The following is a 72,089-nucleotide window of genomic DNA, read 5'->3' as shown; positions in this document are numbered from 1 at the left end:
GGAGGCGGTGGCAGGGAGGGGAGGAGAGAGAAAAGAGAGAGAGAAGGGGAGAGGGACGCGCGCGCGGGGAAAGAAAAAGGAAGAAGGAAAAGGGCCGGTCCGATTCGGCCGGTCCGGTTCGATTCGAAATACAAAATTTTGAATTTTTACTCTGCTTCGGGACCGAAAACGAGGTCCAAAAATTTCGAAAAAATTCCGTAAAACTCAGAAAAATACGTAGACTCCAAATATATTTTTAGTTTTGCCACTTGGTCTTTAAATTAATTTTTAAAAATCATCAAAGTTTATATTTTCAGAAAATCGAACCCGATTTTTAAAATCCGAAAAATCTCAAAAAAATTTCTAAAATTTAAATAAAATTAAAATACCAAAATGCTCATAAAAATTAAAATTTCGGGGTGTTACACAACCAACATCTTCTTCTTCTTCCTATTCTGAGTATCACCTCTACAAAACCATTTTATCACTAATAGCTATAAATTAACATATAAAGTTGTATATATATTCCAATGTATTATGGAGAATAAAAAGGTCTCTTCTTTCAGAGCAAAGAGTTTAGGCTCTGTCTAGATAACAATTCCCAAATTAAGAACAAAAAGAAGACAAAACAAAAGAATAAGAAACTTGTTCTTTAGTTAGCAACCCACTGAAAAGGCCGGTTGCCAAGTCAGAACTTTACCATAATTGTAAAGCTAACTGTGACTGGACAGTGTCCTTATTCTTCAATTATTTCCTTTCTTGTGTTTGAATTTTGAAACAACCATCTCAGATGATCCCACTATAACCCAGTCTTCAGCTTCACTTTCTTTTCACTATCTAAATGTGTCAAACGTGAAGAGGAGAAAGGAGAGGGTCTATATCAGAATGTGATTCAATAGACAGAAAGAACATTTTGAAGGATTGCCATTGGCTTACTTGACAGGACTGCATGCACTATCTATTTTATGTTTTGGTGAGGAGTAACAGCAACACTGCTTTGCAGGGAAAGGTCCTTAGAGAACAAATGCGACTTGCATAAAGCGTAGTAAAGGAAAAAAAAAAAAGGAAACTTCAATTGATCATTGAAGCTATCAGACATCATGTGGGAGGCTCAGGGCCTTATTTAAAAAAAAAAATTTGGGAGGCTGAGGGATCATATTGATTTTGGGTTATCTTTGAAAATGGAAAAAAGGAAGGGAAACGTGAGGAACTTGGGAACTTTTAGTGCAATGGTGACATGCCTAGTTGGTGGAAAATAAAAATGAGAAGAGGATTGCTCTTGCTGCAATAACAACAACAAATTTAAACAATACTTTCAATTTAGCAGCAAAAATGGCTCCTATTGGTACAAGTCACCCATTTTGGGACTCTATTTAACTTTTACCATGTTTCATTTTGTTATTTTTTTATTATTAAATTGAAAGTCACAGGCAGGACTTGTTGTTTCATTGGTAGGCAACGTTGTTGAGAAAAATAATTTTTAAATTTTTTAATTAATGATATTAAAAATAATTTAAAATTAAATTGAATATATTTTAGTCACAAAAAGTTTAAAACTAAAGTATAGGTAAATTATTGTTAAAGTTATTATTAAATTCTTGAATATATTATTTAATTATTGTTAAAGTTATTATTACATTCTTAAATATATTATTTAAAGAGTATTAAAAATTAATTAAAAAATAAATTTTATATGTTTGAATTATAAAAAGATTAAAATAATAAAATTATTTTTTTCAAATTTTTTTAACAACATATAAATTATATTTTTTTAAAGATGCTTTTTAAATCTTAAAACTCAATGCTAAACTGTTCCTAAATAATCTTTTCAAATTGTTTTTAATCAATGGGTCTGCTTGATAATACCAATTATTCTAATAATTATTAATTATTTTAATAGTTATTAACTGTTTTATTAATCGTTAACTATTAATTATTAGTGATTAATTATTTATATAGTAATTTAAAATAAATGTGTTCAATATAACTAACTGTTAAATTAGTGATTAAATATAAAAAAAGTAGTACTATCTTTTTTATCTTAATTAAAATATTAAACAGTCCCTCAATTTTTAAATACTAATATAAATATTTATATCACAGAAGAGTATAAATAAGAAAAATAATATTTTAATTCTAATTAAAACATTAAATATTATTTTAAAATTATTGCTCAACAGGATCAACATTTAAAATCATCCTTTTTAAAGGAAAAATGATTGCTTACAAAAAAATTTTCACAAAAAATGTACAAGTGAGGTGAAATGTCTTATTTATCCTCATATCATTTAGGCTCAAAATTGATTTGTTTTCCCTCCAAATCATTTCCTTCTAAAATCCTACCAATCATTACTCTCATTTTCTTTGACCAATCAGCTACGACAAATCTCTTAACCAATCACATATCGCCAAATCTTCAACTAATCAGTTTTCATCAATATCTTAATCAATCACATTTCACTAATCTGTAACCAATTAATATATTCCACTAATCTCTCAACCAATCATAGTCCACCGAAAATTCAAGCAATTTTATCTAACCACACTAAAAATTTAACCAATCACAATTAATTTCATACAGTGTTATTAGAATCAAATCAGACTAGATCGGTCAAACCGATTTCATTGGTAAACAAAACAATGATCGGTTCTATTTAACAAGTTCGGTTCAAGTTTTGAGCCTTTTATTCAACAAACCATAGTTGGCTCATCTAAACCAGCCAAGTAACCAGTGAACTAATTAGATCATAAATTAAATATTTATGATCAATTAAATTAAATAATCAAGTAACTATTAACAATTAGATTAATTAATTTAGTAACTATGATCAATTACATCATAATCAATTAGATCAATTAATCAAGTAACATTGATCAATTAGATCATAATCAAGTACTATAGGGCATTTTATCAATTAAAGATCATGTTCAATTAAATAATAAATCAAGTAAATATGATTAATTATATTATAATCAAGTATTATCGAGTATTTTATTAATTAATAAAGTAGATCATAATCAATTAAATAAAAAATAACGTAACTATAATCAATTACATTATAATCAAGTACTACCGAGTATTTTATCAATTAATTAAATAGAGCATAATTAATTATATCATAAATTAAGTAGCCGTGATCATTTGCATCATAATAAAGTATAATCGGATTATTTTATCAATTAATCAAGTATAACATAATCAATTAGATTATGAATCAAGTAACTATAATTAATTACGTCATAATCAAGTACTATCAGTTATTTTATCAATTATTAAAGTAGATAATAATCAATTAGATTATAAATCAAGTAATTATGATTAATTATATCATAATCAATTACTATCGGGTGTTTTATCAATTAATTAAGTAGAGCATAATCAATTAAATCATAAATCAAGTAATTATGATCAATTATATCATAATCAAGTATTATAGTGTATTTCAACAATTAAAAGTAGATCATAATAAATTAAATCATAAATCAAGTAACTATAATCAATTATATAATAAACAAATGCTATTGGATATTTTATCAATTTATCAAGTAGATCATTATTAATTATATCATAAATCAAGTAATTATAATCAATTACATTCATAATCAAGTATAATCAGGTTATTTTATTGATTAATTAAGTAGATCATAAATCAAGTAATTATGATCAATTACATTATAATCAATTATTCAATTAGATAGGGTGAGCATTATTTATTTTAGATTGAAATAATTGATCAAACCAAATTAATTAAGAAATTTGGTTCGGTTTCTATAGAAATTTAGTTCGGTTTAATTTTTACTTTTGAATTTTTTTTGTTTATTTGGTTTGGTTTTGTAGATAACATAATTTTTTTTTTCTTTTTCTTCCCCCTTGTGAAAATCGAATTGCCTAATCAATTAAATCATAAATCATGTAACTATGATCATTTAGTTAATAATCAATCAGATCAATTAATCAGGTAATTATTAATAATTAGATTAATTAATTAAGTAACTATTAGTCAATAAGATTATAAATCAAGTAACTATAACCAATTACATCATAATCAATTAAATCAATTAATCAAGTAACTATTACTCAATTAGATCTTAAATCAAGTCAGTATAATCAATTAAATTACAATCAAATACTATCGAGTATTTTATCAATTAATCAAGTATATTGTAATTAATTAGATCATAAATCAAGTAACTATAGTCAATTACATCATAATAAAATAATATCAAGTATTTTATCAATTAATCAATTAGATCATAAATTAAGTAATAATGATCAATTACATCATAATTAAGTACTATCGGGTATTTTATTAATTAATCAAGTAGATCATAGTTAATTAAATCATAAATCAAGTAACTGTGATTTATTACATCATAATTAATTAATCAATTAGATAAGGGTGAGCATTATTAGGTTCAGACCAAAATAATCGACCGAACCGATTTAATTTAGAAATTTGGTTTGATTTTTATTGAATTTGATTCAGTTCAATTTTTATTTTTGAATTTTTCAGTTCCTTTGGTTCAATTTTGGAGTAACTTAACATTTTCTTTTTTTTTTTTCCCCCTCTTGTGACAATCTAATCGTCTTCTACTGTTGTAGAGGTTGAAGGGTGTATGAGATTGAAAATATAAATTTGATTCTAATAAAAAAGGAAAATGAATACATGAAGAAAATGTTTGAGATGAGTTATGGAGTTTCTTACTTGAGAAGGGTTGTGTAGTTAGAGATTAAGATAAGTCATTATTAGTTAGAGTAATGGTAGACTTTGACAGGTTAAATTGATAGTGGGCTCTTATAGGTTAAATGGATGGTGAGATGATCTATGATTGGTTGAGTAAGTAGTTAAAGATGATATATTAGAAGATTGGTAGTTTTTTGTTGGATGGCTAATAATAGAAAAAAAAATTTACAAATTTTGAAATTAAAATTTAAAAATTTAATAAAGGGCTAAATATACATTATACATTTAAAAAGTGCTTAAAATTTACTGAATTACCCTCATTTATACATTTTTGTACACAGATTTTTGTCCACTAAATTAAGTCACTTTTTGAAAAGCAATTTTTTAACCTCTCTAACTGATAGGTACCCAAATGAACATTGCCTAAGGGTGTAGACCTCCAAAGGAACCCAAGGATCATTAACACCAAAACCAGTATTCTTTGAACAAAATAAGATGCAATCTCTATGGAAAAAGAAGCACCAAAATATATATTCAAAGAGGAATAGATCAAGTGTCAACACAATAACCTAACTTGTGGAAGATTACATTGATCCTCAAGTAAAATAGGCAAATGATCAAGTTGCCTAAGTTCTAGTTCTTCCAAAAACTAGCAAGAAAGAAAACTCAAACTCTCTCAAATGGAGGCTCTCATGTGCAGTAGAAATGAAAAACTAAAGAAAGAAGATGATATTCTCTTCTTTATAAACCTAGGGTTACAGAAACACAAGCTGAAAATTTTAAGACAAGAGTTAAAAATAATTATGCCATGTTGGCAATCCTAACAAGAATAGTAAATTTATTAATTATAAATACAAAAAGATGGCAACAACATTAATTGCAAAAGGGCTAAAGGTGGCAGCAATTGGTCCCTCTTTGTGGCAGAATATTGGGGCCCATTTGATCAAAAAGTAGCTCTCTTTAATTCAAATGAATCAATGAGCTCCCTCCACGTGGTGTGAACCTTACAAACACCTAGGTGGCTGCCAAGTGGACTCCAAGGTGGCATGAGGCATGTCCAAAATGGCTGGTGACATGACAATGGAAGTTGACGTGGCTAGTGATGTGGAAATGAAAGCTAATGTGGCTGGTGATGTGGCAATGGAAGCTCCAACTTGGCACATGATGATCCACTTAGATTCTTAGAGCAAGCAAGGTAGGTCTTCCTTATGCAGCTCCCCTCCTAAGCTGAAAATCCTTTTATGGTTCATGAGCATGCTTTGAAGTTGCTTAGCTCTCGCCCTAGTGATTACCCCTTTGAAGGGTGGTGGTGCTCCATGATGATCCTCATCATCCTCTCCCACTTAAGAAGAATTCATCCTCAAATTTGTTTCTGCACCAAAGAAAGGAGTAAGATCAATTATATTAAAAGTATTAGTAACACCATAATCACTAGGCAATTCTATCTTATAAGCATTATTGTTAATTCTTTCAAGCACTTGAAAAGGGCCATCACTTCTAGGATGTAACTTAGATTTTCTTTGGTTATGAAACCTTTCATTTCTCAAATGGATCCATACCAAGTCACCTGGTTCAAAAATCATAGGCTTTCAACCCTTATTAGCATGAGATGCATATTGCTCATTTTTCTTTTCTAGATGCAACCTAGCTTGTTCATGCATCTTTTTAACCATTTCAGCCTTTTTCTCACCATCAAATGAAGCAATATGATCAATAGGCAATGGTAACAAATCCAAGGAAGTAAGTGGATTAAAACCATAAACAAGCTCAAAATGAGAGTATCCACTAGATGAATGTACAACCCTATTATATGCAAATTCTATGTATGGCATGCATTCCTCCCAAGACTTTAAATTTTGTTTCACTAAGGCTCTCAAAAGTGTGACTAAGGTCCTATTCACTATTTCTGTTTGCCCATCAGTTTGGGGATGGCAAGTAGTAGAGAAAAGTAGCTTAGTTCCCAATTTTCCCCAAAGAACCTTTCAAAAATGACTCAAGAACTTGACATTCCTATCACTCACAATGGTTCTAGGTATACCATGTAACCTAACAACCTCCCTAAAGAATATATTAGCAACATATGTAGCATCATCAGTTTTGTGACATGGGATAAAATGATCCATTTTTGAAAACCTATCCACAACAAAAAAAAAAAAAGAATAATGACCCCTTTGTGACCTAGGCAATCCCAAGACAAATTCCATGGACAAATCAACCCCAGGATATTTAGGCACGGGTAGAGGTGTGTATAGCCCATGAGGCATCACCTTAGACTTTGCTCTGTTGCAAGTCTCACATCTAGCATATAGTCTCTCAATATCTTTTCTCCTGTGGGGCCAAAAGAAATGCTCCCTAAGGACATCTAGTGTTTTGGCAGCACCAAACCCCATAAGGCCTCCACTGTGACTCTCATTTATAAGAAATTCCCTTAAAGAACTTCTAGGCACACATAATCTATTTTTTTTAAACAAATATCCATCATGCCTAAAGTACTTTTGGAATGCAGATTTCTCACATGCATGGAATATGGTGGCAAATTCATCATCATACTCATATAATTCTTTAACATACTCAAATCCTAATAATTTAGAATCAAGAGTAGTAAGAAGATTATACTTGCGGGAGAGTGCATCAGCTATCACATTTTCTTTGCCCTGCTTATATTTCACAATATAAGGAAAAGACTTTATAAATTCTACCCATGTCGCATGTCTCCTACTCAACTTATGTTGGCTTTTGATATACTTCAAAGACTCATGATTAGAATGTATGACAAATTCCTTAGGCCATAAATAATGTTGCCATGTCTCTAATGCCCTAACTAATACATACAATTCTTTGTCATATGTAGAATAATTCAATGTGGCACCATACAACTTTTCACTAAAGTAAGCAATTGGGCGTTTCTCTTGCATGAGAACAACTCCAATCCCTGCACCTGATGCATCACATTCAATCTCAAAAGTCTTGTCAAAATTAGGCAAAATTCATTAAGGTGCAGAACACAATTTCTCTTTAAGCATGGCAAATGCATGTTCATATTCTTTACTCCAAACAAAAGTTACATTCTTTTTAACAAGTTCATTTAATGGAGCAGCCAATGAACTAAAGTTAGGTACAAATCTCCTATAAAAATTTGCTAATCCATGAAAGCTCCTAACTTCATATGCATTTTTAGGTGTTGGCCAATCTTTAATTGCCTTAACCTATTCATCATCTACTTCAATACCTTTGCTACTCACAACAAATCCCAAAAACACAATTCTTTCTAAGCAAAAAGTACACTTTTTCACATTTGCATACAATTTTTCTTTTCTCAACACATCAAACACAAGTTTCAAATGATGCAAATGATCATCAATGTTTTTGCTATAGACAAGAATATTATCAAAGTAGACAACAACAAACTATCCAATAAAAACTCTTAAAACATGATTCATAAGCCTCATGAAAGTACTAAGGGCATTAGTGAGATCAAAAGGCATCACTAGCCACTCATATAATCCATGTTTTATTTTGAAGGCAGTTTTCCATTCATCACCAACTCTCATTCTAATTTGATGGTAACCGCTCTCCAAATCAATCTTACTAAAAATGCAAGAATCATGCAATACATGCAACAAATCATCCAATCTAGGAATAGGGTGGTGATACTTTACAGTGATTTTATTCACAACGCTACAATCCACACACATTCTATATGTTCCATCCTTCTTTGGCTCAAGCAAAATAGGAACCGCACAAGGACTCATGCTCTCATGGACATGTCCCTTAGCTAAGAGCTTATCTACCTGTCTTTGAAGCTCCTTAGTCTTAGCTGGACTACTCCTATAGGCTGGTCTATTAGAAATTTGAGCACCAGGAATGAAATCTATTTAGTGTTTAACACCCCTAATAGGTGGTAAACCCGAAGGTATCTCATCCGGAAACACATCCTGGTATTCCTGCAAAAGAGACACATCAAAAGAAGGAAGATTGGGATCAAGGTCAGAAACATTTAAATAATTCTCCCTATACATGAGAATGCACAATGGCATCCCACCACTCAAAGCTCTTCTCAACTCCCTTCCCCCAACATACAAGCTCATCTTTTGCTTTTTTCTCTCTTTTTGCCCCGAGCCCTCTCCTTTTTCCTTTACACTCACTTTCTTTTCTTTCACTTCTTTCTTTTTCTCTTTCCTATCACTCTTTTCTTTACTCTCTTCACTCTTGTGCTTGGCCTCTTTTAATTTTTCTCTCCAACTCTCTTTTCTCTCCTCAACAACCCTCAATATTCTCATTTGGTCCTCATGTGCTTGTGATGGTGACAAGGGCACCAAGGCATGTGTGCGGCCATCTTTCTTCAAATTGTAGTAATTCTTCCTCCCATCATGAATCACATACCTATCATACTGCCATGGCCTACCTAACAAGATATGTGTAGCTATTATGGGCACTACATCATATAAGACCTCAACATGGTAGCTCCCTATAGTGAAAGGTACCACTACTTGCTTAGTTACCTTCACTTTGTTGCAATCATTTAGCCATTGTAACCCATAAGGTTTAGGATGATTAAGGGTAGGCAATCCTAATTTCTCCACAAGTAAGGAACTAGCCACATTGCAACAACTACCCCCATCTATAATCATGCTACACAATTTCTCCTTCACCACACACCTAGTATGAAAGATGTTTTCCCTTTGCAACTCGTCACTATCCACAATAGGTTGAGCACTCAAGGTCCTTATGGTAACCAATGCAAAGTCATACCCATCGGATGGCTCTTTAATGTGCACATCCTCTTCATTTTCATTCCCCTCAACTAAGATCAAAGGTTCGGCCTCCTTTTCTTCCTCGCTCTCTACCTCTCCATCTTCCCTAATCACCATGACTCTCTTGTTGGAACATTGGGAAGCATAATGCCCATATCCCAAACACTTAAAACACTTCACATCTCTAGTCCTAGTAGTGACAGTACACACCTTCTCCTTATGTTTACTTTCTACCTTTTCTTTCCCCTTCCACTCTTCTTTCCTAAACTTAGGAATTTCTTTCTCACCCTTAGCAGTCTTATCTACATTTGGTTTCCAAGGGGCCTTTGGAGCTGAATGGATGCCACTACCATACTTCAAAGCTCTCTTCATCTTCAATTATTTTTCTACTTTAATGGTTATGGGCACCAATTTAGTCAAATTAGTGTAAGAGTGCAACTCAACAACATGTACAATCTCCATGTTAAGACCAGCTAGGAAACGTGCCATAGTAGCCTCTGGAGATTCATTTAATTGTGCCCTAGCTAAGGCTATCTCCATTGCCTTATAGTACTCCTCTACACTCTTCCCTCCTTGTGTCATCCTTTGCAACCTTTGGTGGAGTTCCTTAAAGTAATATTAGGGAACAAATCTCTCCTTCATTGCTTCTTTCATAGCCTCCCAAGAAGCAATGGGTCTAAGACCTAAAGTCCTTCTCCTAACCATCAACTGGTCCCACCACACTATAGCATACTCCTTAAACTCTACGGCTGCAAGCTTCACCTTCTTTTCCTCATTATAGTTATGACACTCAAAAATTAGCTCAACTTGCCTTTCCCACTCCATGTAAGCATCCGGATTCTCCTTCCCATGAAAGGGAGGAATTTTCATCTTAATACTATCCACATTAGTGTCTACCCTCTCTTCTTGGCCTCCATACCCATAATCACCATATCTATACTCCCCAAATCTAGGTAACCTACCTCCTCTTCTACCTCTAGCTCCCTTTCCCCTAGGTGGTCTATGACCCTTACCACCATAGTTGTAGTTTCCATACTCAAATTATTCTTCTATCTCTTCTTCAAACTCTTCCTCAACATGCACTTCACCCTTAAGGTTCTCCAGTCTTAGTTCCCCCATATTTCTCTCTTCTTGCCTTTTGTCCCTAGCATCAACTCTACCCCTTGCTCTCTCTTTCCTATCCCTTCTCATCTCCTCCAAAATCCTATTCATGTCATCCCTCAATGTATTCATGCCTAAGGTCAACCTCTCAAATTGTGCAGCCACGACGTCCCTATACATAGCTTCATCAACTAGGACTCTCTCCCCACTACTACTGGTTTCATTTGACATAATTTTGAGCTACAAGAAAACAAGTTAGTAGGAAATGGCTATCCCTCTCTAGGTGTTTCACACAAATAGATGGCTTTTACCCTCTAATGCACTCACACCCTTAAGCCTTTTACTGTTCACTTCTTCTTGCTTGGTTCCCTTGGAACTAAGATACCAATGGCAATTCAAACACTCACAAATTTTAAACAAAATGATCAAGAATGATAAGGAACAAGACGTAACATAAGAATAAGCAATGTGACACTGGAGTCAAAATAAGAGATAGACAACAAATGAATAGTTAGTAAACTAGAATGAAGACAACCTAATGAAATAATATCAAGCTCAAATATCAAATTTCACAATCAATGCAGCACAGATAGCAGCAGTTCACATAATTCACCAAATTCTAATTTTGGTTTAAAACACAAACGAATGTATTTGGATCTAAAATTTGATAGACACAGGCAACCCAATACTAACTAACTACTGGTAAAATTTCAGGTGTTTCTGGATGGGTTTACTATGTAAACTAAATTTGATCAGGTCTGCTACAAAATTTTGGTTCGATAAGAGAATAGTGTCAAACAACCCCCAAAATTGACACAGAAACTACTGAAATGAGATATAAACTGCCTATAAATTTTCAGAGTTTTCAGGATTGGTTTCTTATGTGAACTGAATTTGATTAGGTCTGCCACAAAATTTTGGTTTGCTAGGCAAACAATGTAAAACAAATCCCAAAATTGACACAAGAACTAGTGAAAAAGGGTAAACAACCTGTAAATTTTTGGACTTTTCTAGGTTGGTTTGTTATGTGAAATAAAAATAGTTTAGTTTCTCTGTAAAATTTGGTTCAATAGGCAAACAGTAGTATTTTCACCCCAAATTTGGTATGAAGCACAATAATTACACCTAAATGATGCTGGTGAAATTTCAAAACCAAATTCAAACTTTAACCCTATGTTTCTATAATTTCCCCTAATTCAATAATGGTAGCAATTGACAATTCCAGCACAAACACCACAAACTCCACTAGGATAGGAGATATATCATCAAAATTGCATTCCTAACAGTTACTAATCATTTCAATGCCCAATTTCAGTCATCAATTCATCAATCTCTCTTAAATCACAATTAGTACAGTAGGCTCAACATACTTAATATTATGCAAGAGTTCAAAGAAATTAGCTAGCACAAAGATGGTATAAGCTGGAATATAGATTAAACCATAAGACAAAACTGGAATCAAAGACAAATTTAAAAAAATTTCCCTAAAACCCAAGATGCTGATTTCAGCAGCAAGAATTGGAAACAGAAATGAAAAGCATGGATGATGAAGAAAAATAAAAACCCTAGAAATGTATTCTTTGGCAGAATGCCTTAGAAGCTTAAACCAAATAGAAAAATCAACTTAAGAAAGATAAAGAATGAAGGATACTTACTTGATTTGATGCCCTAATGCTTTGATACCAATATGATAGGCACCCAAATGAACATGGCCTAAGGGTGCAGACCTCCAATGGAACCCGAGGATCATCAACACCAAAACAAGTTTTCTTTGAACAAAATAAAATGCAATCTCTATGAAAAAAGAAGCACCAGAATATATATTCAAAGAGGAATAGATCAAGTGTCAACACAATAACCCAACTTATGGGAGATTACATTGATCATCAAGTAAAATAGGCAAGTGATCAAGTTGCCTAAGTTCTAGTTCTTCCAAAAACTAGCAAGAAAGAAAACTCAAGCTCTCTCAAATGGAGGCTCTCATGTGCAGCAGAAATAAAAAACTAAAGGAAGAAGATGATATTCTCTTCCTTATAAACCTAGGATTACATAAATACAAGATGAAAATGTTAAGACAAGAATTAAAAATAATTGTGCCATTTTGGCAATCTTAACAAGAATAGTAAGTTTATTAATTATAAAGACAAAAAGATGGCAGCAGCATTACTTGCAAAAGGGCTAAAGGTGACAGCAATTGGTCCCTCTTTGTGGTAGAATATTGGAGCCCACTTGATCAAAAAGTAGCTCTCTTTAATTCAAATAAACCAATGAGCTCCCTCCACGTGGCGTGAACCTTACAAACCCCTAGGTGGCTGCCAAGTGGACTCCAAGGTGGCATGAGGCATGTCCAAAGTGGCTAGTGACATGGCAATAGAAGCAGATGTGGCTGGTGATATGGCAATGAAAGCTGACGTGGCTGGTGACATGGTTGGTGATGCGGCAATGGAAGCTCCAACTTGGCACATGGTGATTCACTTAGATTATTGGAGCAAGCAAGCTAGGCCTTCCTTATGTAGCTCCCCCCCTAAGCCGAAAACCCTTTTATAGTCCATGAGCATACTTTGAAGTTGCTTAGTTCTTACCCTAATGATTGCCCTTTTGAAGGGTGGTGGTGTTCTATGATGATCCTCATCACTAACACAATCACAATCCTCTAAATCTACTTCCTGTAGATTAGAAACAAAGCATGGTGGAGGGCGTGCCCTATGAGCCTATGACTACATGTAACACCTTCACTATAATAATTCCGTACATTCTACTATTCCGGTGATCGGTATTGGTCCGGATAGGTAAAACTTCTAGAAAAATATTTAGACTAGAGTGAGGAGTCATAAATAACTCAAATAATAATAAGAAAAATTTAGAAAAAATTTTTGAAATAAAATACAATCAATTTAAATGAGCTGGTGCCCTACCGATGGATAACCCAGTGGAAAGTTGCGTTCTTCGTAGCTAGAAGCCCTAAACTGAGGGGAAAATTCATAAAATAATTTTTGGGACTTCAGAGAAGAGTCATTGAGGTTTCTATGGCATTAGAATGCCAAGAAAAGGCTTAGAAAAATTTTTCAATCGGTATAGACGATTTTGGCTCAATAAGCCAAACGGAGGGCATTTTGGTCATTTCGTCTTCGGAGATGATTTTTTACCAACTTGTCCAGTTAAGTAAATAATTACTATGATCTAAAATATGAATAAATATTGCTAAAAATTGAATTAAAAATGAGTAGAAAAGAAAAAAAAAGAAAATGGATGAAAATTTGAATTTTGACATCACATGATGTCATTAAACCACTCCCACCCAATTACATTGTGACACCTATCTATAAACTTAATTAAAAGAATAAAATGGGCAGAAAATTTGAAGAAAACAATCAGCTCTTTCTTCTTTTCCCAACCAGCGAAAACCCATTTCTTCTTCCACCTCCATTGATGCTCAACAAAAGCTTTAATTCCCACTTGATTTCACCATAAAACCTCACCCTCTCTTCACAAAAAATTTCTCTTACCACTAGAGCTAGACTTGCGCAGCCATTGGAAGAGGAGAAAGTAAAGGAAAGTGAAGGATAAAAATTCATCCAAGTGGTTAGTGCTAATTTTCTTGCTTCCATTCTTTTCTAAGCATGAATTTAAGTTGAGTTAAGTTGAAAATTTGATGAAAAATGAATTAAAGATGCATGAACTTGCCCCATGAAAATTTGGCAGCCTTAGGGTACCTAGGGTTTCAACAATTTGATTTCATAATAGTTATGTATGGCTGCCATTGAACATGATTTTGGTGTTTTAATTCATGGATTGTATGTATATGGAGAATTGAAATTGTTGGAGTTAGGGTTTGGGCACCAAAATTTGGATTTTGTTTAAGTATTGGTGAAAAGATGTTGTAATAGTCAATTAGTGACCATTTGGTCATGTTTGAGTAGGAAATTAAGTGAATGGTGCCAAGAGAATTGAGTTTATGTATGCTATCCAGTGTGCACTGTAGGTCTGGATGTGAGTCCAGCAGGTTTGGGCAGCCATAAATGGAGTTGTATAGGTTCAATTGGTCCAAGGCCAATTGGACATGAAACTAGACATATAATGGCATAACTTTGGTGAAGAAATCCTGCCCAGAAAACCAAATCAAGTTGACTTAAAAATTATCCTAATCCAGGTGACCAACATGCTATCCCTGGAAAATGACCAAATAAACAGTGTTTGTTCAAATGGTCATAACTCAGTGTAGAAAAGTTCAATTGATCTGAAATTTTACCAAAAGAAATCTGATACATAACCCTATAACTTTCATGAAGAACACAAATCTAAATTCTGACCATAACCTAGTCAAATTACCAACCAAACTTAGGTCACCAAATCTGGCAGAACCAAATTGCCCAGAAAATTTGGGTATAGGTCAATCCGGCCAGTTATGGTAAAATGACCATAACTTGAACTACAAAACTCCAAATGGAGTGATTCAGAAAAAGAAATGTAACTAGACACAATAAGGAACAACTTTCATGAAGACAATTTTATCAAATTCTTACTGTACAAATGACCAATGGAATAGTAAACATAGGGTATGAAATCTGAAAATTTTGAATAACATAAGATAAGCTTTGAAATAGTATTGGAAATCAATACCAACAAAAATAAAATGCAAAATGTGGGATCTTAGTGAACTTAGGTTCAATAAATTTATTATATATTAAAAAGTTAATAATTTGAGTGAATAGTAATGTGAATAGTAATACAAAGACACAAAGTGTAAGAACTAAATTGGTAGAGGAAATTAAGGTCTGAAATTTGGAATCTATGAAATGTTTATGGATTACTTGGAATAGAAAAAGTAATTCACCTAAATGACTTAATGAACATTTAAGTTATGTGAGTATATAGTTAAGATTTATATTTCCATTACTAGTAGATCTAATAAAACATGAGTGATACACTTAAATATGAAATGAAATTAACCTAGATGGATTGTTGAGACTTATACTCCCAACACCAATGGAGTTCATAATATATTAGCAATACAACTTGAAATATGAAATGTACTTTACATGAATAGATTGTTGAATGAATAAATGTGATAAAAGTGTCATTTGGGATTTAGGTTCTGTCACACCTTACCCCACTGTAAGGCATAACATGATCCCGTATAATACTTAATGAACTACCGAACTTCACCTACCGATAACTCATTAAGTACCCTACAAGGGATTTTAAAACAATTTACTTACATTTTGGAAGTGGTGAGCATTTTGGTAGAAATTAAAAACCATTTATTCAAAGTTTAAATATTAGTAAAAATTTTTGTCCATTTAAATTTTGCTGCAAATTTTATAAAAATTTTGACAGAGTTCCGTTTGTAATTGGAGAAAACAGTTCTTCAAATACCTGAAAAAAAAACTCCCAAAAATTTTCCACAACACCCAACCTCCAATAAATCTCAATCAACACAATTCAACTCACTTCAAGGTAATTTCACAATCCAAATCAAAATTCATTATCTCAAAATATTTAATACTTCATTCACAAGGCATAAAGCATGAAATTCACATGTACAATATTAAATTTACAGAAGAAAATTTAAAATAATATTATTTCAATTTATTTACAACTGCTCAACTTTATATTGATACATACAACATTTCCATATTTACATCAAAATTATCTACAAGGGTATAAAATAATACCTGTACAAAATGATCGATGTGGTCCACAATTCGATAGCAGCTCACTCTGCTGCTTTCTCCTTGCTCTTATCTGCGACAGCAAAATGAGCTATCGCTGAGTATAAAAATACTCAGTGGTGCACAATAAAAATTTAAAATGCAATACATAAATCATTCATTGATGAACACAATTTGAATACTTCTCAATCACATTTCACAAATATCAAAGCTCATAACAATTCCATTTAGTCAAATAATTTATTAAACACAGTGTTGCCAAAATCATATACACAACTTAAGCCATGACACAAAATTTCCGATCAATGCCGTGTTGTACACCACGACAAAGCAATCTCAACCCCATTAATGAAAATCAATGAGGGAGGTGGCTAGCTAGCTAATGAGTACTCATCCGATCTCAACCTCAACTGGCAAGCCAGAGAGGGAGGAAAATAAACGATCTCAACCCCATAAATGGAGGAGGAATAATGTGATACTGTCATGCTAAGTGTGAACATAAAATCAATTCAAAACAATTTATTCAAATAATTTGTGAGAAATCTGATCCATTTCCAAAGTCATATTTATGATCATAAAATGGCAACACAATACACAATTAATCACAAAAGTCAAATTTTCAAGAATAAAATATTTAAACAAGAATTATTGTGCACAGACCTGACGTGAGTCGCCTTTAGGCCTTGACTCAGTCTCTTCGAGTTTCCAAGTCTTTTTCAGCTGAAACACACAATTTCATAGTGTTTCAGTACCATAACTTAGCATAAATCCAAAAATAAATTTCACTTCATTTTTACCTAGCTTTAATGTACTAATTTCGACATTCTCGAAGTTTTTGTATTTTGGGTTATTATTCACTACACTATTCAAGTCAAATTGTTGACTTTTTAAGGCTTAATAGGTATGGGAACTCCAACTTCACTCACATACCACATTTTGGTCATTAAATTTGTTGGTTTTGGTCATTTTCTCAAAGCTTAAATCCTTTTGGCCAAATTGTCAAATTTTCAGTTTTGGTGCTCCAAGTTGCACTGTTTCATTGGCAATTTTACTGTTGGAATTTGGCAAAACTTCCTTCATAGAAAATGTTCCTTAATGTCTTAAGTTTATTCTCATTTTTGGATCACCTCAATTGGAGTTTTGTAGCTCAAGTTATGGCCATTTGAACCAGGGCTGCCGGATTGGAAACAACCCTGATTTTCTAGGTAATTTTGGTGCTGGCAGATTTGGGTCACCAACTTGGGGTGGCCACATGGCTTGGTTGCTGGCAGAATTTGGACTTGTGTTCTTCATGAAAGTTTTAGGTCTATATCTCATCTAATCACTGGTAAAATTTCAGGTTAATTTGACCTGCCTAGCTCGAGTTATGACCACATGAACAAACAGTGTTCATTTGGTCAGTTTGTACAGTGGCAGACTGCTCTTACTCAACTTTGGTCAATTTGTTCACTAGGTTTTGGTCACTTTTTGGGCATGGTTCCTAAATGAAAATTGTGTCATTTTATGTCTATTTTCATCCACAATTGGTACCATATCAATTAGACCTGTAAAATTTCAGTTTTGGTCCTTCAAAGTTGACTTGGTCATGCTGCCAGCAGCATGACCATTCAACCTCCGAATTTGGCTTCCATTCCAACAATTCAAACACAACTCATTTGGTCACAATTGACCATTTTTCACTTCCCAATAGGTCAAACACACAATTTACTCACTTCTTCAAATTTTTGCTTCAAAACCCTAAGTCCCAAAATCCTAACTCACTTAATTTGTTACATTATACTAATTTCAACCATACAAACACAATTCCTTAATTCATTCAAGCTTTCTAACATATTTATTCCAATCAAACTCATGCAATTCTCACCCCTACATAGGTTGGACAAATTTTCTTTTGGTCCTCTAGAGATATTTTCTTTTCATTTCAAGTATATTTCTAGGTTAATTAAGCTATGAACATAACTAAATCAACTAACAAATCAAGTTTAGTTTATTAACCTTGTGTGCAGAATTTTCTTCTCCCTTTTCTTCAAGTTTTCTTTTCTTTCTTTCCCTTAGATCTTGTTTTCTAGTTGCCCAAACAAGTCTTATATATGGTAGACTATTTTTTTGTGGTGGAATTTTTAGTTCTTCAAGCTCACAATAGAGCTTTCATGGTGGTTTTGTGAGGGAGAGAAGAGAGTGATGTTTTTGGGAGAAGATGAAGATGACTTTTTGTTTTTTTTTTTTTTTCTTTTCTCTAATTTAACTTATGAAAGACCACAAAAATCTAAATTAATAATTAACTTAATTAATTTATTTTATGACATCATGCATGAGGTCATGCATGATGTCATCACCTTTTTACTTTTGCATTTTCCTCTTTTTTTTTTTTCTATTTTTATATTAGTTCTTTAATTTAATTCTCGATTTCGAAATTTTCTTTTCTCCGATTTTATTTGACAGTTAGGTCAGGAGTCAACTCTCGAGGTCAATTGACCAAATTGCCCCTCACCGGTTCATCCCGGTTTGCAAATAATTCCATATTTCTTCCGGCTCCCTGACCTAATTATTTGACTGGCTTAAAGTACTTTTTCGTGATTTTCTCTTTTCCACTGTTTTCATAAGGGTCCTAAGGACCGCGGCGTCACATTTTACGGTTCGAAATTTGAGTTTAAAATGACTTCGCAGTCGTTCCCGAGGAGGTCACCCATCATTGTGACTCTCGACTCGTTTAACTTCTTATGTTCTGTTTTTCTTATTTATACATAACTAATTGAACATTACTAATTATTTGTGTTTATGGTTTCTCTAGTTGTCTTAAGTATGGTTCTAATCCCTTTAGTTGTCCGGACCGACACCGGTCATCGGAACAGTGAAATATACCAGGCTATACAAATAGGGGTGTTAGGTTCCCATCAAGAGAGAAAGAAAAGATGTTTTGAATGTGAATGGTACATGAGATTAAATGAATGTAAATTGTAATTAGTATGAATATTACGATGAATGCATAAATTACCTAGAAATGTGAATTTAGAAATTATGTTTCATTATAAACAAAATTACAATGCTATAAAAATATAAACGAAAAATATAATGAAATGATGAAACATATAAACTCTTAATGGTACTATATGCCCATGTATTGCCTAGACACGTGTGTCAGATTGGATAGATTGGCATGCCAATAGGGTATTGTTTAGCAGTATTGCAAAAGACTTTATGCCTGTATTTATGGCTTTATGCCTGTATTCATGACTTTATGCCCGTATTCATGAGTTTTATGCCCGTATTCATGGCTTTTATGCCCGATTATGTGTTATCATGGCTTTTTAGCCATACTGACTGCATACGTGGTTGACGTTCTGCTTCCCATGGTATGACGGCCCGAGGCACTGCAGTGTCCAGTGCCAACGACCCGTTATCCAGTTTAGTCAGTCTGTCCTGGGTTACATGGGCAGTCTAATTTATTAAAATAAGTTACAAATATTATCAATTAAAAATGCTAAAATGCAAATAAATGAGTAAGAAGTTCTGAGATAAATTAGATTAGCTCCATAAATTTATTTCTTAAAAGGGTTTGAAGTAAATTAAATTAGTTCTAAAAATTTTAAATATTACGAAATGATTGTAAACAACTTAGAAAATATCAAGGAAGTGATAAAAAGACTAGTAGATGAATTATAACTTAATATAACATTACAAATATGACTTATATAAGAATATAAGTATAAGTTTAAATTTTAGATTATTCGTATCTAGTACATCATTAATGCAAATTTCTGAACTGAGCACCTCCAAAGAAGAACATGGCAGGATAGAGGATAGTTAATATTAGAAACTAAATTAATTATAAATCTAAATTATTCGAACTATAGTTTATTTCTACATTTGTTTGTATATTATTTTCTTGTTATATTATTGCACCACTAAGCAGCAATGCTTAGCGCGATGGATTTGTTTCCTCGCGCAGGTACTGAAGTTAAAACCCAGAGAATACTAAACAGAGATTTTGGAGTCTGATCTGCAGCGTGTTCAAGGTTATCACCTCCTCAGCAATACATATAGATAGGGCACATATAGATCATATTATGTATTTTATACATTATAATTAATTATTATTTGTAATGTAAACTATGAATTGTATGTTGAAATATAAAATATGGAACTGTAATTAATTCGTAGATCATATAAATTTATGTAATTTGAACTTTTTTTTTTTACATATGAATTCAATATGAATGGAATGATTATGAAATTGAAATATATGGATGAGATTTAAAATATGAGAAAATTATGAGAATGATTGATGAGATAATTATGATTAGCATGGATAATATTTTATTTTGAAAATATTATTGAATTTCAAACAGGTGAATAGTAAATCACATCAATATTTAATAAAATAGATGAAACTTCGTTGGTTTCTCCGTAGAAAAATAATTGATATTAAATTAAACGAATTCAAAATTTTTAAAGAAATAAAGTAAGATAAGTTAGAGTGCTCTGACACCGAATGTAGCACACCTTATTTAACTACACTGTAGTCGGATCAGGGGTGTTACACTATAAGTTATCGCCTTTTGGCATCTCTCCAATCAATCCTCTTAGGATTGCTTTGTCTGAAGAATGAAAAATATTTTTATTAACTCATATCAAAATGAACTATATTCTCCAGAAATGCTAGGTTACATCTCTCGATTCTAAATCATCAGACACAAAAACAGCATCTTTAATTATAATGTGGATTATATGATTCGCTAATTTTCTAAGAAAACTGAAAAAAAAATTAGAAATTTCCTTCAGCAAAAGCTGACCGTCTTTAATCATTGTGCCAGCATAAGACATGTCTTGATTTCTTGACAGGACAGCTTGAACAAGGAGCATAGCATCTGATTCAAAATCAACGTACCTCCCCATTTTCTTTTAACCAACTCAAAACTTTCCAAAAACTCGTTAACTTATGCTTGTAAATAATTCATGATACCAGCTTTAGTCTTTTGCACAACTGCAAGCTTCCCCACATCATTCCCAAGAATCCATCCCAATTCCACAAGCTTCTTATTATTTGATGCTAAAACTTAATTTTGAGAAAAAAAAGTTATTAAACAAAATAGTTTAAAAAAACTATTTTATTATTTAAATATTAATAGTTGAAATATATTAAATTGATTTTTTAATTAATTTTTTATATTTTCAAACTAATATATTTTATAAAATATTTTTCTTAACAGTACTTCTAAAAATAACACCAGTATGATATATAATACACTCCTTTTGTTTATTGGGCTTCTTGTGTAATGAATTAGGATGCCTTAGCTCATCTACAGATGAATCTTAACTGTAAATTAAAAGAGCAGTGAATCAACATCAATATATGTCCAAGATTTCTAAATTTTTCTCAAAAGGTAAAGTACATATATTGTGAAAACCTAATTCTGGAGATATTTAATGAAACAAATTAAAATCTCCATGGGAGAGATCAGATGATAATTTGATATCCAACACTAATTGCATGGCTATCTCACATTCCAACCATGATCTACCTGCTCACAATTACCATATTCACATTTCCTAAAATTATCACTAAATATATATCATTTTTTTTTTCTTTTATTCATAATAATAGACCTGATTGGACTGAAGGAAATTATTGAATGGCCCATGGAAAAAAAATTAGAATCCAAAACATCATTTACTGTTTCCAAAATTTTCATATTCTAACAGCTCTTTCAATGGAATGCAGGTTGTCTAGGCTGTTCTTAATTTCAAGAAAGGCTGACCCATAAATAGTCTCAGGAAACTGACCTAACACAGCTTGAATGTTTCACAAAATTGGACCAACTGAACTTTAAATCTCAATTGGCCATTGTCTGAGAAAGACAGAAAAGTGTATCAGTCACTTTCTGAAACTTGAACTAGCTAAGGTTTTCAAAAATCTTGAATGCAGTGCCAAGTCGCTCATGTGTTATTACAATTTTCACTGGCCACTAAGGCTTGCTAGTGACTAGTACATTTGTTTTCTACTTGCCAAAGATAAGCCTATTATATAAAGGTGGCAATCTTTTTGCTTTTCATTGGCGATCGACTGATACACCATTTATAGCAATAGCAGCCTTAGCTGGGTATATTTCTTGTTTTTCTTCTTCAATTTTATTCCATATTATCCTTATTTTTTAAAAAATAATAATATTTAATTATTCGAAAATACAATTATTCTTAACATTTAATATGAAGCTTTTTGTGAATACTTGCATAATTTAGATTCATATATAGTGATTGGATTTGGACCTACCCTCTCTCCTTGACTCCTCCTTTATATACGAGTCTCATATCTCTCTCTTTCTGTCAAGTTAAGCAAATTCTTCTCTTTTTTGGCTCTCTCTTCTCTTTATCATCACTTCTCATAGCTATGGTTTCTTCAGATACTGCTAGAAACGTGGTTGGTATCTTTGGTAGGTTTTATTTTCTTTTTCTGAAGAATATTGATACAAAATCAAATGATGTTTCTATAGTTTCTTGAATCTCCACATTTTTTTAATTTGCTTTTCGTTTTCAAGTTTATCTGATGTCGCCCTGGTTGCTTATTTGCAGGAAACATCATCGCACTCTTCTTGTTCTTATCGCCAGTGTAAGCTTTGGATGACGGTTAATTTCATATGGAGAGAGAGAAAAAGAAACACACTCACACACACACAGAGTATATAAAGGAAATGCAATAAGAAGAAAGAAGGATAATGAAGGGGTATCAAGAAAATTAAAGCAACCCACATTTCAGTTAACAGCCAAAAGACTTAAAGATAGATTATAGTTCTCAAGAACTGAAGTTTTAATTTGGCCCTTCTTACAACCTAGAAATGAATTAAAGGAAAGCAGTTGATCTCGCGGGCGAATACTATTTTTGGGTTGAAACCATTTGTTACCTAACAAGAATGCCATAACTGGAAATTAACATGCCTAGAGATTTGCTGCATTTTCTTGATAAAGTGAATCTAATTCTTGTGTTTTGATGTTCTTATCAGGCCAACTTTTATTCAAATATTGAAGAAAAAGGCAGTGGAGCAGTACTCTCCGGCCCCATACCTTGCCACCCTAATCAACTGCATGGTATGGGTGTTGTATGGGCTGCCCATGGTGCACCCAAATAGCTTGTTGGTCATAACCATAAATGGATCGGGGACATTCATTGAGTTTCTCTACATTATTCTTTTCATTATCTACTCGGACAAGAAAAAGAGGGTTAAACTGCTACTAATAGTGCTTGTTGAGTTTATTTTCATTGCTGCCCTTACAATTCTGGTCCTAACTTTAGCCCACACCACCAAGAAGAGGTCTATGACTGTGGGATTTGTCTGCATATGCTTTAACATCATGATGTATGCTTCACCTTTATCCGTCATGGTTAGTCTCCTAATTAAATCATACATTTATAAATTTCTTTTTTTTTTCAATATACTTACTGTTAATTATCTTTAAAAATTTTATTTTCCATTTGCAATTCAGAAAATGGTAGTTACGACAAAAAGTGTTGAGTATATGCCATTCTTCTTATCCCTTGCTTCCTTTGCCAATGGTCTTGCCTGGTCTTCTTATGCTCTCATCCGCTTCGACCCCTTTATCTTTGTAATTGCATCTCTCTCTCTCTCTCTCTCTCTCTCTCTCTGTTACTCTACATCATGAGCAAAGAAAAATAATTGAAATTTATATAAATAAAAATATTTATATACGCATGTTGGATTCTAATACGGGCTTGTGGCCATGTGCATGGTTACTGTGTTAGATTCCAAACGGGCTGGGTTCAGTATTTGCATTGGCCCAACTGGCACTGTACGCGGTGTTCTACAAAGCTACGAAAAGGCAGATGGCAGCAAGGGAAGAGAAAAGCGAGCTGGGTTTATCAGAGGTAGTTGTGAATGGAGATTCCAAGAGGACTGGCACAGGCACTGCACCTCTGAATGGCTTAGCTTCTGAAATCAATAGGGCATGAGAAGTCAATCTAATTATCCAATGGTAGGACCATGTAACAGTCCAATTATAGATACTTATTATTTTTATCATGATTTGGGAAAGTAACATACCAAAGGCATTATAATGTGCTGTGTAAGCAGCATATTAGATTTGTTTAATTCAGTAATTAATTAAGATAGATATAAAGAAAAGATTTAAATTTTTATCTGACTATTAAAACTACTAACCCAATAACAAATTCACTATTAACATTTAATAAAGTTGCTCACAGCACAGTAGCCAAATCATCCCACGGACTCTCATATGGAGATGGAATTATGCAAAAGAAGATACGAATGCCCATTGACCTGGCCAAGAGCCGATTCCGTCCAGTTTTGAGTTAGAATTGCTGGTTTGATTGGCATTACAATTCAAATCAGTTTTTAATTCAAAATAGTTTAATATGATTTTGATTTGATTTTAGTTTGACTTCTATTTGTTTAAACAAATTATAATAAATTTAAACATTATTTAGTTTCTTATGTAAAAGTATTGAAGTGACCCAAATATAAACCTAATATAATTTTTTTTTTTTTTTTTGTAAAAGAAGAAAGGGAAAAAAAAATTTTAAATCGGATTGGTTTTAGAGTTTTTTTTTTTTTTTTTTTTAACGAAAGGATTGGTTTTAGTTCAAGTTCAAGAAACAAGGAACCGTAATTGGCCTCCTAAACCCAGCTTCGGGATCATGAATTGAAACTGTCAAATCAGGCCACTCCCAAATTTGACCTGTACCGATACTGGACCGATTCATAATTCAAACTGGCAAGTGACCGGGTCTAGATACCCATGGCTGGATTAATAGGTCTTTGACTGCCCAAACAAGATGCTGTTAAACAATAGATTCCTTTCAAAGATGTAGCAACATTCTCTGTTTCTCGTACACAGCAATTAGCAATAGAGTTCTTGCCTTTTTGCTTGAAGAGACATGCAGGGCCTTCCTGCTGATCTGATTAGAAGTATTTCGTTTCCGGTCAAATTCGGATTGTTATATTTCATGCGAAATCCTTCCTCCTATGTAAGATTGTTATTAATGGTTCATTGACCTAGTAATTAATAATGAGGTGAGTTTGAGAGAAATTTTAGGTTTGAGTCTGAAAACCGTAAGTATTACCCTGACAAGAAAAAAAAAAAAAAAAAGAGAAAAATAACACGTAAGCCTGCTCCTCCATCGAATTCAATTCATTTCATTTATTAAATTAGCTGGTCTACTTTGAGGCCACTTTTAAACCAGTCTGTTGGCCGTAGTGCGGCGCCTTCTTTTTTTTTTAAAGTGCTAGCTTTTCATAAGAAGGCAAGACTCATGGAGATGATGAAACCACAGCTACTATATCTCTTGAAACGTGTGTAAAACCTAGTGAGTAAAACACCGGAAATGAAGGTGAAAATACCAACCACGATATAGCACAACAAGAGACACAGCCCAATGAAATTCAACGTTGTTGAACCAAAATGAACGTGTGAATTCTGCTTCACAAGCAAGAAGAAGAAGCCTTTGTCTCGTATTAATTTCATACACTGATATACATCCCTTAAAAGGGTAAGAAATGACAAACTTTAGTCCACCAACGTCAAGGAACCATTCCAAATACAAGATATTTTCTTGCACCCTCTCCTACCATGATACCTTGCCATTTGGATATGTAGCTCAAAATTCATACTGATAGGCATCAATTAAGGTGCCTCCTCAAGCTCAGATGACGCTGCCATGTCAGAAACAGGTTTACAGTACAGCAGCTGACCAAATGTCCCATACATGGCATGACTGAAAAACCTTAATGAGTTGGACTTGGACTTGAACTTGGATGCCCTTCTAGAGGGACAGGATTGTGCTCCAACAGAAGTTAAATTATAGCTCACAATCAAATGTCATTCGCTTATTGGCGCCTGGATTTCTGCTGTGGAGGGTATCCAGACCCCATTCCTGGTGGGTCTTTCCTCCGTAAATGTTGCTGCTGATGGGGCTGGGCAGCAACACCTCTTGGCATTGGTATGCCAGCTGGATTCATTCCACCTCCCATCCCTGCCTGAGCAATATTGTAACCAGCCATGGCCTGAGATTGCATTCTCTGCATGCCCATTGGCATTGGCCGAGGAGCAGATCTGTTCGCCACTCCATGAGCACCTGGCATACCTCCAGAAACTGCATTTCCGGATGATACTGGTTGTGGAGGCTGAAGACTAGTTGTTCCTTCAAAATCTGTATTTGTGTCTACTGGACGAGTAGGATAGTTGATCACTTTTTCTCCAGGTTGAGAAGGGACCAGGGCATTGCGTCCTGGTAGAGGTTCAATCCGAAAATACTCATGCTCTAGAGCCTGTGCTGCAGTTATCCGCTTTCGAGGATCATATTCAAGCATCTTAGATAGGAGGTCATATGGAGCACTTTTTGGAGAGAGATGCACAACATTATGCAATCCCGTATTCTCATACTTGTGCCCTTGGATATGTTGCAAATCTGATTGCCAATGTGGAAGACTGGCAAGTGTTGGCCACTTCTCAAGTGTAGGATGGCCTAAGACCTTAAATATCTTGTCCAACTGATCAAGCTGGAAGGGATTTGGCGTGGATTTGGCTTCTGCCCCTTGAAAAAGTGGCTTCAAAGTCAAGAGTTCAGCAAAAATGCATCCCACAGCCCACATATCAACAGCACTTGTGTAGTGCTTCGCTCCAAGAAGCAACTCAGGTGCACGATACCAAATGGTTACAACAACACCATTATCAGATAATGGCTTCAAGGGAGCTTGATATATTCTTGCAAGTCCAAAATCAGCAATTTTAACAACCCCGTGCTCATCTCCCTCACCCATAACCAGGATATTTGATGGCTTTAGATCTCGATGTATGATCCAATTACTATGAAGATAGTTCAGTCCATTTAGCAGCTGCCACAACAATGATTTCACCGTGTACTGATTAATGCCATGGGAACCCTTATCTCTGTGATGCCTAATGATTTCATAAAGATCATGTTCAGCATAATCAAAAGCCAGATACAGAGACATATCAGCATGATTAATGTGTACATTCACAAGCTTCACAACATTTTCATGTGAAATCTCCCTAAGCAACATGATTTCACGGATGGCAGTAGGGGAGACACCATCTCCATCCTTTGACTGCTTGAATTTCTTGATGGCAATGGACTTTCCACGATTTGCAGGAGACTTGGTTTTTGCCAGGAACACAAGACCATAAGTTCCTTCACCAATCTTGCCAATCAGATTGTACTGTTGCAGCCATTCTGGCTTCTCATTGTTGTTGGAGTTAGTTGAGATGCTTCTATTGTTGGTTGTGGTGTTGCCATCTCCCATGGTTTCTGCATAACAGCTTTGGCCGCAGGTTCCTTACAAGATAGGATGCCACTCTAACACGGAGATTGAAGATCAAAAGGTGCACCAGTTTGCTACAGCTGTTAGTATTGCAGTCGTGACCCCCCTGAAGTTTATTAGGCAAGGGAATAATTTTCGTTGGTGATATCAAGAAGATAAGAGATAGAAGTCAAAATGATTGGACATGTTTTTATTGAAAAATGCTCATGTTTTTATTGAAAAATGCTTCACAGATTTCCTATGACCAGATCTACAACACCTCATCTACAAATAATACTTTGTTGATAGATTTCTAGTAAAATTTCAAAAGATTGCCCCCCTTTCTTCTCTTCCCTTTCGCCTAAAGAAGATTGTCTTTTTTACAATTCCCACAAATGCAAAATCAATTGCACACAAAATTCTAAATTTCGAAGGATTTCAATGCAGCATAAATAGAGTCATGCCAAGACCAAAATAAAACAAGCTGTCAAAATGAAAAGGCAAACATTGCAGTGATGTACTATTCCAGAAGGAGAGAAGCATGTCTGACGAAGACAATAAACGGTGTCCCACAAAGCAAATTTGTGCACAATGAGAGGATTTTAAAGAGCCAAATCTATTGATATGGAGTCGGAAGACTACTGCACAAATATTCAGAGCAAAGATCATAAAAATGGAGTAGCTGACACAGTGAACATCTATGCAAAGTGAAAAAGAGAAGAACCCCAAAATTAAGAACAAAAACCCGGACTCAAGTGTAATTCTCAACTGTCCTCAAAACCAGATTGTCAAATAACAGAAATCAGTACAATTTTTCCCTATAAAAGTAACACTAAAATCTAAAGATTAAATCGTTGTATAGGAGAGTGGAGACTACCCTCTCATTCATCTCTCCCTCCACTTTCATTTTCAAAAATTTAGTAATAGCATAATTTCATCACAACCCAATATCTATAACTCCACACCAATAACAATGGCTTGTGTTCTTAGTCACCTCACCTTGCCTCGCCAGAATATAAAACCAAAGTGGAGTACTAGAGCAGTGGGATGAAGTAAAGATAAGAAATCAAATTCCCAAGTAATATATATATCTAAAGTAAAGTAAACAGAGATTCTATGCGCTCAAGCCATAAAATTTTTGGTTTAATAGGGTTACATGCGCCGCCAGTAACAAAGGCCGTGTTGTATCCAAAGCAGAGTCAATATGCAAACTCAAACGATAACAAGATGAATTCGTTTCTTAATTTTCTCGCCCATTTTCAAAACATACATGATATCATATTTGAAACAATCAAACAAATAGCGGAGTTAATTTACCCACCAAAACGAAAATGGCAAGCAGATCCAATTTAGCGAAGAACTTGATCTCCTAGAGATTCCATGACCTGGTAGCTCCAAATATAGTTCAGAGGAATTGACGATAATTGATGGCGGACTAACGATATCGATGACGGCCAGTGTGAAAAATTAGAACAATAAAAACAAAAATTAGGGTTTTTTGTGTGACGGATAAGAGAAATTAGCTGTGGAGGAGAGAGATCGGTTCCAACTCCTGGTCCTCGCATTCAATTCAAGAGCAATTCGGGAATAAAATTATCCTATTCAACGACGAAACGACAATGTTCAGGTTCAGCAACACCCATAGCTTGGTCAGTGTAGCTTCCTAACCCGAATCTTCTCTCGGGTAAACCAACCCAACCTAGCCGACTAGCCGAGTATAATGGACACGACGTCGTCCCTAATATTTAGCCTTCTCAGAGGGAGCTGTCTCCAAACGACGTTATTTTGATCAATCTTCCTCTTTGAAAACTCGGAAAAAAAAAAAAAAAAATCCTTTCCCGCCACCTGGAAATTTAGTCTCTCAACTCTTTTCAAAGCTCCAAATTTAGAATTGCAAAGCCACTCTCGTATCCGCAGCAATGGAGAATTTGAAGAGATGGACTGTAACCAACACGAAGCACATCAAGCAAAAGAGGAAAGTCTATCAAGACGATTTCTTAGACCTTCAAGTCTCAACCAATAAGGTATACCTTTAATTATTCTATTAGTTTACAACAATTAAGCTGTAATTTACGATTAATTGCTGCATACTTTGTACTTTTACTCTGCTTAACTTGTCAAATAAGTTGTTGATTTTGGCTCTGGATAGGTTTTTTCGGTGAATGTGGTGAATCTATAATTCAATTTGATACTTTTTTTTTTTTTTTTTCTCTCTGTATGTTTACTTTCTTGGTGGAATTGGTTATAGGCATAGTTACCTATTTCGCTACTCCGCTAAGAGCCAAAATCTGGATCCCGCGTCTAAGAACACGGTTCGTAGATATTCAGATCGCTTTAATACACGTTCTGGATCGCCAAAACCGGTTCTTGCGTTCCCTTCCTTTTTATTTTGATAGGAGGTTCTTGCTTTTCTTTGATTTAAAAAAAAATGATATCTATGAGAAACTAATTTGAGATTAAGACTTGCACCTGTTTTCAATTTAATGGTAAAATTTATTTTATTTATAAATAAATTTTATAATAGAATTCATTTATAAATGTATTCTTTTATGGGATATATTTTGTATTAAATATAAAATTTATTTTAAATAAAATAAATTTTATATTTAGAATAAATAAAATAAAATAATATATAATAAAAATATAACTTGGAATATATATGATTTAAAATTTATAATTTATTTATAAATTTCATCAATTTTTATTTAAATCAAACACTACCTTAATTGTTGTTGTGTGAATTCAGTTTTAAGATTTCTAAAATCGCTTATATTAATGTTATTTGTCTAGCCTACTCTAGTCCACCAAAAGTAACATATATATATATATATATATATATATATATATATATATATATATATCTTGAATCACCTATCAACAGACTTTTCTTGCTTTTCATTGTTGCCGTTATCTGATTCGTGAGATTGTTTGCTAAGGATTCAATGCTTCTGTTCAGTTTATTCTCTCTGCATAATATTTGGAAAATTTATCCTGGTTAACATGTTCCCCATTTCGATTTAGAATGGCAGGTCATGTACACAACTCAAGTGACTGATGTATGCATTTTATATCATTATTTAGGTATTGTAACAACTCAAAAAAAAAAGATGACTTTTTCGTGTGGCAATGAAACTCAGTTCCATTGTCCCAAAAAAAAAATTTCAAATCAAAAATTGGGAGGAGCCCCCCCCCCCTCCCCCCCATTTCTCTCTCTCCTCTCATCTTCTCCCCTCTCTTCTTCTTCTTCCCTTCTCTGGTGACCTGCCAGCGACCTCCCAAGCGGCTCCACACTTATTGGCGACGTCACCAGTGGCAGCAGCAGTCCAGAATCCGGCCAACAGTAGAGAGAGAGAGAAAAAATATGGGTCCCAAACTTTGAATGCTTTTATCCGGCGATTCCAACGTCTGATTGGAGTGATTCCAGCTGCTATGGACTTCTAAGAGATAGCTCTTTCAGATGAGACCAGCCTTGCCGGATTTGGTGAACGTTTTCGGCGCTGGCGATGAGAGAGAAAATCGGCTTTTTTTAAAATTTTTGGACGAGATTTCTGACAATTCGACTGTTGGATAGACAATCCAAGACCACCTATGGACTCAGGAGGAGGAGGAGAGGAACATTTTGGTGTAATCAGTTCCGACAGATGTCGCCGGAGACTGGCGGCTTGCCACCGTACGCGGTGGCTCCGGCGAGCTTTGGGGATGATTCAACTTCCAGAGGATTTCTCATAAATTTTTGAAATTTTTGAGACACAGATTAAGCTTTGGGTAAGATATTTTCATTATTTCTCAGTCTGTGGAGTATAAATACAGTGTTTTTTAAACAGAAAAAATTAGAGAAAAATTCTAAAAAAATATATGATGAAAGTAAAATTATTTGGAGATATTATATGGTGTTTGTTGAATTTTTTAGTGATTGTAAAATATTTTTTGAAAAATATAGATGGATTTTAGTTAGATTTTCAGCATATAGGCATATAAGATTATCTGGAATTATGATATTTAAATTTTATATGATTGGTTGAAGCTTGAGAATAGAGGTTTAAATATGTGAATATTGAATTGGGTTGAATTAAGAATATGTTATCTGTTGAAAACTTATGGAATTGAGTAATATTCTCAAATAAAATATTCATGGGTGATTAGAAAATTACAGTTCCTTTTGCGATAACTTTATAACTTTATTAAGAATCGTGGGGCAAAATTTTAGAATTTTATAACTTGTTTGAGTGAATTTTTATAAAATATCAGTTATAGGGACTAAAATATAATTTTTTAAGTTTATGACTACTGTCTGATTTGGAGGGCCCAAGAGGGGCCATATAATGTTGATGAGATGTAATTGTAGAAATTGAGAATTTATAAGTGTTATTTGAATCTTTTTGCAGGTTGGGTAGGTCAGAGGTATAGGAGAAACTCTGCCGACTTTTAGGCATAAATTAGGATTGCCTCTTTAAATTTTTTTTTCTTTGAATTGGCACTAATAAATTCACAATAAAATTACGTAGATGATCAGGGTCAACCATCTTCCTTCACCCAACCTCTATCGTCGTCTCTAGTGTACTGTGAGTAAAATATTAATTTTAATTATAATTTCGATATTATTATATGTTCAAATATACCCATGCATCACTTATAAATATGTATCTATATGGTTAAATACTATGCACGTTTCATATTGCATTAATAATTGATGAAGTGCCATGGATGTTATTTGTGGTAATTTGGAGCAATGTGCGTGCGTTGGTGTGCGTGTGGTATTGTATTGGATATGGACAGGACGGGTAGACACGGCTTGAGAGACACTCGCTGCGACTCCATATTTGGTTTATTAAGCGAATATCCGACTTGAGAGATACTCGCTGGCAGAGGTTAGATTAAAAGAGCTGTATAGGGGATCAGCTCCCATATATGTACTGTTTGCATAGTGTTGGGTGTATGAGTGCTCCAAATTGTCTTTTTGCTGTTATGATGTGATGTGTATGAAAACTATAAAAATTATACTTAAAATTAGTATTTTACTCTCTGAGTCGAACGCTCACTCCTGTTCACCATATTTTTTCAAGTTACAAGAGGATATCTTTTTCAGAATAACCTGTTCCTTTCCTCGCAGGTTATGAAAAAATTATTTAACTGTATTATTATTATTATTATTATCTAAATTTATAATTTAGAATTCTGCATGTACTAATAATAGCATTAATCCTGTCAGGGACTGCATGAATTTAAGTTTTTGTATTAACAAATAAAATTTTTTATGAGTTTTAAATAGTTTGTAAATGATGTAACAGGGTTGAGCTGGGCTGTAATGGCTCAACCCACTAGAGACATTGTCTGCTCTGGGCTGAAGCCCTCACTATTTTAAAACGCGTCACTAGTGGTTACGAACCGCCAACTTATAAACTCAGCATCTCTCCCGTGTTTTGCCGATGTGGGATTTGCCTAGGGTGTTACAATCAACCCCCCTTATGGGACTCAGCGTTCTCGCTAAGGTTTGCTCCACTATCGCCCAAGGTTGCACACGGAGCGGCTCTAATACCACAAATGTAATGGCCCGGCCCACTAGTGATATTGTCCGCTCTGGGTCGAAACCCTCACTGTTTTAAAACGCGTCATTAGTGGTTACGAACCGCTAATTTATAAACCCAGCATCTCTCCTGTAATACCCCTAATTTTTAAATTTATTAATTTATGAGTAATATTAATATTTTATTTTATTTAAATTTTAGAAAATTATTTGAAATTTTTCGAATTTTAGAAATCGGGTTCAATTTTTCGAAAATATGAAACTTTGATGATTTTTAAAAATTTATTTAAAGACCACGTGGCAAAATTAAAAATATATTTAGACTCTACGAATTTTTTTGAGTTTTTTAAAATTTTTTTGAAATTTTTGGGCCTCGTTTTTTGTTCCAAGACAGTAAAAATTCAAAATTTTATATCATGAATCGAACCGGCCAAATTAAACCAGACCGGATCGGACCGATCGAATCAAATCGGCCTCTTTCTTCCTTTTCTTTCTTCCCCGCGCGCGTCTCGTCTCTCTTCCTATCTCTCTCGTTTTCTCTCTCCTCCCTGTTCCCCATGCCGGCCAGCTACCGCCCCAGTGCTTCCCCATCGCCGGCCGCCGCCTGGAACGCCGGGAAACGCGCACGAAGTCACGTGACGCTCAGCACGATGCCTCGCCTTCTCGGCCGATCCGGCCACCGATTGGGCCGGATCTTGTGTCAAACACCATCTACACCTCGAGAGCTTTCCATAGACACCAAGAACACCAAAATCCATTAAGCGGTTTGCCCAATTTTGTCTGGGAAGTTTTAGCCCATTTCGACTTTTGGGCTAGATTTCTCGCAAACTGTGAACCCCACGAGAAAACCGAGAGTACCAAGCGCTCCACTCATTGAGAGCTCCGCGGCAATATAAATTTCAAAATTTTTCGACATCATTTTTCGGTGGGTCCCACGAAATTCGTAGTGTTTTTCCGAGCATTAAATGAGCTTAGAAAATTTCATAAAAATTACATACTAACCCCCGTATTGTAGGCTTCGTGTAAGTACCTTCAATTCGTGAAAATTTGATGGTTGCCCGGGTCTATGAATTTTCGGCCAGACAGACCGGCTACCGAAAAAGTCTTGAAATTGGATCGAGATTTTGGCTACCCCACCGTTGTCAGATGTCCCGAGCCCGTCCCCGGAGTCGGAATCGGCATAGGTAAACCTGAACCTTGCTTTTTCGTAATTTTCTAGTGCTTGAATTGGATTAAAAATTCATAAAATATTCATGATAACTCAGAAAATTATAATTCTTTTTGCATTAGCTTAGTAATGATGCTAAGAACCGTGGGGCAAAGTTTTAGAATTTTTAGAACTCATTTGGGTAGTTTTTGCAAGAGGGTTAAATTATGAGGACTAAACTGTAATTTTACATGTTGTGATTGATGACTGTTTGGATGGGCCCAGGAGGGGTTGTGTGATGTGATTGAGTTGTGGATATATGGTTTGTGGATATGGAAGTGTGTTTTAAGCCTTTTTGCAGGTTGGGTAGGTCCTAGGTATAGGGGAGACTCTGCCGGATTTTCGGCACGACTTAGGACATCTTTGGTCTTTTTCTTAGTTTGTATTGAGTCAAATGTACTAAATAATTCTAATAAAATTATTAAGTGAGCTGAAACAGTCTTCCTCCTCCGCCCAGCTGCCACAGTGACTGCGATTAAGTCTGTGAGTAAAATATTAATTTTAATTATAATTTCGATATTATTAAATGTTCAAGCATGCTCATGCATCACTTATAAATATGTATTTATGTAGTTAAACACTAGGCACGTTTTATGTTGCATTCATAATTGTTAAAGTACCATAGATATTGTTGTGGTAATTTGGAGCAGGGTGCGTGAGTTGGCGTGCGTGTGGTATGGTGTTGGCTATGGACAGGACGAGTAGACACAGCTTGAGATCTTCGCTAGAACCCGGTCCTTCGGGGTAGACACGGCTTGAGTTCTTCGCTGGGACCCCAATTTGGTTTATTAAGTGAAAGTCCGGCTTGAGTTCTTCGCTGACACAGGTTGGATTAAGAGGGTTGTATAGGGGATCAGCTCCCATATATGTATTGTTTGACCTTATCAGGTGTGAGTGCTCCAAATTACCTTTTTGCTGTTGTGATGTGAAAATATTAACGATGTTGCATTTCACTCTACAGGGTGCATTAGCTTTAAATAGTTATAGAGATTATGGTTAAAATTGATATTTTACTCTCTGAGTCGAACGCTCACTCCTGTTCATTATTTTTCCAGGCTATAGGAGGATTATTGTTGTGGTTAACCTGTTTTTCTTCTTCGCAGGTCGTTTATTAATGTTTGTATAATTCTGTTAACTCTTACTGCATGTGTTAGAAATATTTATTTGATTTGGGTCTGTAATATAATTTGCCATGTTGGACCTGTAAATTTATTATATGCATGTATGTTGGACTGGATGAGAGAGCTGAGCTCCCATTTGACTTTATGTTATTATGAGTATGTGGAGGGTGAACTGAGCTCCCCAATTGATTATATATTGTGTTTACAGGTCGGGTGAGTCAAAAACTCCCCGTTAAAAGGTCCATTTTATGGTCGGACTCTGTCCGATTGAATTCTTGAAATTGGGCCCAAATGGGCCTTAGAGTTGGGTTGAGAAATAGTTAGGCTTACTACGGGCCTCGATGGCTTTAGGCTGGCCCAGGTCCTAGTGCCGGTCCGGCCCATAGGTTGGGTCATGACATCTCCCGTGTTTTGTCGATGTGGGATCTACCTAGGGTGTTACATGGGCTCTCCTAATTTTAATTTCTGATAATTACTGGGTTAAGTTGGCCCGAAAGAAAATTATAACAGTTTAATTTAAATTATTTATTATGCATATTGGGCCTAAATTGTGGGCCTGGTCATGGGTTTGAGAACATTATGACTTACTACGGGCCTCGGGGGCTTTATGTCGGCTCAGGTCCTAGTGCCGATCTGGCCCATAGGTTGGGTCATAACAGGTATAATTTTGTAACTAATTTACCCTTATTTATAGCTGTTATAGTAGAAATTAGCTTTTATTTAGTTAATTTTTCCTTTTAATACTTTGTAGTTTAATTTATAGAATTTATTTATTTTATAGGTTAAAATTTGAAGAATTTTGGTGATATTTTGATCATGGTAGCTATTTGGAGGAAATCAGAGCTGAATTGCAAAGTTTTAAAAAGAAAAATTTGAAGTTGAGTTTTAAAGAAACAAAAGGTTACATAACTTACAACATAACTTTTATAGACTTGTATAGCTTGTGTTGTAGGTTGTATCGCAGTTAGAAATAAAGTTTTTCCCAGTTTAGAAGTTACACAAACGTGGACATAATCTCATTTAGCCTATATTGATGCACCTGATGAATCTTAGCATTTTCCAAAATTATAAAACTTGCAATATAAGGCACAACATAACCCGATTCAGTTTGTTATTTTAATAAAGAAAAAATGTTGTTGTGGTACTTTCTCTCATCTGACCCAATACATCAATTCTCTTCAAAATTTTCTGTCTTTTAACTCATTCTAGGGCAGACCCCAGAACCATATAAAAGCTTTTTTTTCTCTTTGTTACCCTAAAGAGTACACAAGGACAATTTCTAAAAAGAAAAGTAGAGGAGAGGATGGCATTCTTAGATCGGTTTTGTAGCAACGAAAGAGGACGTCTTCTCCAACGTTCCAGCAGCAGATTCTTCACCATTTTCACTGAGTTTTTTCTTTGCCTTAGTTTAGTTTTTCATTTTTTCTCCATTTCTCTACTTGTATTTGTCTTAAAACTATGTTTAGTAAATAGAACTTTAAAATTCTAGAGATGGGTATGTAAATATTGCCATGTAATGTGATTTTTGAACTAATGTAGCTATTTAAATAAAATTTACTGTATTTTGATTTATTGCTTGTGAGTTTATTGTCTTACTTTATGAAGGGTCCTTATTAAGTTAAGTTTTAATCCTTTATAGATGGACTAAAAAGTAAATATTTAGGATAGATAATCATGCAATGAACTTGGTTTTCTTGATATTAGAAATAAGCTAAGAAGATTAAGAAGACTTTTAAAATCAATAAGAGTTTTAAATGGGTTTTTATCAAGTTTAAAATACCATGAAAATAAGGTTTGATTTGATGACAATTACCTTGGAAATGCTTGAGAAAGGTTTTAAAAAACTAAGAACTGATTTCCTTCAAAATTGTAAATTTCATGTGCTTAGTTAAATTAAGAATAAACCACATACAAGCAATATTGAAAAGCTCTATCTCTAAAATCACTTTAATTTTATTGAAGTTATATTTAAATTATCCCAAATCCATAATTTGCAATTTCAGCTTGAATTTTAGTCATCTAATTTAATTAGTTTAATTAATCATTTAATTTAGTTTAAATTCCTTAAACATCAATTTTATACTCAATTTCATTTTAATATCTTTAAATTTTGGCATTTTAATTAGCTTGTTCATTTACTTCTAATTTAAGCATAATTCTTTGTAAAAATGACACATTTAAATCTGTACTATAGTGACTCATGCAATTGCGGTATTGTTTTGCTCATTCAATAGGATTTGTCTTTTAATAATTTGACCAACTAAAATCTGGGATGGAGTGGACAGATATTTATCAAGTTGCATCGACAGAAGGCTAAACACACTTGCTTCCACTGGAAAACAGCAGAAGGTGATTGAAGATTAAAACAAAATAGATTACAAAATAGGGCCAAAAACTACAAAGGTCTCTCTGGTTCCTTCCATGCCTCCAGTTTCTTTCAAATGTCATCCATATATTTGTAAAGTGTGATCCTTTCTGGATTTGCGCATGTTAAGCAAGGCCTTAATAAGGCGTTTGTTTTTGCTGGAATATTGTTCAATCTCGTTTACCCCGTCTCTTTCAGGATATGTAGACAATGAAACTGATCTCCAGGGCTGTGGCAGATACTGAAAAGATTAGATAAGGTTAGAATCAATGTTCACAAGGATAGATTCCTATATGTGATGCCTAGATGTCCACTACTTCCCAGTTCCCACAATTTTATAGTAGTTATTCTGTTGGCAAGAGAACACTTAGGTGGTTAAAATTTGGGTTTTCTGCAGAAAGTTCCATATTTTGAATCCCATTGAAGTTGGTGTATGGGATCAAGAGAGATGGGGAGAGCTACGTAGTTCACAATGAATCAAAAAGAAAAAGAAAGAGATACAGCAGTCATTCTCAATTCTTCAGATTATGTTCTTACCTGTCGGATGACGGTAGAATTATTCAAAGATAATGCTCTCTTAGGAAGAAGGGATCCAGGACGCCTGAGTGGAAACCGCTGTGGAGAGCCAGCTCTTTTATCTGATGTTAGAGAAGATAATCAGTAGACTAGTTATAGTTTTACCCCTAGAAAATAAAGAAGCGTAAGGCATTATCTATCACTGTTTTGACTGTGCTGTTGTTAACTTCATTTCTTTATGTAAGAAAAATTCATTTGTAGAAACCTGGTTTTTTGTTGATCGAAGTATTTGTAAACGTAAAAATTCCTTGTCTTGAGGAAAACTGTGGAGACTGTAATGTAGAATGCCCTCCTCTGCATTAAAATATACATATAGAGTTTGATCCTGGTGAAGCAGGCATGATAAGTTCATTATGACATTGAAAGACATTGCATCAAGATTACCTGAAAATAGATGGAGAGGTCCCCCTTATTGTTGCTTGAACAGCTTACCAGAAAAAAGACAAACAGATAAATGATTTCTACCCCTATATGGTATCTTGAATAGATCATGTAATTTGGGTATATATTCTAGTAATCAAGAATGAGATTAGATTATTAAAATGCTAGGCTTGTCTGAAGATAAAAGAAATATGGAGTACCACTTTTGAACTGATACGAACTGTAATCAGCACTGAAGCTTCTTTTGTGAAATTTTAATTTGGTGTCTGCAGACTCCTCAACTGAAAAGTTTTCACAGAAAATTTTTACACATTTTCCCCAGTTGATAAATTCTATTGAAAGTGAGCTTCAAAGATAGAAAAATGCTATCCCAACTATTGTGGCACATTGTGTGAGATAAATAGACAATACGAAAATAGCAGGCTAGTCTCGAAGATAGTATATGGGAAAAATGGAATGTGATAATGATATTTGCCTGGAAATATGTATCGCTTTTGGTAGTTGGGAGTTTCTACCATCAAAACCTGTTGAGAAAGTCCCCCATGGTTGATATACTCTTGGCATGTTTGTAGTCTCTAATAAGATGTCAGCCATGAAAAGCTAATAAATGATAAATAAAAGGAAAAAAGAAAGAAAGAAAGAAAGGTAAAAATTTCATAATAAATGATTTCACGAGTATTCTATAATTCATTTTGCTTTAAAGGACACTCAGATCCTAGAAAGCGTATAGATTTGGTGGCCATAGGGCCACAGCTATAAATGAAAGTGAGATTAATCAATAGCAGCGATCAATTTTGGCAGCTTTTCTGAATCATGCTGGAATTATGTCTAGAGATGAGTGAAGCTTAGAGGACTACCTGTTCCAGGCAAGAGAATCGAAGCTCCAGAGCTGAAAATTGGCTGATCTTTTCTTCGGAATAGCTATTAACTTTGTATGCTACGGAGCCCAAGTGGTCAATAGTATTGACTAAGGCTTTGATGGCATAATCCTTCAGGGTCTCCACCACTCTACATTGGAAAAAAAAAAAACCCTTAAATACCCTGTGCTTCCAATTCATCAAGCCATAATTTGAGTAAAATTGTTTAAGAAAGGGGTTAGAAGTGTAGCTCACACTTGTTTCTGGTCCTCTTCGCTGTAAGATTTTTCAAAATACTCTGCTGCTGAGTACAACTGTTCCCTTAAAATTTTCAAATCCTGAAATAAAGAAAAATGAATAATCTTAGCCCAATATCAGGAGAGTTGAAAATCACTTGTATTCTTGTTTCTAGATCAAAAGGCAGAAACAGAATCATATAATTTGCTAGTGATTGTACCTTAATAGTATCAGAAAAAAGCAAGCTCTGTTGCATGAAAAATTCATCATGATTGGAAGCTTCTTGTTGAGGGCCAGGATGTGAAGAGGATGAGGTCTTGTTATCCATGAAAATTAGACCTGCCTTCTTCAATTAGCTGCCCTACAAGTATAAACCACTTTAACTCTTAGCACCAGTCTACCTTCTACAATATATCTCTGCCTTCTGTTCCTAAAAGAAAAATCAGCCATTGAATTACAGGCGACACAAAAGAGCTCTCAGTATATATATATATATATATATATAGAGAGAGAGAGAGAGAGAGAGAGAGAGAGAGGAGATGATATAATAAATGAAAATCAACTATAAGTGATAAGCCGAACCTGGTCTTAATTTCTTGTTCTTAAACAGCTAGAATTCCAATCCAAAGCCTCTTTCCCATTTAAGGTCAAGTCTTTGTTTATGTGGCCATATGCTTAATGTAGACCATAGAAGAGCAAAATAGCCTTCTTCTTCTTCTCTTGACTTATTCTCAACCAAGGACGAAAGATGATAGTGAAATTTCACTACACTGAGTTATGAAGATGATACTCATTATTGGAAGAGGACAGAAAATCTCTTCAAAGACAACAATGAGGTAAGGGAATCTCAAGCCTTCGTTTTTGGAGTTGAAAGCTCAACTTCCCTTCTGTTCTGAAAGCAAAATACTAACAGTTTGTTGGTTTCTTTCTCTGGAGTTAGGCAGTTCTTTAAAATGCAATAAATATCCACGTGTCAAAAATCCAGTGGCTTAATACTTTTCCAAACTGGGGCCCACTAAAATAAAGTGAAAAACAAATTTTGGTTGGGTCACTAATTGGGTCACTGGTTAATAAGAGTGGGTGAAGGCATGCAGATGCTCATGAATGGCAGGTTTAAAGCTAAAATGAGGCAATGACATCAGCCCATTTGAGAGTGATTTATGAATCACAACCATAGAAATTAAGAGTAGCAATTGACAAACTGACCAATAAGATTTAATTAGTAGCAATCAGTAGTGCATGGATATTTGTCATCTTCCTTTTCTTTCTTTTGTTTTTATGTAACAACAAATTTATAGCAGATCATTGTTGTGAGATGAATAATATTTCTTTTCTTAAAGCTGTGTTATTGCAAATATATATTTGAATTTTTATTAATTATGATGAATTTTTAAAATAAAAATATAAAAAAAGTATTTGAAAATTCTTCTAATTTAAATAATTAAATAACTTAAACGATTAAGCTGCTGTTTGTCTACTAACAGATTTGATAAAGACGGTAGTAGTAAAAGCAGGTAGAGGTGGCCACCGTCTCATATTTAAAACTAAAATTGAATTAATTTAATTTAAAATTAAAATTAATTAAATTTAAATCGGTTGAAACTAGACTTAAATTAAATTGGAATTGATTGATTCAATTTAAGATAAAACTAAAATTTTTTCTCTAAAAACAGAAAAATTAAAAAATATAATCATTGAATTTGATCAAAATGATTCTTCAATTTTATTTTTTTTTTAATCCTAAAATTAAAAATGTCGATTCGATTGTGATTCGGAGCTGAAACTGGAAGGTAACCAAGTCTAAAAGCAAGCGTATTTTCTGATATTATCTTCGGTCAGCAGAGGCACGATGTTGAGATTAATTCAGGAGTGTAATTTGAGAAAACACTACTGGTGGGGTTATCAAGATAATGTCATGATGGGGTGGTTAAGCACTCGTTATATTACGGGCTGGTTTGTATTTTGCGACTCAAATTTCAACGTTCATCAGTAAGGGGGGCACGTACCGGACAAATATTATCTAGTACACAATGTCATATTTGGATTGGTGCTTGACATAATCAAATATATCTGCGAGTCCTAGGGGGCATCATGATTAATTTAGTTTTAGTGTTGTACGCGTACTTGAGAGAAGATCTAAACCCAGACTTGTATTTGAGAGATGCTTAAGAAAAGCAGTCAGACCGTGATGTGTCATCCCAACTTGCTACAAGTGCCCGTTTGAATAGGGCATATGTTCATGTAAAGGGACGAATACAATAATTACAATCAATTGTAACGTTAAAACTTGATAATTGCTTCATTTCCTCAAATATTTGCTCTTTCAGGTCATCTGCCACTTGTTCGCCTATAAAAAGTCAATAATTGAAACCTCGGTAGTCTTTTTTTTTTGTCAAGTAGAAATAAACACCCACACTCAAAGTCAGTAACCTCAAATCCATGACAATTTTAGTGAAACTCAGAAAGAATTATGGCCATATATTAACCAGCCCAATTCTATAATCAAGAAGTCATCATATTGGAAAATTTTGACCCTCCACCAGTGCGAAATATTGCACTCTAAAGTTTAGTTTGAAAGTACAAGATCCTCGCCAGCATTAAAAATGAAGACAGAATTACCGGGAAAGAGGGGGAAAGTTGCCATAATGATCAAATTTTGTTACTGGAGTGACCAAATTAAAATGCAAGAAGATAATATCTTTATCCTCAGAACAATTTTCAATTAGAGTTTTGCGACCATAGCCATCAGTTTCAACTCTACACAATTCGCTCCAACTCTCTTGCGTAACTCAGAGTCTGGTTAATAAGTTGTAGAGATGGTATTTCCTTGCAAGAGGCAGATTCTTTTGCCTTCTGGAAAATTACTTGACCAGTCTTTATCTCCCACTCGGGTTGCTCCTGCATTGTACAATAGAATATGTCACATTTCTGTTCCCAGTGAATGTAAGAACCGGAAGAGTAAAAGGAGGGAACCAAGAGTTATCCATGCTTTGTTATAAATTAGAGTACAAGTGTGCCCTAGAGCTTATTTCCCTTTCCGTAATATATCTCAAATGCCAAAGGCTTGCCCAGCCAAAGCCACTGGAAGCTTGCAACATCACAAAGACTCATACAGGACTGGTAGCAGGAGCTGAGGCGCCAAAGACAGTTCAACAACTCAATTCATATATTTATAAAACTCAATAAGGAAACATATTACCACTTGAATTTCAATCCCTCAGATATGTTAGAGAAATAGCTAGAACTAGATACCTCCTTGATGTACTGCAGAAGTTCATTATCAGAAGAGAAGAGCAACATTTGGCGGGCATCACTAACTGAAAGATAGCCATATGCCTTCTCACTGCATCCAGCTATTTCATCCCTGGAAGTAATATAACATCAATTAGTAAGAGTGCAAAAAATAAATGCAAGTTTACTAGGTAAGAAATTGTTCCTATGCTTTTCAGTAAGGTTGAGTAGGATGCAATTAAGCTTAGGCGAGTTGAGTTGGTTTTAGTACAATATCTTTTGAATTTTTTTCACCCTCAATATTGTTCTATTGGGATTACAAATTCAAACTCTGAAAATGATCCTTCTAATATATATCACAACTTTATATCACCCCTGTAAACACATATAACCTAAGAATGAATCATTGCTGACAACCTGATTGCTGATGCTTCATTATCCATAGTTAGTTAAGCTATCATCAGAAATCACATGAAGAAAATTACCTTACTGTCTTTGCCAAAAGATCCATGAAATAATCATAGGTTTTGCATGGCACAGTTTGTTTTGCACTCAGCACACGGTTGTAAGCCCCTTCCATGAATGATTGCTCCAACTCCACAGCATGCTTGATGCAAGGATTTTCCAAAGCAGTGGATGAAAGCAGTTCCAGCTCAGTATGGAATTCAGCAATTCTATTCTGCACTAGAAGTCTCAAGAGGTTGAGGCCTAAGATCATGTATTCCTGAGAAGATGGGGGGAGACGGCTACTGCTACATTGAAGGGTAAAAAGAGAAGTCATAAACATCACCAACTCGGTTAAATAATGTAGTGTACACATCAAAATATGAGACTAATTAATGGGAAAAAACAGTAAACAGCCGGTTCATTGTCTAAACCAGATTATTCTTTAAATTTTTATGACATATTGTTTAGAGTTGTCTGCTACATACATAAAAGCAGACTAGTAGCAGGTGAAAAACCAAATGCTCTATTCTGTAGAGGAAAACCGCACAACAGATTTCAGTAGTTTACGAAGACATCTTTGCAATATTACTTCATGCATTTCATAAATTATGATACATGTACTCTTTCATGAGGTCAGCCTGTGCAAAAGTACAAGTTGAAGAGAAAGGTTAGTCCTGGTTATCAGTTATGGCAGGGATGACCAACGGTTGAGAACCCCCTTACAGCTCTGATCCCCTGGTTAATAGTCATGCACCATGCATGAAAGCAAGGCATCATTATTGCAGAATTGGAGGTGCCCCTCCAGGAGTTAGTTACTTATAAGAATCTGTTTAAAGTAGTTGTTGAACAAGAAGAATTGATCCATATTAATCCAGATTTGTAAGCTAAAATGATAATATCAGACCATCTGCTCAGAAGTGTTCCAGAAAAAGTGCTGTCTCTTTTAGTTTGAAAGAAATTATATATTATTTGTTGTGCACCATGAAAGCATATAAACTACAGAGAAATAAAGCAAATACACAAAACACGTGATTTACCCTCTCAACATATGACTACATCCACGGGCATGCCATCTTTCACTATTAATAAAAATTATCATCGTTACAAACTCAAACTATACTACCCGTTAACTCAATTACAACTAAGAGAACTCACACTATAAACTACTCATAGTAAATATATTAGTTAGGCATCTCAGTCTCCTCTAAATATAACCCAATATACTTACTACTTTAACTACTACACTATAAAGAGTGTCTTCAACTATATGAACAAGAACCCTCTCATTACTGGATAAGAATTACTTACTCTTGAATTCTATGTCTTTTCTCCACCTTAGGCCGAATCCTCTCTCCCTCAATAGGACTGTAATGGGCAAGAGCCCTTCATAAATGGGTAGAGCCAAATCCTCAGCAGTTAACAAAACCCTTCTTTATAATGAGCGACAACTCCACTCCATGGACAAAGCCTCTCTCCTTTGGCAAAGCCATTTTCCATAACCTTTCCACTATTCTCCTATTTATAGTGTTAATTTCCTCAATTCTAATATGATTAGGAGTCCCACTCAATTTAGAAATAACACTAAAATAAGAGTTCTATCTATATAGGAAATATACCTCCATCCTATTGAGAAATATTTCTCCCACTCAAATTAGAAAAAGATCTCTTCAAATCCCATTAGGATTTTAAATCATATTTCTAACATCATTGCACTCAAGATTCCTTGCACCAAGGAATCACACACTTTAAAAAACATTTCTCAATCCCCTTCCAACCATGGTTTTAAATACCAACCATTTCAGACCAATTCAATTACACTATTTCCAATTCTGTTATTTAGAACCATGTCTTCTAAGAGTTTGAAAAAAAAAATCTCAGAATCATTGGCCGATTCAGTTCATTTCTGACTGATTCAACCTGATTCTGTTACACTATTTCCAATTTCCAAACTGATTCTGATTTTATTATTTAAAACCCTGCTTCCAATCCAAGTTAGTGCAAAAGAATTTGAAGTCTGCAGTATTATATAGCCTATATTCACACCTACTACATAATTAGTGTTCCAACAATGTAATTCCATTGAAAGCTTCCTCATTTGCTGCATTATAGCCTATTGCAGAAAGAACATAAAGAACATAAAAAACATAACTGAAGCGGATGACTTTTATCCTATGTGTTCTATGCTGAACACTGCCTGTGCTCTACAAGTTTGTCCCATCAGTGAGTAGAACTTATTTCCAAGGCACTAGTAAAACTACAACTATGACAAAATTTAATTCAAGTCACGGGTAAGTTACCTGGCATCTGTATAATATGGCTTCAACTGAAAGAAATCCCTTTCAAAGGCATCCTGATCCCCAATCTTCACACTTAGAAGAACAGCATGCTCATATATATCCCCTGAAAAATTTCAACATTCAAAAATAAGACTGCCAGCTAAGAAGCAAAGGAGCAAAGGAACAAAGAAAAAAGAAAAAAGTATTCCATGGATGAACTGCAAAAGTACATTATAATCACTAATTCAATAACCGAAGATACATAAGTCGAGCACATTACTTGCTAATGTCAACTCATGAATAGCATTAGGCGTATCTTCAAACAACGGTGGCAGGCTAGAAAATCCTGTCAACAAGACCTGCAAGAGGAACAACCATGACGGCCCATGCCACTTCGTTAGCACCACAACACCTAAACACCCAAGACGACGGACAAGTTTAACTATAATCTCCTAGTCCAAACCATTAATCCATATACTCTATTTCTACATCAAATCCATCACAGTTATATATATATTTTAAAAAAAAAATCCATATAAACAAATTAGAGACGTTAAATAGGGAAATTAAAGTAGATAGAACCCAAAGAATGAATTGTAATCGGGTTTAATTTAGATGCTGATCGCAGCCACTTACCTTGAGCTTAGAAAGCACATTGCAGCAAGTGTCGACATCCTCTCGGGCACACGCCGCTTTGAATCGCTCGAATAGCTGCGAGACCTCCGCTAACTTTGGATCCATCTCTCTCTCTCTCTCTCTCTCTCTCTCTCTCTCTATCTCCCTCCTCCTGCGTCTGTTCAATGTACACAGGTGACTGGTGTCTCTACCTCTCCGAGTATGAGCTCGATGTGACTTTTTTTTCAAGGAAAGAATTTTCAGTTCTCATTAAGGATTTTATTCTGGGCTACCTCGGGCCTGAATGGGCCCACTTTAGTCTGGTGAAAAATATATTGGGTCTTGCTGCGGCCTCAATGGGAAAAACTAAGCCCATAAGCTATTTGTTGATATGTCGGGTACCTTCCTTATCCACATCCAATTTCCCCATCTGCTTCACTGACCCAGAGTTGCTCTGTTCTAAAAACAGAGCTCGCATCAATGGCGTCTTCTTCTTCTTTTTCGCTCGTGTATACTCTAATAAATTCTTCCCCATTTTGCCCTAAATCCCTCTCCAAATATTTACCCTTCCTCGCTTTCGCTCATGCCCTGAAGCCTTTCCCCGGTTCAAGCTCGAAAACACTCCTCCAAAAGAGGCAATACTGCCTGACCGTCAAGGCCCAAACGCTGGACTTCTCTGGTTCGTTTTATGAAGGTGGAGGGTTCAGGTCCGACGAAGACCTGCCATCGTCAACTGGGTTAGGATGACAGCCGTCGAGGACAAGGAACAGCCCCAATGCCCTCCTGGACTTGGACAATACGGGACCACGGCGGTTTTGAGGCCCGATATGTCTGAAAATGAACAAATTGCCCTTACCCTGAAGTACGAGGAGGTACTATTCTCGAATTTCCGGGTTTTTTTTTTTTTCTTTTGAATCTTTCTCCTGTAGATAGATAGGTAGGTAGGCTTTAACCTTTATCTTCTAGAACTTAAAGAAAGGTAAATTATGGTTTCAGAAACAGAAGCAGGAACATGTATTGATCTATTAAAAGAACCTTCATGATCAATGTGCACTTCCTTTTTTTTTTAAAGAATGAACAATATCCCCTTCTATGGTGTATAACTAGTGTGACTTAAAAATGCTAAGATGTACGGCAGCTTCTGATAAATGTTTGCCTCCTGTTGTGTCTTTGGTGACATGACATCGGTGTTTGACTCTTGGTTAGTTGATTTGAAAGAAATCTGCATTTGTATCTGTATGCCTTCGATGATTAAAAAGATTAGGAGAATTTGCCTTTTATATGCAGCTGTAATCTTGCTGTGGACTACCTCAATAAGTTACTTTACCTTATGCCCTTTAGCCTCCCCATGAAATGCAACTATATATGTTGGGTATTTGTTTTTATTCGCTTGGCGCCTGCACATATGGTAGCTTTTAGATGAACTTATTATAATGGACGGAGAATGTTATGTGTAGAATTCAACTTACAAGGAAAACATGAGATGTTCATTGTTTATGCCCTTTGAATATCACAATGAAAAGAATCCTTTAGAAACCTTGGTGCTAAGCTCAGATATCATCGTTCTACTATATATAGATTAGTTAAACCTCTAATAAATAGTGGAGCATTGTTCTCGCAGCTCCTAAATGTCAGGATTTTTGTTTTCAATGATGTGTTATTACTTATTGAATAGATTGAAGATTAAAGATTTAGATAGTTGTGAACCAACAATTATCGCAAGTACATTTCAAATGATAATTAACCCAAACTAGTGTTGTTTGAGAAACTTTTGACCTTGTCCAAAAAGTCAGGGAAGACTAACTTGGTGGTGATTCCGCCTAATTGTGCCAAGCTCAATGGTAATTAATCAGAGTTGTGATTTCCATGTCCATTTGTTTTGTTGTAACAATGAGTTTACTTTTTTATCATAATGTTGGTGGATGTTGGTCTGAAGTTTTCTGTGGTGCTTCGGTTCATATTTAGAATTAGTTGAAATTTACATGTAAGTCGTGATTTCTGAGGGAAGGTAAAGGCTAGAAACCCTCAATAAGAACCATCTAAGAGTTAATTGAATAAGATCATCTCAGAACAGAATTTCCAATTAACTAGAAACCTTCAATAAGAACCATCTAAGAGTTAATTGAATAAGGTCATCTCAGAACAGAATTTCCAATTAAACTAAGTTAATGATATTTCATTTTCATGGATCGTCTTATTTGGAGATTAGCAAGGAAATTATCTACCCAAATTCATCATCATTTTTATCTTCCATTGGTCTTCAAGTATCAAACGTAGAATGAAACTGATAAACTTCTGCCCATGTATTTTATAGTTCTTGCTAATGATGGTCATCTTACAGTTGCTTGTTGCTGGGGGTGGCATGTACATAGAGGTTTTCAACAGAGGTGTCATTCCACTAGCCTACAGCATCTATAAGAAAAACAAAGCAGGAGAGACAAATACTTACTTGGATGGCATCTACCTCCTCTTCACCTACTTCACAAAACCTGAATCCATTGCAATTCTTGAGGCAACGTTAAAGACAGATGATGACGTCATCCGATCAACTAGCTTCAAAGTAAGAAAGAGGAAGTTGTAGAATTGGTTGCGTGCTTTCTTTTCTGCAGTCCTGAGAGGAAGACAAGAATTGGCAGTGGCATGTAGTCTTGTATGTTATGGATCTTCATTCTTCCAGATCACTAAAAATTTAATTTGTTTTTTGCAACATAGTCAGATCAGCGATGATGCTAGTGAGATAAGCAAGAATCTTACAATAGGCAGTCTCTGGGTGATATGGTCTTGCAATAGGGTGCAGTTGTTTCATCAAAATCCCACATCTTACAAGCATGTGTTAACCATCTTGGAATTCATAGTCATGCAAGGACATGGTGATTTCCATAACTTTTTAACTAACGACTGAATTTGGATGAACTCTACTGTTGGTCGAGCTTCTTGGATCATTTCTACTGAAAATTTTGACAACAAATACTAATGGTTGTATCTTCGTTTTGTCGGATAAGACTGCTAGCCGCCACAAGACACCGTCCGCTACATAATTTGCTAGCTAGCTAAACTCCTAAACAATTAATAAATTAGTTGGAAGTTTTTACTTCTATATTATAAAATAAAAATTTTAATCTGCCTATTTACGTTAAAAAAAAAAATAAATGTTGATAAGATTTATGATTGTTGATCCTTCTTGGAGAGCACTAATATTAAACTACTTTGATTAATTGTGCATGATTCACAAAGATTTTCCAGTGCTGGCACCTGCCAATTGAAATCGAATAGTTAAAAAGGCAAAAGCATGTTCAGATAGGATTTCAGTCGTCATCTAATAATGTTTGAACTCGCTTTTTCATTTACAAGAGATTCTATAGTTGCCAGTGCCAATATTATAAAAGGGGACTACTAGGAATATAATAGTGGAAGCACTGTGGCCAGTCAAATACAGAGACATGAAGTTGAACATGGGAATTGCCCCTTTTTTTTAAAATATACATAACGAATCTGATATAGTGGAGTGAAGCTTGAGATATCTTATCTTATTTCCACTTTGTGTGTGAGAGAGAGCTGCGTTCATGATCCACAAACAACAGTGAGACCTTCTCAATTGAAAAGGTGAAGGGGCGTGCCCACATCAAACTGTATCCTGTAAAAGAGGACAACTTGCACCAAGTAGGATCATAAAATAATGCAAAGTTTTAAAGAAAAAGTATAATATAGCTCTCAAATCATGTAAACCAAGATATTTATTTAACCTGCATAATCAAGTGCCTTCAAAAAAATTTTTAGCTTGTACACGATTAAAATGTACTGTATCTTGCAGGTAAAATGCATGCAACTAAAGATTGTTGCAAGAAAGGACAGTTTTTTAATCCTAAAATACTCTGCAAAATCTTTTACTTTTCACAAGGATCAAGAAAATATGACCCTAACTGATTGAAGTTAATGAAAATAGTTAAATGGGCAAAATAAGTTCTTGAAAGGGATTTTGTTCAATTGGAAATACTGCTTTATATTTTTATGTTTGTTTGTTTTTGAACTGGTATGCTATAGATTTTTTTCTAATGCTTATTTCTGGTGTTTATGTAATGATAAAAAGTTCAAATCACAAACTCACTTTCTTAAAGATAATGCATGATGGAGTTAGATCTTCCATTCAGATCCCACAAGAAAAAAAATATCCACATTTTCAGGTTAGGTTAACATCAATTACACCAACAAACCATCAGTATCCAGTGGGAGAGATACACACCTAATTATACAAATAGGATTAGTGGTCTCCATTAACTGTTTCTTTTTAAATGGAGAATTGTACCTTTAATACAGTGACATGTCAGTTACTTGAAGTTAAGTTAAACACACCCTGATAACCCTATTTTGTGTCTGAAAGTTATTAGGCCAGTGACCCTCCAACCATGGATGGGTGTAATAGCTTTCTCAATCTTCCTTCATGAAGAATGCAAAAGGTTACCAACTGCTAAAATTGTTTTTCTTGAGTTGGGAAAGAAAAATCCACTGATAGAAGGTTGGATGTTTGGCATATAGCAATTACTTAGTATCCAAAGATGAAAGATTTTACCAAATCAATCATTTTTACCATGTTTTTGTCAATTATGCAATTGAGTCTAGCATTCTTATACTAGTCCAGGAATTTAAAGACTTGTTAATGATAACATTGTCCATGCCTGAAGAATGAAGACAAATTGATCTCAGTGCTTGGTGTGAGGAGTAAGGACCCATAGGCCTTAGTGGAGAGACAGGGGCTTGTCCCATCATTGATAAAGAGAGCATATATACCATCATGTAAATTTGATCTCAAAAGCTCTATGCTGGCTTTTATATTTTAACTAAAGTTGAATTATTAAAGTATCCTTTTCAGTTTTCTCCAATCTAATACAATCCTTAACAACCTCCCTGTCCCTCTCTGTGAATGACAAATACCAACTATTTCTCTCCATAAATACATTCAATAAGGCTTTTGTTCCTCCCCTATGCATCTCTTCCAACTCTAAACTACGCATTAGTGTCTGTGTCTAATTTTTAGAAGCTTAGAGACTCATGGGTTTTCCTCCAACTGCAACCCCTCCTCATCTTTATCCTCAAGAACTTCAACTTAAGCTTTACCAGGCTTTCATATTTTCAATTCCTATCCTCTTTTCCATTATTCTCTTCCTCTTGTTTTACTTGTTCTACCTCAAGAGAAGGCCTTCCTCACTCTCATCTCCTACTCAGATTCTTCCAACAAGCTCCGACCAGTCTACTCAACCTGTGCTCACTGTAAGTCCTCTGCTTCTCTTTGTCATGCACGCGCTCCCACGTATAGACACACATGTACAGAAAAAGTAGAGAAAGTGGAGCATTTCTTTTGTGTTGTTCTGGAAAAATGAAGTATTATTGCACTATTGCATCATGGTTTGATATTGATGAGCTCTCTCTCTGTGTTTGCCATTGAATGCTAAACTTGCTTTTGCAAACCAAAACATTTTTTTCTGATTCTTTTTCTGTATAATGATATCTGTAGGTTTGTCAGATTGGTTTGAAAAAAGAGATCAAAGACAAGCTTCCAATTGTATTATTTGATGAAGAATTAATGACAAGAGAATCACAGTAAGTTCTGACATTTTAATATTAAATACTATATATAGGACTATGATATATATGATTGTGGCATTGAAGTGCTAGTGCGTTTTATAATTTATAATGCACCACGAACATGTGCAGAAGATAGTAGTGTTATATCACATTTCTGATAAGGCTAACAAATCACTAAGAAATGGACCCCTGAAAGTGACCCCTGTAAAGTTTATCCATTTAGTGTCCACGAACCGCCTGTCCTTAAATAATAATGGTAGGAGAGAAACTTATTTTTCTCACAGGGAACTTTTGGTTAACAATTTCTGGTAAATGACTCCATTAATGGTTGATAAAAGTTGCAAACTAGCTTTTAAGATTCTTCAGAAAAGAATTTGTATTAATTATGCTAATGAAAAGGACACAATACATTATGCCTTTTGCAAATTTTTTGGTCAATAGAAGAATGACTTTCCGGGGTTCTTTTTTGCTTACATGTCCAATTCTATAGTTCTTCAGGTTGCCATTTTTCTTTCAATTTAATTATAGCTCAATATACTTCGAAAGACTGGAGATTCTCTTCGGCTAATGAACGGTCCTGGACAATTCTAACTTCTATCCAAAGAAAGTGCTTGAGCATAAGTTCCAAAGTAACTAGGCTTTGTATATTACCACCAGAAGTTCAGCAAAACTTTCAATTTATAAGTTCATGTACAGAAACAACACCAACCATTCAAGTATCTGAAAGTTTTGTTCTAATGCAGAAAAAGGTAATCTAAATAAAAATACGAAAACTTTTCTTTTGTAGGTGTTGTGTTTGTTTGGGGGAATTTGAGATCAAAGAGGAGTTGCTGCAAATTCCATCCTGCAAACATGTGTTTCACATTGAATGTATTCATCATTGGCTGCACTCAAACTCAACTTGTCCACTTTGTAGAACTTTTGTCATCCCCACCACCAAACTTGATAACCTGGAGCAATCTGGTGGGACTGAGACACCACTACAGCAAGATAATTCTAACTCCAACCATCATTTGCAGATTGCATCAGAACAGCAGCAACAACAAGAGTTCAGCCGCAGCCTTGTGATACCTATTGTAGAATCATCAAGTGCAGAAGCTTGTTCAATGGACTCTGTTGGCTGTCCTGAGCTTTCCATTTCCTCAGGGAATGGAAGGGGTTGTTCAAGCCAAGAATCTGTTGCTCCACATATTCAAACATAGTAACGAATACATGAAATTTTTTTCCTTCTTTATGAAGCTCAGATTAATAAAGTAGATAGGCCAAAGCTCTCAGGGCATACACTATATACAAAACGAATTATCCTTCAAATTTTTCCTTTCTAAAATTTCTTGGAGGCAGTTTAGGTTGGGGTCAGACAGTGTGGGTGAGCATCGTTGGGATTAAATGGGAGATTGAGAGGCAAATGTAATATTCCCTTTTCTTATAATATTTGATATTCGAAATACAAGATTGATGGGCAAATGCGATTTCCTGGTTAAGCTGGAGAAAGATTAACGAGTTACAATGTAAAATATTACTGATAGTATGCTTTCACAATATGCAGAATCACAAAGAAATTATGCAAATAAAACTAACAAAACCCTGTTTCTCAAAAATGAAAGAAGCTACATTTCAAAGAGCCCACGTAAGAAATGCTGCAATGAGAGTGATCTAGGCAGGCAATTTTCCTTTATCCTTTCTTAAGACCATTGCTTCATAAATTGGCAAACAATTCACGACCCCAAATCCTGCTATGAACATTTGGAGTAGAAGTCCATCAAAATAGCTGCCTTTGACAACTTGTGCCAGCCCCAGTATAAATGACACTAAGTTTATCAATGCTGCCATTGTTAGAGGCACAAACATGGGCGATGGGACTCCAAAATCAAAAATCCCTTGGTCTTATCTCTTACTTTGCTCATCATCAACTATTTTGCTAGTCAAACTAAAGCCATGTGTTGCAATGCCCAGGGACTTGAGCAAGAATTCAAGTAATCCAAACCAGAAACATGTGAACCGTCTTATAGTCCAAATCCTTTGATCATTCCACCACATTTGGAATGTTCCATTAGCCGAGACAAAGTCGAAATAATCCTGCCTATAAGCCCCCAGGAGAAGAAATGGATACAGCAGAAACCATGGTTCTGAGACCTGCAATGCATTTTCCAATTCCCTAAGAAACTTGCAGAAGGATCAATGAAATTGTGTTTAATGTGCTCAGAAACTTCTTCCTAATGATTTTAGAAGTTGCATACCTTTGGGAGAACACTACGTTGATTGACGAGCGCTAGTTGGGGCAGAAGAGCATACGTTGTTATCGGAATTGACCAAATGGGCCAGAACGCATACTGTGAATGAACTAGGGTCAAAAGAAGACCCAAACGTTTGATGCCATATATCATTGGGCTGCATTTTGAGAACCCACCTCAAAGACGCCAACAGCCCACCGCTTCTGTTGATTCAACAAATCCACCAAGCTGATGGGGGCATGCCCCATAAATGCTGGCCTATCTGGATTGCAGAGCATGGACCTCCAACCCTCACAATTTAGCTGATAAACTGTTAAGAAATCCTCAACTCGCGATCCATATCGAATACCCATCTGCACTCACAACTAAATTACGCAAAGATTTATTGTTGCGAAAGTCAGAAACCAAACAACTCAGTTGATAAAGTTACCTTTTAGCCCCAGGCAGTTTGGTTCTCATAATTGCAACCTGCGACAAGATAAGCCAATGCCAAGACTTCTGGGGACTCTGTGAGCTTGTCTACCGCATAATCTGGGCTCAACTCAGATATTTCTATACAAAATTGGATGGGCCACCAAAGAATGCTCTCCCGAAGAAAAAGCAGTCGGTCCCAACATGATTGGCACCACCTAGCCCATCAAACCCCGTAGGTTGAATTTGAAACACACCTTTAAATTGACAAGCATATATGTCATTTTTGTTAATCCCTTGAAAATGCTGAGGAAATTGAATGTATGAATATTTGGAACGAATTTCAGAATCTGAATAGTAACACATAACCCGAAGAGAGGTCTGCGGATCGTTGGAATACATGTCACAGTCTAGGGTCAAGATTATGGGTGCATTGGTCATGGCAGCTGATGCTTGTAGCTTCAAAAGAAGTTTATCAAAATAATAATCAATTCTATCAAGTCCAGAAAAAGAAAGAAAGAAAGATCAACTTGAGAATATGAGATAGCATACCAAAACATTCAAGGCACCAGTTTTAAAGCGATGATGTGAAGTGTTGCTTTTCTTTCTAGAAACATAAATAAGATTAGGCATAAAATTTCCACAAACGTCTTTGTTCTTGTTATTTGCTAATAAAATCTGCTTAGAATAATTAATTAATTAATTGTTAGCATAATGATAAGGGTACAAACAAATCATATAGTTACGATGGAGCAAGGACATTGATAATGGAGAAATTACGAACCTGAATGACAGTAGGATGATTTTGGCTAGTAAATTTATGAGTCCATTGATTGAAAATCTCTCCTCTTCATTGTTAATCATACGCTCATCATCAATTTTTCCCTCCTCCACAACATGCTTCACATTCACTTTCATACTCTCATACATCATCTGTGACATTATAAATTTTAATTTTCTCATCTCTATATGTACATTCTACCACAAATTACCAATTCCTTATTCATATTCAATCATCAATGCAAAGAAAAAGAAAAAGAAAAAAAAAAACTGGATTTATCTACTTCCCTAAGATAATAAAGGAATCTCAAGTATACATATATTAAAAGACTTGACTAGCTGCAAAATAACTTGTAATATTGTGTTGCCTTTATTGAGAGACTGTACTTGAATGTCATTCTTAATCTAATTATAGATTAATCTCATTTATATTTGCAGGTGGAACATGGTTAATTAAAAGAAAAAACTTGTAATATTGTATTTGTATCTATATACAATTGTTGGATATTATTGTCCTACATTGATTTGGAATAAAGGTGTATGTGCATATACGATTTGGCCAAATCCTCTCTCCTTGCCTAATTTTTAGAATGAAATTAAATTCGGTCCATTTTATCTATAGATATAATTTCAATATCACCTTGCAATTTGCAGTCCAAGACAATAGGTACGCACCCGCTTGAGCTAGCTATCTAATGTTTGTGCAAATAAATAAGCAAAACATTAGTCTTGTTAAGGACTTTTTTTCTTATTGAAAAAATATAATTATTGTTATGTTAAGATTTAAAAATTAATATTAATAAACTTTAATTCAGTAATATTAAAATTTTGTTTAGTATTATGTGGTGATGCAAAGTCATTGTCAAAAACAAATAAATTAAAAAATATATTTAAAAATAAGTAATTATTAAAAAATATTAATGATATTTTTCAAAAGATCCTTTGATTCTATATAGTGATAATTTATTATTAATTATAATTTACTTTTTATTATTATATTGATGGAGTGAGCAAAAAAAATAAAGCAATCGACTGTACGAAGACAACATATAATTAAACCAAGTGATGTGCTAGTGCTACCTATCGAGAACCATTTACATACAATTAAAATTTGATGTTTATCAAGTTATGTATTATGCGAAATTCATGTAAGCAATGTTTAATTAATTTTTAGGTGTAATTAAGTATTATGGTTTTAATCATGGAATATGATCAAAACAAAATTAAATTGATTTCGAAATTGAATGAGATACTCTGAATTAATTTCAATTTTCATAAATCTTAAATCATAACCATAAATTTAGATAGTTCAAATTGGAAAATTTGAATCAAGAAAAATTGTAATCCTTAATAAAAAAAAATATATATATTATCAAATTTATAACAAATAAAATAATTGTTAATGAATAATTTCATTTATATTTATATAAATGTAAATTTTAATTAAATAGTTAATTTTTTCATAATAATAATTTTATAATTATGTTAAAATTTTAATTTAATTAATTGTATCAAAATTGTTTCATAATAATAATTTTATAATTATGCTAAAATTTTAATTTAATTAATTTTATCAACATTGTAAAATTAATATTAGTTTTATTATGTTTAACTAAATTAGTCAATATTCAAATGATATTTTAATAATTTTATTAATTTTATTATATATGAAAATAAAATATAAAAGTATTTTATTTTTTAATAAAAATAAAATAAATGAAAATTTGTTTATATATATAAAAAAATTATTAATTCTGATTAAAACTATACTTTATCAATATCAATAATTTAAAAAAAATAGTTATAAAACTGTAACCAATAAATTATTTGTTACTTTAATATTTAATCAAAGTTTATTCATTCCTAATATTTAAAAAAATGTTATCAGTGAAAAAAATTAAAATTTTATATAGATATTTATATAAATTTTTTATTTAATTAAATAGCTAATTTTTTAATAATAATATTTTTATCATTATGTTAATTAAATAGTTAATTTTAATATTAATTTTACAATTATTTTACGATTGGAAAAGGTGGGCTCCGTTTGACATTAATTGCATAACTTATTTTTTTCTAATTTATTCACATTATTATTATTATTATTATTATTATTATTATTATTGATTTTAATATTGTATGATTTAATTTATTAGATGAAGTTAAATATTTAATTGATTATTTATTATTTAAATAAATATTAAATGATTACTTTATGAAATAATATAAGTTATTTGTATATGTAGTTTTATTAATAATATATATAAGATTAATATAAGTTTATTAATGATCAACTTATAATTTTTAAATAAGTTTTAACATGATTAAATTTAATTCAATTTAAAAAAAAAATATTTTTCACAAATAGGTGAATCGATCATTGAATATGTAATTTTATTTTTAAAATAATAATATATTTAAATTTTAACTCTTTAAAAAAATATGGTTCGCCCTAGCGAGGTGCTGGAGAAGAACAAGAATCACCATAAAGATTACTAAATTTGCCGACTACCAAGAAACTAGAGACAATAAATGATGGAAGGACATGATGATTATTGTCAATCTGACGTCGTCTTCTTCATTTGAATCTATCTTCATTTCGATCGGCTGCATTTTAGCACCACTGGCTCCACGCATAAAAGCTCAATATTTCTTAGACAGTAGGGACGGCTGGTTCCAAGATAAAATACTTGTCATGTTATTAAGTTCACTTTTTTCTTTTTCTTAATTCATTTATATTCACCTTAGCGGATAGCAGCATGAAATATTGCAAAAGAAAGGTTGAGGAATAGTGTTTTAATTACCTTGATCTCGACAGTCTGAGGGCAAGAAGAATAATTTGATTCAAAATAGGATTCTGGGCTCCTCTCTATAATGTTATTCTCTCTGCAAAATGGTAACCTGTGCGTGGCAAACTTAGCAGCCTCCGTGAAAGCAAAAAGAGTCAGTGCAGAGCCTCCATCATCCAATACATACACAGAAAGCTTCTGCATTGGATAATCATAAGCCATCACTGATAAAGCAGTGTTCACTAAGCTCATGGGCGGTTCCTTGGGTGGGATCCGCGGTGCATATAAACACATCAAGAGCTGGGTAACCACTTCTTTTAACAACCTTATCGAGGTTTTCCGTGAATTCTTTGCGTTGGACTGGATATAGGGGAGTAGCCTGAGCTGTGGACCACATGAAGGCAAGAACAAGATCGGAGATAAACAGGATGAGGTTTGTGAAGAAAGAGACCGGTGTTGCGGAGCAGAGGAGTGTTTGTAAATGGTGATAAAACAAAAGCTAGAATGGCACATAAGTAAACTAAGGCAAATGTACGGTTGAAGGGCACGATAGGGAGAAGTTGAACGGTGTGCAGTGGAGGAATATGGGTGGTTTGGGCGGTGGTACAGCCTTTTGGCCTCAGACCCTCCATGTTTTCTGATTAAAATATGAAGTAGAAGATGACGGGTGCTCATTCCTATATAGCTACTAGAAACTTGCAAGCAGAACAAGACACGTGCAAGCAATAGTCAAAGTTCAACACTCGTGCGGGGATTTGTCAAGATTAATTAAATTTTTTGTTCAAGTTCATTAGTTACTATATATATATATATATATATATATATATATATATATATATATATATATATATATATATATATATATATATAAAGCTGACAGATTTTTTATTAGTTGTGTCATGTAGGATTTTAAAATTTTTATATTTATGTCATACAGTAATATTTAAAATAGTTAGATTTTCTCTTAATCTGTCACATAAAATTTTAAAATCAATATATTTATGTCAAATGATAATATTAAATTAATTTTATTATATTATCATATATATTAATTATATTATTATATATTTATATCTCTATATATATAAAATAAAAAGATTTTCTCTTACTATTGTTCCGTGACACTCTAAATTTTAGTGCTGTGATATTTATTATATAAAAATTATTATATTTTACCATTATAATAATTAATGTAAGTAATTATTATTTTTTATATTAAGTATTAAATTTTATTTTTATTTAATTATAATTTTCTTTTAAATATATTTACCATTACCATTATTACCACAAATTTTTTTATTTCAAAATTTTATAAAATTTTCATTTAAAAATTTTTAAATTTTTTTATTATTTTATTTAATTATATAAATTTAAGAATTATACATTTTAAAATTAATAAAATAATTTAAAATTATACTATAAAATTTATCACATGAAATTAAATATTTTATCCTCTTATCATATAAAGTTAAATAATTTGTCATCTCTCTTTTTTATATATTTAATAAATTTTAATTTATCTTTATTTTATTTTATTTTAACACATATTTAATAAAAACATATTTTTAATTATATATTAAATATTATATATATATATAAATAAATAAATTATGAAAAAATAAATAAAATTTTATTTTCATAGTAATAAAAAATAAGAAATTTATGTTAATATTCAAATTTCATTATTTTTTTGATATTCTTTATAGTATAATTAATATTAGTATTAATCATATTATATTATTTTATTGTTATTTAGAAAATTTATATATATATATTGCCCCATTTGAAGTTTTATTTTTTATTGATTAATAATATAATTTTTTTAAATTGTGATTAATTTATTAATTTTCTAATTATGTATATATAAATTACAAATTATTTAATTATTATACTTTAATACTATAATAAATAACTATTACAATTGTTGTTGTTATTATTATTAACATGAATACATGAAAAGTTTAATTTAATTAGAGAAAGAAAAAATTAAGAATTAATTGAATTAATTTATTAATTTTACCATATAAAAATATATATTAATTTTATATATGTTGCATTTTCACTTTTTGATAAAAAAGTGGTTCACATTTTTATAAAATAAATTTAAGAGGAGGTAAAATTTTAAATTTATTATATTTATACCAATTGATAATTTTTAGTTAAATTATTGATAACTATTTTTCTATATTTTATGAAAATTGTAATATGTCAAATGGCAATATTAAATTAAATTTATTGCCTTACCACACACACATATATATAAAGCAGAGAGATTTTTCCTTACTATTGGCACATGGCACTCTAAATTTTAGTGCTGTCACGTGACACTTACTATATAAAAATTATTATATTTAACAATTATAATAATTAACATAAGTAATTATTGTCTTTTATATTAAGTATTTAATTCTATTTTTATTTAATTCTAATTTTCTTTTAAATATCTTTACTATTGCCATAATTTTTATGGCTAACTAATTAAAAATAGCAGATATATTTCAAAAATTTATAATTTTTTCATTTGAGGATTCTTAAATTTTTTATTATTTTATTTAATTATAAAAAATTAAGAATTATACATCTTAAAATTAATAAAATAATTTAAAATTATACTATAAAAATTATCACATGAACTTAAATAATTTGTCCTCTCTCTTTTTTATATATTTAGTAAATTTTAATTTACTTTGATTTTATTTTATTTTAACACGTATTTAATAAAAATATATTTTTAATTATATATTGAATATTATATATATAAAATGAATTATGAAAAAATGAAATAAAATTTTATTTTCATAGTAATGAAAAATAAGAAATTTATGTTAACATTCAATTTTCATTATTTTTTTATATTCTTTATAGTATAATTAATAAATAACTAATATTAGTATTAATTATATTATATTATTTTATTATTATTTTAAAAAATTATATATATATATATATATATATATATATATATATATATATATATATATACCTTCCCCACTTGAAGTTTTATTTTTTATTAATTAATTATATAATTTTTTTAAAATTATGATTAAGTTATTAATTTTCTAATTATATATATATATAAGTTACAAATTATTTAATTATTACACTTTAATACTACAATAAATAGTTATTATTATTGTTGTTATTATTATTATTATTATAAATACCTAAAAAGTTCAATTTAATTAGAGAAAGGAAAAACTATAATTAATTGAACTAATTTTTTAATTTTACCTAATAAAAATATATACTAATTTTATATGTGTTGTATTTTTACTTTCTAATAAAGAATTAGTTCATATTTTTATAAAACAAATTCAAGAGGAGGTAGGATTTTAAATCTATTATATTTATACTAATTGATAATTTTTAATTAAATTTATTGATGACTATTTAAATATATTTGTTGAAAATTGTAATATACAATTATTATATAATTTAATTTTCTAAATACAATTCTCTTATATATATATATTTATTTATATATATAGAGAGAGTAATAATGTATTTACAGGGAAATGACATGTAACACTTTCCTTTTAAATATCTTTATTATTATCATTATTATCATAATTTTTATGGCTAACTAATTAAAAATAGCAGATATATTTCAAAAATTTATAAATTTCTCATTTAAGGATTATTAAATTTTTTATTATTTAATTTAATTATAAAAATCTAAGAATTATAAATCTTAAAATTAATAAAATAATTTAGAATTATATTATAAAAATTATCATGTAGAGTTAAATATTTTGTCCTTCTATCATATAGAGTTAAATAATTTATCATTTATCTCTTTTTTATATATTTAATAAATTTTAATTTACATTGATTTTATTTTACTCTAATAAATATTTAATAAAAATATATTTTTAATTATATATTGAATGTTATATATATAAAATGAACTATGAAAAAAAGAAATAAAATTTTATTTCTATAGTAATGAAAAATAAGAAATCTATGTTAATATTCAATTTTCGTTATTTTTTTTATATTTTTTATAGTATAATTAATAAATAAGTAATATTAGTACTAATCATATTATATTGTTTTATTATTATTTAGAAAAATTATATATATATATATATATATTGAAGTTTTATGTAACAACCCTTTAAAAAAAAAAAAATATTTGAAAAATGGGATTGGCGTGTGACAGTGGGTTTCCCACTGTCACAGCAGCCTTTTATATAAAAAAAAAAAAAAAAAAAAAAATTCAAAAACGGGAGGAGGAAACCCCCCCCCCCCCCATTTCTCTTCTTTCCCTCTCCTTCCCTTTCTTCTTCTTCTTCCTTTCTCCGGTGACCGGCCGGCGACCCTCCGGCGACCACCAGGACCACCAGAAACGGCGGCAAGAGAGGGAGAGGAGAGAGAAAACGCGCGCACAGTGGGCAGCGTCTTTCCGGCGCGATGCCGGCTTCGTCCGACGTCCGATCGAGGCGATTCCGGTGGCGTTGGAAAGCTTGTTTCGAGAGCTTTCTTTTGATACCAATTTTGAAGCAAATGGAGGTCGGATGAGTGAGATATGGAGGAGAGAAGTTTCGGGTTTTTCAAGCTTTTTCATCAGATCTACGACGATCCGACCGTTGGATCGACGATCCGAGACCACATATGGACTGAGGAAGAGGAGAGGAACATGGTGGTATGATCAGATTCGACAAATGTCGCCGGCGACCGGCGGCCGGCCACCGTGCGCTGTGGTGCCGGCGGTGGCTCCGGTGAGCTATGGAGATGGTTCAACTTCCAGAGGCTTCCTCATAAATTTTCGGAATTTTTGAGACACAGATAAACTTCGGGTAAGACAATTTTTATTATTTCTCTGTCTGTAGAGCATAAATACAGTGTTTCTTAAACAGGAAAAATTGGAGAAAAATTATAAGAAAAATATATGATGAAAGTAAAATTATTTGGAGATATTCTATGGTGTTAGTTGAATTTTTGGGTGATCGTAGAATATTTTTGAGAAATATGGATGGATTTTAGTTAAATTTTTAGCATATAGGCATATAAGATTGTTTGAAATTAAGATGTTTAAATTTTATATGATTGGTTGAAGCTTGAGGATGGAGGTTTAAATATGTGAATATTAAATTGGGTTGAATTAATAATATGTTAGCTGTTGGAAACTTATGGAATTGAGTAAAATTCTTGAATAAAATATTCATGGGTGACTAGAAAAATTACAATTCATTTTGCAATAGCCTTATAATATTATTAAGGACCGCGGGGCAAAATTTTAGAATTTTTAGAGCTTGTTTGAGTGGATTTTTGAAAAATGTCAATTATAAGGACTAAAACGTAATTTTTAAGATTTTGAGTATTGTCTGATTTGGAGGGCCCAGGAGGGGCCATGTGATATTGATGAGATGTAATTGTGGGAATTGAGAATTTAGAAGTGTTATTTGAGCATTTTTGCAGGTTGGGTAGGTCCCAGGTATAGGGGAGACTCTGCCGGATTTTCGGCATGAATTAGGTTGTCTATTGCCTCTTTAGAGTTTTATTCTAACTTAGTACTAATAAATTTATAATTTAATTATTAGGTGATCGAGATCAGCTATTTTTCTCGCCCAATGACCAAATTAGTCATCGATTGTCTTGTGAGTAAAATATTAATTTTAATTGTAATTTCGATATTATTATATGTTCAGCATGCCCATGCATCACTTATATGCATATATTTATGTAGTTAAACTCTAGGCACGATTTATGATGCATTGATAAATGTTAAAGTGCCATGATGTTGTTGTGGTAATTTGGAGCAGTGTGCGTGCGTTGGCGTGCGTGTGATGTGGTGTGGACTATGGATAGGACGGGTAGTCACGGCTTGAGTTCTTCGCTGGGAACCCGATCCTTCGAGGGGTAGTCACGGCTTGAGTTCTTCGCTGGGACCCTCGATTTGGTTTATTAAGCGAAAGTCCGGCTTGAGTTCTTCGCTGGCACCAGGTTGGATTTAAGAGAGCTGTATAGGGGATCAGCTCCCAATATGATATGATTGATGCTACAGGGTGCGTGAGTGCTCCAAATTACCTTTTTAATGCTATGATGTGAATATGATGTTGATGTTGCATTTCACTCTACAGGGTGCATTAGTTACAGATAGTTATAGAGATTATGGTTAAAATTGATATTTTACTCTCTGAGTCGAACGCTCACTCCTGTTCAATATTTTTCCAGGCCACAGGATGAGTTATTTTACAGAACAACCTGTTTTCTTCCTCGCAGGTTTAACGTCAATTATTTAATTGTTTTACTATCTTTTTCTAAATTTAAAATCTAGAACTCCGCATGTGTTAGAAATAGTGTGGACCTTGGTAGAGGTTGTGTTAATTTAAATTTTTAAGATTAATAAATGAATATTTGTATGGTATTTAAACAGTTTGTAAGTGAGGTAACAGGGTTGAGCTGGGCTCCCCTGATTTTAGTTTCTGAAAATTTGTGGGCTAAGTTGGCCCGAAATGAAATTATAACAGTTTGATTTAAATTATTTTATATGCATATTGGGCCTAAATTGTGGGCCTGGTTATGGATTTGAGGAATAGTTAGGCTTACTACGGGCCTCGGGGGATTTAAGCTGGCCCAGGTCCTAGTGCCGGTCCGGCCCATAGGTTGGGTCGTGACATTTTATTTTTTATTAATTAATTATATAATTTCTTTAAATTATGATTAAGTTATTAATTATTTAATTATGCATATATAAGTTACAAATTATTTAATTATTATACTTTAATACTATAATAAATAGCTAATATTATTGTTATAATTATTATTATTATTATAAATACATGAAAGGTTCAATTTAATTAGAGAAATGAAAAATTAAGAATTAATTGAACTAATTTATTAATTTTACCTAATAAATACATATACTAATTTTATATATATTGTATTTTTACTTTCTGATGAAGAAGTGGTTCATATTTTTATAAAACAAATTCAAGATGAGATAATATTTTAAATCTATCATATTTATACTAATTGGTAATTTTTAATTAAATTTATTCATAACTATTTTTCTATATTTACTGGAAGTTGTAATATATAATTATTATATAATTTAATTTTCTAAATACAATCCTTATATATATATATATATATATATATATATATATATATATATATATATATATATATATATATATATATTGGGAATGTATTCACAGGAAAATGACATGTAACACTTTGCTTACAAAATTTATCACGTGTTACTTTTTATAAATATTCTTTTTATAGTAATTACTATTTAATTTTTTATTTAACTTTTAATTATCATTATTATTTAAAATACTACATTAAAATTTATGATTTAAATTATTATTTATTTAAAATTTATTTTTTAAAAAATTAAGATATTTTATAATTAAATACAATATTTATAAATTATTTATATTATTCTGTAAATATTAATTATTATTTAATTTTTAATTTATCTTTTAATTATTATTATTATTATTATTTATAATGCTACTTTAATATTTATTAGTTAAAATATTATTTTTTTTTAATTTTAATTTTTAAAAAAATTAAGATTTTTTATAATTAAATATAATACTTAAAATTATTTATACTATTTTTTTATAAATTCATTTATATAAAATATTATTTATCACATGTTACGTTTAGTGGTTGTGGTAATGGTAATAATAATAATAATAATAATAATAATAATAATAATAATAATAAAAGATAATTGATGATCATTGATTTAAAGAACATTGACTATTAATTTATAATTTTATAATTAATCATAAAAACTCTCATTTATATTAATTATTATTTAATTTTTTTATTTATATTTTAAACATCATTATTATTTATAATATTACCTTAGTATTTATAATTCAAATTACTATTTTTTTTTAAATTAAAACATTTAGTAATTAAATGTAATATTTACAAATTATTTATATTATTTTATAAATACTAATTATTATTATTATTTATTTCTCTTATAATTATTGTTATTTATAATATTATTTTAATATTTATGATTTAAATTATTATTTTTTTATTTTAATTTTTAAAAATTAAGATATTTAATGATTAAATATAATATTTAAAAATTATTATGTTATTTTTTTATAAATTTATTTTTGTAAAAAGATTATTTACCAAATTTTACCCTCCATAATAATAATAATAATAATAATAATAATAATAATAATAATAATAATAATAATAATAGATCATTGATGGCCATTAGTTTAAAAAAAATTAATTATTAATTTATATTTTAATAATTAACTATCATATAATTCAATATTAAATTATTTCATATATTTAAAAAATATTTTTATTTCATTGTTATATTTTTTATTATAAAATATTTATTAAAAAAATTGAGAGATAAAAGTGTAGTCTACAAAAAATATTATAAAAATAAATATAGAGATTTGACTTATTTATAATTAGTATATATTATTTTTTATGTTAATAATTTAATATTCTTTTATTTTGCTTTCCTAAAATTAATTATCATCATCATCATCATCATCATTATGGCCAACTTATGGCCATTTAATTAAAATTGTCAAGTAAATAAGAAACGTTTTACTTTTAAAAAATTAAATTTAAATGTTTTTGTCACCATTTTCACTTCAATAATATTTAGTTGTAAATTATTTTTTTTAAATGATTTTCATTTGTTTGTCAATATATAATATCATATGAGATTTTTGATACATATTAAGCATTATTCTTTCACTAAGTATTTTTATTTAACCTAAATGTGCTCAAATATTTTTTATATTTTATTATTTTTTTCAAAGTTATTAGTTATCATTCTCAAAATTTATTTATTTAAATATATCTAATTAATATTTATTTAATTATTAATTTTTTTAATTTTTTTATTTAATATTTATTAAACTTTGAATATCTTATTTCATTATAATTATATATCGAATAAAATTATAATTAATATTTTGATTATCTATATTTTATTATAATTAATTTTCATCAAAATTATTTTTAAATTTTAATTAAATATTTATATCTTAGTGCATAAATTATCTTTTAACTATATTTTTATATAGAAATAGAATTTTAAAAATAAATTATAAATATAATAACATTGAAAATATAGCTACAAATAAAAATGATTAAGAACAATTAAAGTTATAATATTATAATCATGAAATCAGGCTACTGAAAAAGTCTTGGAATTAGGTTGAGATTTTAGCTACCTTACCGTTGTCAGACGTCTCGAGCGCGTCCCCGCAGTCGGAATCGGCATAGGTAAACCCGAACCTTACTTTTCTTAATTATCTAATGCTTGAATGGGATTAAAAATCCATAAAATATTCATGGTAGCTTAGAAAATTATAATTTCTTTTACATTAGTTTAGTAATATGGATAAGGACTGCGGGGCAAAGTTTTAGAATTTTTAGAGCTTATTTGGGTAGTTTTTGCAAAAGGGTCAATTATAATGACTAAACTGTAATTTTACATATTGTGATTGATAACCGTTTGGATGGACTCAGGAGGGGCGGTGTGATGTGATTGAGTTGTGGGTGTATGTTTTGTAGATAAGTGTGTTTTAAGCCCTTTTGCAGATTGGGTAGGTCCTAGGAGGCTCTGTTGTATTTTCGGCATGACTTAGGATATATTTGGTCTTTTTCTTAGTTTGTATTGAGTAAAATATATTAAATAATTGTAATAAAATTGTCAGGTGAGCCGAGACAGCCTTCTTCCTCTGCCCAACCGCCACAGTGACTGTGGTTAAATCTGTGAGTAAAATATTAATTTTAATTGTAATTTTGATATTATTATATATTCAAGCATGCCCATGCATCAATTATATGTATGTATCTATGTAGTTAAACACTAGACACATTTTACATTGCTTTCATAAATGTTGAAGTGCCATGGATGTTATTTATGGTAATTTGGAGTAGTGTCCGTGTGTTGTTGTGCGTATGGTATAGTGTTGAATATGGACAGGACGGGTAGACACGGCTTGAGATCTTCGCTGAGACCCGGTCCTTTGGCGTAGACACGGCTTGAGATCTTCGCTGGGACCCCGTGTTTGGTTTATTAAGCAAAAGTCCAGCTTGAGATCTTCGTTGGCAGATGTTGGATTAAGAGGGTTGTATAGGGGATCAGCTCCCATATATGTATTGTTTGACATTATCGGGTGTGTGAGTGCTCCAAATTACCTTTTTGATGTGATTTGTATGAAATTTATGACGATTTTGTATTTCACTTCACAGGGTGCATTAGCTTTAGATAGCTATAGAGATTATGATTAAAATTGATATTTTACTCTCTGAATCGAACGCTTACTCCTGTTCATCTATTTTTTCACGCTACAGGAGATTTCTTGTTGAGTTATAACCTAGCTCTCTCCCTCGCAGGTCGTCTATTAATGTCTGTAGTGTTTGTATAATTATGTTAACTCCTAGAATTCTGCATATGTTAGAAATATTTATTTGATTTGAGTCTGTAATATAATTATCATGTTGGACTTGTAAACTTATTAAAAGCATATATGTTGGATTGGATGAGGGAGCCGAGCTCCCATTTATATTTATGGCATCATGATTATGTGGAGGGTGAGCTGAGCTCCCCAGATGATTATATATTGTGTTTACAGGTCAGGTGAGTCAAAAACTCCACGTTATATGGTCCATTTTATGACCAGACTCTCTCCGATTGAATTTTTGAAATTTGGCCCAAATGGGCCTTAGAGTTGGGTTGAGGAATAGTTAGGCCTACTACAGGACTTGGGGGCTTTAGGCTGGCTCAGGTCCTAGTGCCGGTCCAGCCTATAGGTTGAGTCGTGACAGACGATTCAGGACCTGTCTTCCAAACCGTCCCATGGCTGTTTGGTTCAGGTTCATGATTTCATTGAACCTGAACCAGCGGTTCAGGAACCGTAACTGGCGATTCATGAACCGTGGCACTCCGGTACTCTTGGATTTTTAGTAGGGTTTATGGTTTTCGAAAAATCTAGTCCAAAAGTCAAAATGGGTTAAAACTTTTCGAGCAAAAATTAGACAAACCGCTCCATAGATTTTTGTGTTCTTTGTGTCTATGGAAAACTCTCAAGGTGTAAATGTGTTTTAGAATAAGACCCGATCCGATTGGTGGCCGGATTGGTCGGAATCAGCCTAGGAAGTTGAAGTTGCTCGCGTGCGTGGAGGAGACTTCCACGCGGTTTTCCTGCGGCCTGGAGGCCAGTTGGCGGCAGGGGAGGGGTGGGGAAGGTCAGCGACGGCGTGGGAAGGGTGGGGGAGCGGTGGCCTGTGCGGAGGGAGAGGGAGGAGAGAGAAACGAGAGAGGGAAGAGAGGCATCGGGGAGAGAGAAGAGCGGGGAAGAAAAGGAAGAAGGGAAAGATTCGATTCGATCGGTCCGATTTGATTTGGTTCGATTGACCGTTTCGATTCAAAATATACAAAATTGAATTTTTACTCTGCCTTATGATAAAAAATGAGGCCTAAAAATTCTGAAAAAATTCTAAAAAACTCAAAAAAATTCGTAGGGTCTAAATATATTTTTATTTTTGCCACATGGTCTTTAAATTAATTTTTAAAAATCACCAAAGTTTTATATTTTTGAAAAATCGAACCCGATTTCAAAAATTCAAAAAATTCCAAATAATTTTCCCAAATTTTAAATAAAATAAAATATTAATAGTTACCCATAAAATAATAAATTTAAAAATTAAGGGTTTTACAATTTTAATAATTTTATTAATTTTTTTCATAAATATATATTTTTAATTTGTTACATATGAAAATAAAATATAAAAATATTTTATTTTTTAATAAAAATAAAATAAGTGAAAATTTATTTATATATAAAAAATGATTAATTCTATACTTTTATCAATATCAATAATTTAAAACAAATAGTTATAAAACTGTAACCAATAAAGTATTTGTTACTTTGATATTTAATCAAAGTTTATTCATTCCTAAAATTTAAAAAAAAAATGCTATAAATTTATAACAAATAAAATAATCACCCGTGGAAAAAAAAAATTTGTATAGATATTTATATAAATTTTTTATTTAATTAAATAGTTAATTTTCTAATAATAATATTTTTATAGTTATGTTAATTAAATAGTTAATTTTAATATTAATTTTACAATTATTTTAGGAATGCAAAGGTGGGCTCCGTTTCGCATAACATTTTTTTTTCTAATTTATTCACGTTATTATTATTATTATTATTATTATCATTATTGTTATTATTATTATTATTATTATTATTTATTAGATAAAGTCAAATATTTAATTGATTATTTATTATTTAAATAAATATTAAATGATTAATTTATGAAATAATATAAGTTATTTGTATATGTAATTTTATTAATAATATATATAAGATTAATATAAGTTTATTAATGATCAACTTATAATTTTTAAATAAGTTTTAACATGTTTAAATTTAATTCAATTTTAAAAAAAATATATTTTTCACAAATAAGTGAATTGATCATTGAATATGTAATTTTATTTTTAAAATAATAATATATTTAAATTTTAACTCCTTAAAAATATATGGTTCGCCCTGGTGAGGTGCTGAAGAAGGACAACAATCACAATAAAGATTATTAAATTTTATTACCGATTGTTATTACTTAAAAAATATTTGAATTTGTTTAATTTTATATATTTAATTAATATTTTATATAAAAAATTATTTTTATTAATAATTTATATTTTAAAATTTTAATAATTTCATAAAATATTTTAATTTTATTTTTATATAAAATAAAAAATATAAATATTTATAAATATTATTAAAAAATATATATATTTTATATTTAATTAAATATTTATATAAACGGATTTGGATAATGGATACCTAATATATAAAACTCGAACCCGACCCGAACTCGTCACGGGTATTAAATTTCAAATCCGAACCCGTCTCAAACCCGATTATATACTATCCAAACTCATCCTATTAGGGTTCGGTCGGATCGGGTACCCATAAAAATCCGATTCGTTGCCATCCCTACTTATAAGGGGTAGAAAAAGACGCTTTCATTGTAAGTTAATTATTAGCTTGTCAGATTAATTAACTTTAATAACTTGTAATTAAGGGTAAAAAAAAATTATATAATAAATCAGTTATTTCATATTAATATTTGACATAGAATAATAACCCAATAATAATTAGACATACATACAATAGAGAGTGATTAAAAAATATATTTTTTATAAAATATAATATTTTAAATTCATTTAGTTTCAATGGAGATCATATACTACTAAAAATAATTTCAATACTATCAAATTTTCTAAAACTCAACAAGTAATAAAAAAAAGTTTTCATATTAATAAAATTTAATTGAGAGTGAAATAAAAAAATGTATATTTATTTTTATGTATGCTTCTATTATTTTAAAATTATCAAATAAAGATTTTTTTTTTAACACAGATAATATACGTCTTGATTTTACAAATATAAGCACTTGAACTAATTTCGTTTTCAAAAAGGATATATTAGCTAGTGACAGTATGCTTTTTACCATCTTATTCGTCTTTCTGATGCAACACAAAGCAGAATCATAAAGGAAATATGCAAATCACATTAGCAAACCTTTGTTACTTAAAAATGAAAGAAGCTGCAATGTAAAGAGCCCAAGTCAGAAATGCTGCAGTGAGAGTGATCTTGGTAGGCAATTTTCCTTTATCCTTTCTGAAGACCATTGCTTCATATATTGGCCAACAATTCACAACCCCAAATCCCGCTATGAACATTTGGATTAGAAGTCCCTCCAAATTGCTGCTTTTGACAACTTCTGCCAGCCCCATAATAAATGACACCAAGTTTATCAATGCTGCCATTGTTAGGGGCACAAACATGGGCGATGGAACTCCAAAGTCAAAGATCCCTTGGTCGTATCTTTTACTTTGCTCATCATCAACCACTTTGCTGGTCAAACTGAAGCCATGTGTCAAAATGCCCAAGGATTTGAGCAAGAATTCAAGTGATCCAAACCATAAACATGTGAGT

At 32.4% G+C, this 72,089-nt stretch overlaps 6 protein-coding genes and 2 pseudogenes across 10 annotated transcripts in view; 3 read left to right on the top strand and 5 right to left on the bottom strand.

Moving 5' to 3' along the window:
* The first annotated feature begins 22,446 nt into the window (after positions 1-22,446).
* Positions 22,447-24,340, top strand: LOC110643878 (bidirectional sugar transporter SWEET7-like). 2 transcript variants are annotated; one of them, XM_021796404.2, is made up of 5 exons: positions 22,460-22,622; positions 22,762-22,798; positions 23,190-23,568; positions 23,671-23,790; positions 23,948-24,340. In XM_021796404.2, the coding sequence occupies exons 1-5, from the start codon at positions 22,580-22,582 to the stop codon at positions 24,152-24,154; spliced, it is 786 nt and encodes a 261-aa protein (XP_021652096.2). In that variant the 5' UTR covers positions 22,460-22,579; the 3' UTR covers positions 24,155-24,340. The 2 variants fall into 2 exon arrangements, with proteins under 2 accessions (XP_057994671.1, XP_021652096.2); XM_058138688.1 differs by lacking the exon at positions 23,671-23,790 and having other exon boundaries at positions 22,447-22,622.
* Positions 24,341-25,624: 1,284 nt separating this feature from the next.
* LOC110643870 (cyclin-dependent kinase E-1) lies at positions 25,625-29,635 on the bottom strand. The gene is made up of 2 exons (XM_021796390.2): positions 28,804-29,635; positions 25,625-27,609 (listed from the first exon to the last, which is right to left on the bottom strand). The coding sequence occupies exon 2, from the start codon at positions 27,483-27,485 to the stop codon at positions 26,049-26,051; it is 1,437 nt and encodes a 478-aa protein (XP_021652082.2). The 5' UTR covers positions 27,486-27,609; positions 28,804-29,635; the 3' UTR covers positions 25,625-26,048.
* An 8,007-nt stretch (positions 29,636-37,642) lies between these two features.
* On the bottom strand, positions 37,643-40,294 carry LOC110643859 (protein ABIL2). Its single transcript, XM_021796375.2, is given in 10 exon segments — positions 37,643-37,796; positions 37,798-37,940; positions 38,237-38,337; positions 38,481-38,569; positions 38,660-38,702; positions 38,857-38,937; positions 39,132-39,231; positions 39,514-39,664; positions 39,769-39,851; positions 39,971-40,294. Coding segments are annotated over 10 exon segments (924 nt in total). The 5' UTR covers positions 40,079-40,294; the 3' UTR covers positions 37,643-37,771.
* A 1,882-nt stretch (positions 40,295-42,176) lies between these two features.
* LOC110643861 (26S proteasome non-ATPase regulatory subunit 8 homolog A) lies at positions 42,177-46,568 on the bottom strand. 3 transcript variants are annotated; one of them, XM_021796378.2, is made up of 6 exons: positions 46,341-46,568; positions 45,985-46,063; positions 45,726-45,828; positions 43,467-43,733; positions 43,003-43,114; positions 42,177-42,648 (listed from the first exon to the last, which is right to left on the bottom strand). In XM_021796378.2, exons 1-6 carry the CDS (start codon positions 46,443-46,445, stop codon positions 42,508-42,510), a joined length of 807 nt encoding a protein of 268 aa, XP_021652070.2. In that variant the 5' UTR covers positions 46,446-46,568; the 3' UTR covers positions 42,177-42,507. The 3 variants fall into 3 exon arrangements, with proteins under 3 accessions (XP_021652070.2, XP_021652071.2, XP_057993848.1); XM_021796379.2 differs by having other exon boundaries at positions 43,467-43,730; XM_058137865.1 differs by lacking the exon at positions 42,177-42,648 and adding an exon at positions 42,662-42,880.
* A 44-nt stretch (positions 46,569-46,612) lies between these two features.
* On the top strand, positions 46,613-49,232 carry LOC110643862 (30S ribosomal protein S6 alpha, chloroplastic-like; annotated as a pseudogene).
* Positions 49,233-51,068: 1,836 nt separating this feature from the next.
* LOC110643873 (probable E3 ubiquitin-protein ligase RHA4A) lies at positions 51,069-53,210 on the top strand. 2 transcript variants are annotated; one of them, XM_021796396.2, is made up of 3 exons: positions 51,069-51,584; positions 51,829-51,914; positions 52,816-53,210. In XM_021796396.2, the coding sequence occupies exons 1-3, from the start codon at positions 51,366-51,368 to the stop codon at positions 53,099-53,101; spliced, it is 591 nt and encodes a 196-aa protein (XP_021652088.2). In that variant the 5' UTR covers positions 51,069-51,365; the 3' UTR covers positions 53,102-53,210. The 2 variants fall into 2 exon arrangements, with proteins under 2 accessions (XP_021652088.2, XP_021652087.2); XM_021796395.2 differs by having other exon boundaries at positions 51,090-51,584; positions 52,687-53,210.
* A 303-nt stretch (positions 53,211-53,513) lies between these two features.
* On the bottom strand, positions 53,514-58,742 carry LOC110643880 (cellulose synthase-like protein G3; annotated as a pseudogene).
* Positions 58,743-71,440: 12,698 nt separating this feature from the next.
* The window catches only part of LOC110664800 (cellulose synthase-like protein G3), an 8,753-nt gene continuing 8,104 nt past the window's right edge, over positions 71,441-72,089 (bottom strand). Inside the window, exon 7 of the mRNA XM_058138511.1 lies at positions 71,441-72,089. This exon is cut by the window's right edge and continues 134 nt beyond it. Coding sequence (XP_057994494.1) covers positions 71,678-72,089 — 412 coding nt within the window. The 3' untranslated portion in view covers positions 71,441-71,677.

This window comes from Hevea brasiliensis, chromosome 16, assembly GCF_030052815.1.
Source record: "Hevea brasiliensis isolate MT/VB/25A 57/8 chromosome 16, ASM3005281v1, whole genome shotgun sequence".
NCBI lineage: Eukaryota > Viridiplantae > Streptophyta > Magnoliopsida > Malpighiales > Euphorbiaceae > Hevea > Hevea brasiliensis.
The sequence above is the reverse complement of the archived record's forward strand: the minus strand, read 5'-3'. Positions and strand labels throughout refer to the sequence as shown.

Coding starts and splice junctions, on each gene's coding strand:
- LOC110643878 (XM_021796404.2), top strand. CDS start 22,580: ATGGTTTCTTCAGATACTGCTAGAAACGTGGTTGGTATCTTTG. Junction 22,623..22,761: donor AAACGTGGTTGGTATCTTTG/GTAGGTTTTATT, acceptor GCTTATTTGCAG/GAAACATCATCGCACTCTTC. Junction 22,799..23,189: donor TTCTTGTTCTTATCGCCAGT/GTAAGCTTTGGA, acceptor TGTTCTTATCAG/GCCAACTTTTATTCAAATAT.
- LOC110643870 (XM_021796390.2), bottom strand. CDS start 27,485: ATGGGAGATGGCAACACCACAACCAACAATAGAAGCATCTCAACTAAC.
- LOC110643861 (XM_021796378.2), bottom strand. CDS start 46,445: ATGGATCCAAAGTTAGCGGAGGTCTCGCAGCTATTCGAGCGATTCAAA. Junction 46,064..46,340: donor ATGTGCTTTCTAAGCTCAAG/GTAAGTGGCTGC, acceptor TTCCTCTTGCAG/GTCTTGTTGACAGGATTTTC. Junction 43,115..43,466: donor CTTTTGGCAAAGACAGTAAG/GTAATTTTCTTC, acceptor TATTACTTCCAG/GGATGAAATAGCTGGATGCA.
- LOC110643873 (XM_021796395.2), top strand. CDS start 51,366: ATGGGTTTTCCTCCAACTGCAACCCCTCCTCATCTTTATCCTCAAGAA. Junction 51,585..51,828: donor CTACTCAACCTGTGCTCACT/GTAAGTCCTCTG, acceptor TGATATCTGTAG/GTTTGTCAGATTGGTTTGAA. Junction 51,915..52,686: donor TTAATGACAAGAGAATCACA/GTAAGTTCTGAC, acceptor TTTCTTTTGTAG/GTGTTGTGTTTGTTTGGGGG.